Raw genomic sequence first — 60948 nt, forward strand, 5'->3', positions numbered from 1 at the left:
GCCTATCATCTGGTGCCTTACTAATAATAAAAACTACTGACAATTTAACTAATCTTTTACTAGTGATAAAAATTAGGTAGATATGAATTGCTTGTTAATGTTTTTGTTTTGAGAACAGAAATTAAGAGTTTTAACATACATAAGCTAGTATCCAACCATTTTCCATACCAATTAATTTAAAGAGTCTCTCAGTTACTTTTAAAAAAGTAAATAATAATTTTTTTTTTTAGGAAAAAAAAAAGGAGGAAATGAATGCTTTAAGCAAAGAATTTAAAGCAACCAAGGATATAACTTGATATGTTTTTTACCATTAGAGTTTTATCCAGAATTGAATGCTCCTTGCATAAGGATGAAAAACAGAGCAAAAGAGAAAATTTCAAAATCTAGCTGCATTTCAGTTCATTCTAAATCAAAGAAGATGTTCCTCATCTTGAACTTCAGATTATTTACCACATTGATCAAAATTTTAAAAACTCCACCTACAAATGAAAGCGGATATGGTTGTGGATTAGGCTGCAACAGTTAATTTTTGGGGCCTATGGAAACTTTTTAAGGGGAAAATTGTTGAGCTAATGAGATAAGGAAGTTGACTATTTGGTTTTGAGTAATGCTAGACGTACAACCCTTTTACAACTCTCTCATTTCGTTTGGTAAATTTTTTCGAGTGCCTTACGTGACAATGCCAAGTCGCATTGTCTCGTTCGAACAAAAGGGGAGAGTTGTAAAAGGGTTATAGGTCTAGCATTACTCTATGGTTTTGGAAATTGAGATATGGAAAAGGTAGGGTGCCCTTTATTTGAATAAATTGGAAATCATGAATTTTGAATTTTTCCACTGGTAGTGGGTGGAATATGGAATTCATGAATAAGTTTTGAGAATTTTGATTCAGTCTCCTCATTAGCATATATGTCTTGAATTCAAGATTATGAAATAAAATCACTGTAATTTATTGCCATGCTTTTATCTACTGGCTAGCTTCCTGCAAGGAAAAGCCTAGTTATTAAAAATGTGCTAGTGAGGCAAATAGCAATATGTCTATGCTTGCAAACTCCGAGATCACTAGCAATGTATTGTTCGGTCTTGAGGCCATCCAAACTCCTCCAGAAAAGCCAAAACAACTCCATTTGACCAGCCAAAACCAGTCTGCAATGCAACAGATAGACCATTTCTTATGTAACATGAACGTTCATAATAGCAAGCAATCCGTGTCAATCAAACATGAATATTACTATTTTGTAGGCTGTTGTATGATTGTCATACAACTTGATAATGTAATAGTGAAAATCAGTCATTGGATCAACACTTTATAAAAAATTTATATATTAAGGGTTGATTTTCATTGCCACATTATCTCAATTGTATGACAGTCATATAACATTCTACTAAATAGCATTACTCGTCAAACATTCTTTCCAAAAAAGTTTAACGAATACCTGGGGTACGTATTCTCCACCACCTCCAAATTCTCCACACTTGGTCACATCATGTTTTTCATGCATTGTGCCTGTTTTCTTATAGGCAGCATAGTTGGTTCTGATCCACCTCACAGCAATGTCTTCGGCCAATGACCTTGCTTCTTTTGATCCAGATCTAGCTAGACCTTCAACTATCATGTGTTGAAGTGGGGCCCAACCATTTGGAAAGTCCCTATTGTACAAGTTGAATAAGGTCATGGGCTACTAAATTAAAGACAAAAAGGTATTGTAATATGCAAATGTTTCCTCCTCCCCTTTAGACAAACCTCCCCCCCCTTTCGCTCTTTGATTTGCAATGAATCTAAATCTTTTCCCACATAAAGATCCAGCGACGATGAATTAAACCAGTACTAACCATTGTTGTCCTGAGTTTTTCAAAGAAGTTGCAATCCCAAAAGCACCAAGCAGGCCAGAACTTTGGAAGCCTCTCAAGACTTTCTCCACCAGAGAAGGATCTTCATCTATGTAAACCACACAAGCATTCTTAGTATTCATCAATGTGCAACAAAAAATGGTACAAGTAAATGTCGCAAAAGTAATGTGCATTCAAAGTTTGAAATGAAGCAATATATTTCATTTATTTATATCCAGGAAATACACTCGATGAACACTTCATAATAATTCTCAGCAAGGGGATAAAATTATTCTTTCATGGTGCCCTGTGTTAAATCACTACTTATTTCAAAAGCTTAAGTCTATAGGTTGGGTAAATTTAATTATTTAATTAATACTTTAACACTCCCCCTCACGTGTGGGTTCAAACTCTCTTTTTAATAGATAGGGTCCAACATATGGAATATTTGATTGAAATGGGAGATGAATGACTGAGATAAGAGTCGAACTCAAGATCTCTGCTCTAATACCATATTAAATTATCACTTATTCCAAAAACTTAAGCTTATCGGAAGGGATAATTTAATTATTTTATTAATACTTTAACACTTCCCCTCACTTTGGGCTCAAACCTTGTCTATCTCAGCAGTTCAAACCAACATAACCTCATTCCCAGGAAGTATTATTTCTACAGGAATTGTGGAAAGAGTGCACCTGCTTCCTGTCATTGATTGCAGTTACATCTGTACCCTTACTTGGGGATCAATGCTAGTAACCTATTAAACAAGTCAACACAAAATGGGATAGGCTCTGGAATTTCTAACAAAAAACAATGTTGTCCTTCACATTATCATCTGTCAGTTATGTATATGGTTCAGAAAAACCAAGCTCATGAACAGCTCCAGCTATGCACATTCACTAGCCTAAGCAATCTGACCTGAGTTAAAAGTTCTAATTTTAGCTATCAGAGGAGCAAGAGACAACTCAGTTGTGACTAAAATATGGTGAACCAAAGAGGTCTGTGCCATTCAGCTAATAACAGAACAATCCATGCTTATAAATTCACATACCAATATTAACTTAGAGCAAAATACATTGTCCACATCCATGGTTTGTTCAAGTCACTGATTGAGGCCACAGAAGTAAGAGGTCAGAACTATGACTTGAAATCTAAATGATTTGTAAAGCGCTTATGTTTGGTTGGACTCTATCTCACTTTCAAATAAAACCTTCTTCAACTTATCAAGAGTTCTAGACTTATCAATGGGCTCATATTTATTTAGACCAAGATACGAACAAACTTAGCTCCAAAAAGAAGATTCAGTTTATCAACATGAGCCCCATTTGGACTGGGACAGCTGAGCTTGTATGGAGCTCAAGCTTGCATCATAAAGTTCAACCAGGTCCCCAACCCAAGCCTGATTAGCCATGCTTGAACAGCCAATCATACCATTTAGCACATTTGTAAACCCATTCCTGTTGGGCATTAAGAGTAACAAACCTGAGTAGAATGACTCAACCCACAAAGGAACAAAGTTTGAAGCAAATACATTCTGATTCTGGTTGCAAACTTCCCAAGTTTGAGGTTCCTAAAAGTATCAAAACGAAGAATCAGGAGAAGTGCTGAAGAATTAGTAACTTCAGACACCACAAACTTTTGTATCGAGACTATACCTCACATGTACTATCATTGAACCAGTAATCAAGCCATTGTCCCATCTTTGCATTCCAGAAAACAAATTTTATTGCCTTCCGTCTGGCTCGAGAAGCGTTCAAGAAGCTCTCTGCAGTACTATAATCTCCAGCAACTTTTGCCAAGTGGGCAATGTCTAGTTCCATCTGAATCAAGAAGTGCCACAACTCTAGTAATGTTAACAGGTAACTAATTTCAAGGATTCTATTTAAAAGTGTTCTGAGGAATACCTTGAGTATATATGCATTTAAATCAACAGGTAAAACAGATGTCGTAGCCATTGTTGTGAAATCCAAGGGATTCCTGTGAGAAGAAAGCAAACCCTCACTACTTCATTAAACAATTTGTAAATATCCAAAAACCCAAATTTGAGAACCTATAACCATATTTCGAAATTTGGGCAGTGAGACCTAATAGTTCTGATATTTCAATCACATAAGACTTGGAAAGACCATGCTTATAAACACAAATTAGCACACACCCATAAACCCTTTTTTTTTAATCCATTGCTTTCAGAACCTCCCAAATAGACTAACTAATTTGATGTGAGGTGTTACGGGTCTAATGGAGTGCAAAGGGATGAGGACTCTTTCCAGAGTCCTCAGAATAAACAAGCAGCAAGATGTCTTCTAGTTTCATTACATTTATGGTTTCTATTTCTAGCTACTTTCATTAGAATTCTAGTTGTAGGTTCTATTTCCTAGACTTCCAGTAGCATAAACAGAGAGGTAGCTTGTTGTCTCTTTTAGTAGTAATAGTTCACTTAGTAGTAGGAGTTTTATTTGTGCCTCAATTGTTTAATTCTAATAGCTGAAGTCTTGTAAGACTATAAAAGCCTGGGGCTTGAGGAATAAAGCAATCAGAGAAGTTTATTATTCAACTCTAATAGTTGTTTTGGAAGGTTTAGTGTTCTTCGAATTACCCTTAATTATGAATGCTTAGGATTTCTTGAATTATCCTACCAAAATCTATCATTTTTAATACTTTTTCATCCCACGTTAAGTAGGCACGTAACATGAGGCAACTACTTGAAGACTATCCCACTCTACAATAGCTTATACAATATATTAAAATAGAGAAAATTCCCCCTATTGGAAGGTCATTAGGATACCCAGAATATTAAATTTTTGGCTGTAAACTAAATTGTAATTGGCCTGAATTTCAAATGTTTGGAAGTTGCGAATTTTGCAACAAACAAATTTCATATACTTCTTCAAATTATGGACAGCACAACAATGTAAGATTTAGTATTCACATTAGTAATAAAACACTCAAGTTCCACACCAAGGCGCCATGCTAACAAAATTCCTCCTTTAGTACCAACAGGGGGAACATGGGCCATAAAAAAAAAAAAAAACCAAGATTGTTCATAATTATACAAGCAGCAGCATGAGTAGCTTTAGTTTCTGATAAATATTTCTGATAAATATATAACATCATGAGAATACTTCTTAACTTTAACTCTTAGACTTCGGATTGCAGAGGCACGAGTCAACCCTTTACAATTCCAAGCTAAGAGTTTCATGGATGGGGAGGAAGACCAGCTTGGTCCTCCCCCTTTTCTTCAACTTGCATTAGAATCTGATCATCCAGTTCAGCATCATCATCCTTATCATAAATAGTAGGATTAAAACTTCGAGTTCCACGGAGTCTTCATGTGGGGAACGACCAGTACTAACTGTTGGAAAATTGGCTGCATATTGAGGCACAATTACAGAAGGTGGAATAAATCCAACAGAAACCCCATGAGCCATTTCTTGTCCCAATGAAAGTGGCATCGATGACCCAGTAGGAACTGCATATTTGAGTGAAGTGAGAGATAAAGCTGCTGCTGCTGCTGCTAGTTCCATTCCATAAAGCCCAGATAAATTGGTAGTGGAATATTTAAGGAATTTTTGTTTTTTCAAAGCAGCAATTGGCAAATCCTCAATTTATGGCAAAGCACGCTTCAGTGGGTTGACAAAATAAGGTGTATCCGGTGAAGTAGGAGGAGCTGGTGCGGGTGGTAAAGGAGATGTGAAAGTCGGTGAAGGTGGTGAGGTAATTGGATTGACACTTCGAGTGTAGTAGGGGTGAAAACGGGTCATCTTAACAAGAGACTTGGGTGATTTGTGATAGGTTCGAGTATAAGGATTAAGTGTGGGAGGAGATGTAGATGAAGAAGTTTTAATGGAAGTAGTCTTTGGTGGAAACTGGCTAAGAAATTCTATCGGTTGATGACTGGGGTGAAATGGGTGGACAGCAATTTGGGTTGGGTCATGATCTGTGGTAGATGGGCGCAGATTGAATTGTGAATTGAAAAATATTTGGACCGGGTTATCAGGTGGTAATGCAGTGGGCTGTAAGAAAGGATAAAGTTGTAATGGTTTAGGTGATAACTTTTCTGCATTGGATGGATTTGGTTTAGGATAGGCCCAAGATGATAGGAAATCTGTAAAATGGGCCTGTTGAGAAGAATCAGACTTTTCAGAAATATCCTGAATCTTTGTGATGGTTGAGTCCAAAAGTGAAAGGGGTAGAACCGTAAATATTGGGACAGAACATATCAGATGCAATCAACCTTTTTGGCTTATGTGCATAAACGATAGGCGCCTTACCCTTACTATTGTCTCAAGCTGCCTGGACATTTCTGGAACTCTCATACGTGGCAGGCAGTGGTTTGTTCCCATATGATATTTCAGGATTCTGATGATGCAAGACTGTCTCCTTCACTTGAGTGCTCTCAATACTTGATTCAAATGACAGTTCCTGGGGAGATGACACATGGCATACCATATCCGTCTGATTGAGTCGAGGCACTATTTGCATATGGGATGACTCACCGCCATGCGAGGAACCAGAGGTCACCTCTGTACGAGAGAAAGCCGGACCTTCAGAAGATAGACCAGAATCAGAATCATCCCGTGCAAAAACCAACCTTGGACTTGGCGATGCAGTTGCCTGGAGTGGAAAGTTATATAAAACTTGAGGCACATTCTATGGAGGACCTGGACAGTTGAGACGTTTGTGTACTATTAACCCACAGATAGTACAATAATCACCAAGCCTCTCATAATGAAAACTGATCCACAAAGGCTCCTTGCTTAGACGGGGAAGACGGAAACCAGGATTTAGAGGCAAAGCAGTATTTATATCGACCTTAAACCAAAGGAATTGCCTGCAGATAAGACCTGCAGTATCCAAATTTTCCACTTCCAAAAGCGAGCCTCGACCTTTCCCAATCATAATTGCATTTTTGGGAGTCATATTTTGGCGAGGAAAGTCATAGACTTGCACCCAAAACGAACATTGTGTTAATTTAACTTTAGCAAGAGCAAGACCTAGAGACCATTGTTGAAGCAGGAAAAGAGACCCTCTAATATTCCATGGGCCATGATGAAGAATACGATTAAGTTGATCTGTATAAGAAATGCCCAAAAGAAATTTGTTAGGAGCAAGGGTTTCCACAGCTATTGGAGCTGCGAAATTCCAAGCGATTGCAAGAGTTGCTCTAACTGTTTGAGTAGTCACAGGATTCAACTCCCAACAAGTGCAAAAGCTTCTTGATTTAGAGGGGGGTTTTTCAATAGTTTCCAACACTGGGTGATCAAACCCAAGAGCCTTCGTACCATCGATCAAAGCTTGTAAAGCTTCTTGGGACGACATAACTGAAAACAAGATTGAAAAAGAAGAGAAAACGAAGAAACAACAGTAAGACTGCCTAGAATATTCTATCCTGGGGGAAAGAAGAAAAGCTCAAGCGAGAGAGAGAGAGAGAGAGAGAGAGAGAGAGAGAGAGAGAGAGAGAGAGAGAGAGAGCGGACAACAAGTCACAACTTACCGAAGTACTCATTATCGATAAAGTATTCTTATTGTAGAAAAAGATAAAAGAAAAGGGGTTGAGGTTCCAATTTTTTTTTTTAAATGTATTAGGATGGAAATTATCCATTTTTTTTTATTATTATTATTTTTATTTTATAGATATCCATTTTTTTTTTTGAATTACTAATTGTATTGAATTCTTTTGAATTTCAATGTTTATCTATTTCAATGAAAAATATTCATTTTTTTATTTTACAAATAATAATATAATAAAGCAATATGATTTTTAATAAGTTTTATTTTATACTAAAGCCAATATAATTAACTCTAACACCAAACCAATCCATCAAATTCCACACACACAAAAAAAAAAACGAAGGAAAAATATATGTTTTTAAATCATAATTTTTTAAAACCATACTCTCTAACGATACGTACGATTTATTTTAAAAGTGCACTTTTGGCCTCCAAAATTGTAGTATGAAATGCACCGTAAGAAGAACAACCATAATAAAACACTATTAGTATCAATTATCTTTTGAAATAACCTCCTTAAATTTAACCTCAAAGTAGCTCTAATTTTAATTTAATTAACTTTTAGAATTAGGAATAGTTATTAGCTATAGTTGCATTGGAATTAATTTGTCAAAGCAAAGACATTATTTAGCACATTTATTTACAATAGAAAACTTGAGAACCTTTGAACCTGGTTGGTAGCGATCCTAAGCCGGGTGCAACAATGAGCTGAACCAGCTCAGCATTCTCGTACTTTAACTACAACTACCAAAGTTGAATACAATACTTGAGAAGCAGTCAGCCGTTGATTTAGATCCAAAACGCAAACGTAGAAGCTACAAAACGCAATCAGCAACGCATTCCCGTACTTTGACTACAACGGTCAAAGTTCAATACAAAACTTGAGAAGCAGCCAGCCGTTGATTTAGATCCGAAACCCAAACGTAGAAGCTACAAACGTTTACAAAATGCAATCAGCAGCGCATTCTCGTACTTTGACTACAGCTGTCAAAGTTCAATACAAAACTTGAGAAATAGCCAACTGTTGATTTAGATTCAAAACGCAAACGTAGAAGCTACAAAACGCAATCAGCAGCGTATTCTCGTACTTTGACTACAACTGTCAAAGTTCAATACAAAACTTGAGAAGCAGCTAACCATTAATTTATGTCCGAAATGCAAACGTAGAAGCTACAAAACGCAATTAGCTGTGCATTCTCGTACTTTGACTACAGCTGTCAAAGTTCAATACAAAACTTGAGAAGCAGCCAGTCGTTGATTTAGATCCAAAACGCAAACGTAGAAGCTACAAAACGCAATCAGCAGCGCATTCTCGTACTTTGACTACAACTGTCAAAGTTCAATACAAAACTTGAGAAGCAGCCAACCATTAATTTATGTCCAAAACGCAAACGTAGAAGCTACAAAACGCAATCAGCAGCGCATTCTCGTACTTTGACTACAATTGTCAAAGTTCAATACAAAACTTGAGAAGTAGCTAGCCGTTGATTTAGATCCAAAACGCAAATGTAGAAGCTACAAAACTCAATCAGCAGTGCATTCTCGTATTTTGACTACAGCTGTCAAAGTTCAATACAAAACTTGAGAAGCAGCCAACCGTTGATTTAAATCCAAAACGCAAACGTAGAAGCTACAAAACGCAATCAGCAGCGCATTCTCGTACTTTGACTACAGTTGTTAAAGTTCAATACACAACTTGAAAAGTAGCCAGCCGTTGATTTAGATCCAAAACGCAAACGTAGAAGCTACAAAACGTAATTAGCTACGCATTCTCGTACTTTGACTACAGCTGTCAAAGTTCAATACAAAACTTGAGAAGCAGCCAGCCGTTGATTTAGATCCAAAATGCAAACGTAGAAGCTACAAAACGCAATTAGCATCGCATTCTCGTACTTTGACTACAGCTATCAAAGTTCAATACAAAACTTGAGAAGCAGCCAACCGTTGATTTAGATCCAAAACGCAAACGTAGAAGCTACAAAATGTTTATAAAATGCAATCAGCAGCCAGCCGTTGTATTGATGTTTCTTACGTACATGTGATTGCAGCGATGCCTCTAGTTATCCTGGGGGCTCCATATTGTTTCAGAATTTGAATTTTGAGATCGATTTAGACAGTCGCGTATTGTTCCCCCATTGAATGCCCGTGCTTTTACTCTTGTACCTCATCCATATATGCATTTTTATGTTTATACTAAATGGTATTATATTTTTGGTGGAAGATGGAAATTCATCATGATGGTTCTTTATTAGTCTGTTATAGTTTTGGACACCTCATGTTTTGGCAAAAAGTTCATTTGAGGATATGATTATTATCTTGATAAATTGGTGCCTTGAGTATAGTGATAAGAACAGCATTAATCTGGTTGGCAGTGGTTGGCCTAAACAGCAAGAAGCAAATTTGAAGAAAGTAAGAAGAAAAAGAAATGAGTCTAAACAGAATGGAATTTCCAAAATTTACAGGTAAAAATCCTAATACATGGCTTTTTATGGCAAACAAGTTCTTTGAATATAATCGAACTCCAGCTTGCGACCGAATTCCTATTGATGTATATCACATGAAAGAGGAAGCTGCCATTTGGTTTGCAGACCTTGAACGATTTGGGTTGGTTGGAAATTGGGAGTCATTTATTAGAAAACTAAAGTACCAGTTCCGAAAGGAAATACAAGAAGAATAGGAAGAAGATCAAAGACTACGTGAAGCTGATCAAAAGTTGCATCAAGAGCTTCCTAATTTTGATGGGTACAATGTATCTGCCTGGATACGCAAAGCAAATCAAGTCTTTTACTATCACCGATCACCTATGTATGCAATAGTGTACCTAGCCTCGTTTCATATGAAAGGAGAGGCATTAATCTAGTTCAAGAATACATGCAAGTCAAGAGGTAGCTGGGAAGATTTCTTAGATGCCATTCAAGCAAGATTTTCACAAGAGTGGCAGGGAAAACAAAAAAAGATGCATTCGAAATACCTAACTCACTGAAGAGCAATGACCAACAAACGGTAGAAATCTTTGATGATCTTAGCAAACCCTAGAATAAATGATTTCATGACATGTAATGGAAGCTTCTAGCCACACTTTTTTTTTACCATTTAATAGAATAAAATGTCTCTTCATATAACATATGATAGAATAAATATTGTTTTTTTCTTCTAATAAAAAAAATTGTTTGTTTATCATACTAGGTTGGTAACTATTATTTAACCTTATTTTAAAAAAATTCGCAATTTGAGTAATGCGCACTTGTTATTATAAGCAATAGCAACCAATAAAAATCTAACTGAAAAAATATATGATATTTATGTGATAAGTTATATGATTTCTTATAAACATAAGTAATAGATGAGAATTCTCTAAAATTCCTTATATATTTTACAAAGTAAATTTCCTCAAATTATAATAATTTTTGTTTAAATTAAATGGTAAGATTTTGTATTGAGATCTTCTGTTATTAGATAGTCTAATAACAAGTGATTCTCATCCTAAAACCATATCCAAATTTATTAGCTCGTTATCTATCATATATATTTTTTAATTTAAAAAGTGAAAAATACTTATTTACCTTAATAAAATGCCAACTATTCAATTTAAAAATAATTTATTAGAATTTAAAAAGACTTGCATAATAAAGTACTTGGGAGGCAGATGTTGATGCCTTAAAATGTGAACCATTGGTCGTTAAACTGTAAGCAATTAGGCAAATGGACGCAAATAGTGGCAAGAACATTGACAGTCCAAATTGCTGGCTTTCTTACTTCGTCATTGTCCTTGTCCTCTTGATCAACTATGTATAATGTTGTCACACCCTCACCTCAAGGAGTGTGCCTAGTTTGTATATGAGTGTTTAGTGTATAATGGTGACACATGCCTTCCTTACACGTGACATGGAGTCCTACTGAATAATGAAGCTGGCACCGGTTTTGGCTACAACTAGATTAGTTTGTAGGCGTAGCTTAGTTCTATTGTTCAATTTATTGCTTCTGTAATGCCGTTTAGTGCTTGCTTAGTTTGGTTTGTTCTGTTATATGGTGGGAGTATAAATAAGGAAAACTTGTACACATTAGCATTCATTAATTCAAGAGTTGTAAACTGTTTGGATCATGAGGGTTTTGGCGCCTCGAACTGCCAGTTGATGAATGCATAGTTTCCATTGTTGATTTTCTATTTCTCTTATTGGTTTTTTTTTTTTTTTTTTTTTTTTTTTTTTTTTTTTTTTTTTTTGTGAAGAGATTGACCTGAGATCTCAGCTCAATCTGAGATCTCAGGCCCAGCATCTCGTGCGCCTCTGTCATCGTCTCGGCCTTAGATAGATATCGAAGTCCTGCATATGGATATCATTGACAACCGATCCACCACCACTATCGTGATTTACTTTGACGCATGGCATTGGAGGAAAGGAAAGATAGCGTCCGATAGGTGTTGTTTGTGTTGAGGTGAAAGTGGTTTTTTACTAATGAATTTTGCAACCCCTCCAATTGAGCAACCTGACACGCACCTATAAATAACACCGTCGCCTGTCTCAATTTCACAACCACCACTCTCGCCCCTCACTGTCGCCTGTCTCATTTTCACAACCATCACTCCTAGCCCTCACCTTTGGCTGTCTCATTCTACCCTTGTCCCTCACCTTCACATCCCTTGACTCAGCCTCACAACTTTACAAGTGTTATCATGATGAATCAACCACAATTTGTACAAAAATGATGGACGAATCTGAAACATGCCGACAAGTTAAGGAGAATCTGAAAGAACAACCACCACAGAAACCACTCAAACAAATTTCTGAAGTAGGAGAAGTTGCCGCTGCTCTCCACAACAATCCGTGGGCGACCGGATTGAGGAGGAGAGTTAATCCCTCCAAACGTGGTACACCGACAGCTGCTGGTCGAGACTTGACTGTGGAGCGCAATGTGAAGGTGCTGAAACACGTTGTCGCCAATGTCAACGGACTGAAACCGTGAGGTACTCTAGCGAAATAGGAGTGAGTGCGGCAGATTTTTGGGCTAAGCTTCTCATACAATTTTTATATTGGAGACTGGAGTTGACAGTTGTAGTCCAAAGTTTGAGAATGCGAGCCGGTTTGTTGCTACATCGGGTTTAGGCAGGCTTTCCTCCAGATTAGTTCCTCTGTTTCATCTGGAATAAAAGGCTGACTTTAGCTTCTCAAAGAAGTTTTGTATTGGAGACTGGAGTTGACAGCTTTAGTCAAAAGTATGAGAATGCGAGCCAGTTCATTGTTGCATAGAGTTTTGGAAGGTTTTTCACATTTTTAGTTCCTCTGTTTCATCCGGAATAAATGGCTAACTTTTAAGCTTCTCATTGACAGTTGTAGTCAAAAGTGAGGATATCTTCACCAAAGGCCTCCCAGCCAATCAATTTTGTCTGTTACAGGACAAACTGAGGATTTGTGCACCCATCAGTTTGCAAGGGGTGTTAAGACTATTGCAGATAACCATGACACTAGCATGTCATCAGCAAGTCATCAGAGATTAAGCCATGATCTAGCAACCAACACATCAGCAAATAACCATTACATCAAAAGACATTAAGCCATCTCTAGACTTCTAACTACCTTTTTGATTTCCTGTGATAGCAACCATACTTAGCACTCCTTTTCCAGCCCATACTCCATGGGACAAATGTGTAACAAGATGATAATAGTCCCATCATTTTTCATTAATTTTTCTTTGTAACTTACTCTTTCTATCTTCTCTATAAGAGAGTTGTATGAATTGTTTTATAAATATTGATATAATACTAATTGTTTTGGTTAAGCTCCAAAACAAATTCTCAAACATTTTCATGGTATCAGAGAACCTACAAGCTAACACTTCTCAATGGCTGAATCAAGCATTTCTTCCACCCAATCTCATTCTTCAACTGATATAACATTTGTTATATCAAGCTTGCCCTATGCCACTCAATTTGCCATTGTTAAACTCGATGGCCCAAACTACTTATCCTGGGTCTCCCAATTTCTACCTATCCTACGAAGTCATGATCTTATGGGAATAGTGGATGGCTTAGAACCATGTCCCCCTAAGTTTCTGACTACAGCTGAAACTAACGAGCAAGTTCTCAACTCTGCATATATTTTATGGCAGAAACGAGACCAGCATCTATTGAGCTGGATCTTATGCTCTCTGGAACCAGCATTAATCTCTTCTATGTATGGATTACATACATCTCATTTGGTGTGAAGTGCACTAGCTGACAGATATGCGGGTCAATCCAGGTCGTACATATCTTACCTTAAGAGACAACTTCAAAGTTTGTAGTAGGGAAACAAGTCCTGCACCGAGTATATTCATCTGGCCAAACAGTGGGCAGACCAGCTAGCTGCTATTGGCAAACCTGTCAAAGATGATGATCACATCTCTTTCATAATAAGTGGTTTGAACCCTACTTTCATTCCCTTTGTCACTACCTTTTCATTTGCTATATGTAGCACCCCAAATTTTAAGTCATAAAATAAAATGTCTTAAATTAGAATTTAAGACTGAGTAAAATAGCCAAGTCTATAGTTGACACTCGATCCACAAGATTCGACGCTCGAAGGGCGTAATACTGTAATCTGTAGGAAACAGTATTCACGTCTAGCAACTGATAAAAGTTATGTGTCTTCAGACACAATATTTAATCCCTAATAAATTTATATGATTGCATGAATATTTATGAAAATAAATATTCATTAGCCTTATTATTTTATAAACCATGATTTATATAAATAAAGAATAATATTATTAGACTTTAATAATATTATTGAAATATTAAATAGATAGACGAAAATATTCAGTGAGCTAATTGATATAATATTATGGGTATATAATATTATTGTGTAATATTTATTGTATATTTGGTATATATTTATGGTGTTATCATATTATTTAGATAATAATATTAATGATGAAACAAACTAAACTCAAAACGGACTTAGATTATACCCTAATGAGTTGGATTAAAATGGTAAAGAACTGATATTTAAAATATCCTTACAAGAAAATTAAAATTAGCACTACTTTTCCACTCTTTTCTAATTTTTTTTTTTTTTTTTTTTAAAAAACAATGATATTTTGAGAATTTTGATAGGATTTAACGAAAAATTCTAACGAATGGTTGAAATTTAAAAAATTTGAAAGATTGATACCATAAATTGATATTTTTTAAAGTTTGAGTACCTAATTACAAAAGTGATGAAAGATCAGGTATTATAAAAATGAAGTGTTTCCTTTATTTCATTGAAAAGTATTCTCCTTTTTTAATAAATAATATAATATAATAAAGAAATAAAACAATATAAAAATAAGATTTTTAATAAATCACTTATTTTAGACTGAGCTAATATAATTAACCCTAAGGAGTAGTCTAGTTAAAGTGTAACTATAGGAAGATGATGAAGACCATACCATCGTCTATCTCCTAGATATATAATTGGATTAGGACTCTATGATTTGGATTTCGCTATAACTATAGTTGGATTAGTAGTCTAGAAATGAGGAAGCTAAGCAAATCCTATTTGGCACCATAGCCTATCCATTCCTCCATGCAGCTATAAATAGGCTTCTTTGAGTCTCTTTCTCTTGCTTCAATATTTTTTAGCTGTGATGGACCAACCACCAGACGTCATAAACTTAGCATCCTTTACACCAGCCTCATCATCTTCACCACATCCCAACGCTCACCAGAAGTGTGGATCCAACTTAGTCAACACTTTCAAGCAGACGTGGAATCTCAAAATACCTTCTTAGGTATGCTATACAGGGCCACCAGAGATATTCTCTTTATGATATCCTCCAATATCAGAAGAAATGCCAAGTGCATTATGTTATGATAATTACTAGTTACATTAGGATTTAGTATTATAATAGTAGTAGATTTACTTTCCTATCATGCAGTACTAGCCAGATATGGCTTATCTTTTATTTATGAGTTCTTGTTTTAGTATAACACTACAAGCCAATGAAGACATGTAGGAGCTATTCCTAGCTGAATAGGAGTCGTAGTTTTAGTTCAAGTATAAGCCTTGTAACCTTTCTATTTAAACGTATTCAATAAACGTATTCAATGAATAAAGAAGGCTGGCATAAAAAAGTATCTTTAAACTTATATATAGTTTGACAAGAGGCTCAGGAAACCTCTAAATTGAGTTAGTAACGATTGGCAAGAATAAAAAGCTAGATCCGGCTTTTTTCCGGTTCAAGGGTGAGTTACGAGATCTGTTACGCATTCACGTAAAATAAATCTATAAAAAGAAAATAATGAGATCTCGGCTCAATCTAGAACTGTGACTTGAAATTTAAATGATTTGTAAAGCGCTTGTGTTTGGGCTGATATAAATTTAGATACCAATATCTTGTTGACTGTAGATATAATTAGATTGAGCTGAGATTCCTTTATTTTATTTTATTTTATTTTTTATTTCTTTTGAGAAGAGATTGACTTGAGATTTCAGCTCAATCTAATAAAATAAAGGGATCTCCAGTTCATTGTTGCATCCGGTTTAGGAAGGCTTTCCTTTAGTTTAGTTCTTCTATTTCATCCGGAATAAAAGGCTGACTTTAGCTTCTCAGACAAGTTTTGTATTAGAGACTGGAGTTGACAGTTGTAGTCGAAAGTGTGAGAATGCGAGCCGGTTCACTGTTGCATACTACTTAGGAAGGTTTTTTTGCAGATTTAGTTCCTCAGTTTCATTCAGAATAAATGGCTGACATTTAAACTTCTCAATGACAGTGTGAGAATGCGAGCCGGTTCATTTTTGCATCTGGTTTAGGAAGCCTTTCCGCCGATTTAGTTCCTATGTTTCATATGGGCTGAATTTGTACAGTTACCAAATTAGCCTATTGGAAACAAATTGGCCGAATTTTCATCATATACAAATTCTTATATGGTTAATCAATTTTTTTTTTTAGTACACGTGGTTTTCTGATTTTACTTTTGCTTGTGTTGTTTTCAATTTGCCTCGTAAATGTTATCTTGCTTAATACTAAAAACAAAAATAGTATCTTTGTCTCTCTTCCGTTTTCCGTTTATTCCGAATGAAACAGAGGAACAAAACCAACAGAAAACCTTCCTAAACCGTATGCAACAATGACTCGGCTCGCATTCTCACACTTAACTACAGCTGTCAACTCCTGTCTCCAATACAAAACTTGACTGAGAAGCTAAAGTCAGCCTTTTATTCTGGATGAAACAGAGGAACAAAGCTGGAGGAAAACCTTCCTAAACCGGATGCAACAACGAACCGGCTCAATCTAATTATATCTGATTACAATTAGATTGAGCTGAGATCCCTTTATTTTATTTTATTTTATTTTTGTGAAGAGATTGACCTGAAATCTCAGTTCAATATGATAAAATAAAGTGTAATGTATTTTTTTTTTTCAATGAGTCATAACAATTTTTTTTTTTTTTCGACAATGAAAAACTAAGAAGAACAATTCGTTACCACTACTATCACAAATCAAATACTCAAAACCAAGCCACAATCCAACTCTCATCAATACTCAAGTAACCGTTTACCACAAAATCCTGTACATATTAGAAAACAAATTGGGGAAAGAAACCCCAAATCCCGATAAACCACCATTTGGTCAACCACTCAGCTGAAATGGAAAGCCCATTCGGTTCCAACCTCAAACCACTAGAAAGATACACATACACTTAATCTGAAACCCATAAATTAACGCCCTTCGTTTTGGTATATATAAATGAGATAATTGTACCACTGGTCTCTAGGTTGACCTCAATTACGAATCACTCCCTGTGGTACAAAAAATTAATAGAGGGTCATTGTGGTAAATCAGAATTACAAATTACTCTCTGAACCTGTTTTTCGTCCACCAATCTAATAAAGTTCGTTAGTGGATTACAATACAAATGATATTTAGAGATTGTCTTACTAAAGTCAGCATTTTATTCCGGATGAAACAGAGGAACAAAACTGGAGGAAAACCTTCCTAAACCGGATGCAACAACGAACCGGCTCAATCTAATTATATCTGATTACAATTAGATTGAGCTGAGATCCCTATGTTTTATTAGATTGAGCTGAGATCCCCTTATTTTATTTTATTTTATTTTTGTGAAGAGATTGACCTGAGATCTCAGTTCAATATGATAAAATAAAGTGTAATGTTATAATTAGATTGAGTTGGTTTGTTGTTGCATCCGGTTTATGAAGTGTAATGTCCAAAAAAATATTTAATGAGTTTATTAGGATTAAATAAAAATAAGTCTATTAAGTGTGATAAAATAAAATAAAGTGTTTTATTTTATCTTATGGACTTGTAAATGATAGCCATGAAAAGAAAATATAAGTGACATTTGTAAGTCCAAAGAACATAGAAAATAAAATAAAATAGAAATGAAATGAAATAAGAAAACAAAGGAAGAAATATATAAAAAAAGAAAAAAAGAAGAAAAAAAATAGAAGGGAGAATGAAGGGTCGTACGCCCCTTCAGTTAAAGAGGCAGCACGACTGCCTCTTTTTCTTTTTCTTTTATATATATATATATATATATATAAAAGTGTGGGGCACAACAACTAGTGAGGCGCGCCTCACTTAAAAATAAAAAGAAAAAAGCACCTCACTGCCTCTTTTCTTTCTATTAGACCGTGAAGAAAGAAAAAGAAAAAGGGGGGAGGTTTCTTAGTGAAAAATCGTGATATAGGAAGTTCTATGAGTCCAATCTCAAATCCAATTTTGGGAACGTAATCTACGGGTGTGGATCTACGTTGTTACCGATCATTTTGAGGTAAAACACCAAATTCATATATTTGAGACTTTTGATTAAATCTTGTAAATGTGAGTTTAATTGAGTGTTTTCTTTAGGTGTTTGGCTATTTGAAATTTTCTTGAGGCTACCCAAACCTTGGGTATTAGTTTGGTGAACTTTGGGTAAGTCTTTCTAAAACCCTAACTTTTGTGTGTAACTATAGGGAGATGATGACGATTGAAGATCATTGTCTATCTGCTATATATATAATTGGATTAGGATTCTATGATTTGGAAATCGGTGTAAGTATAGTTGCATTAGTAGTATTATGACAGGCTTGGGCAGAGGAAGCAAACCCTATCTGGCACCATATCTTATCCACTCCTCCTTGCAGCTATAAATAGGCTTCTCACCGTCTCCCTTGCTTCAATATTATCTTTAATATTCTTTAGCTGCGATGGACCAACCACCAGACGTCATGAGCATAGCATCCTCTGCACCAGCCTCACCACCTTCACCCTTACCCCCATCCTCCTCACCACCTTCACCCTTGCCCCCACCCCCGCCTCTACTCTCACTCGAACCACCGTCCTCCGTTACTTTCATTATGGAACAATGTGTTCATGCAGTATTCCTTTACAAATATCAAGATTATATAGCTTAAGAAGTGTGGATCCAACTTAGCCACACTTTCAAGCGGATGTGGAATCTCAAAATACCTTAATAGGTACGTTGTATAGGGCCATCAAAGATATTATCTTTCCACCAATATCAAAAGAAATGCCAAGTTCATTACGCTATGATAATTACTAGTAGCAGTAGATTTACTTTCCTATCATGCCATATTAGCCGGATATGGCTTATCTTTTATTTACAAGTTCTTGTTTCACTCCAAGCCAATGAAGACATGTAGGAGCTATTCGTAGCTGAATAGAAGTCATAGTTTTAGTTCAAATATAAGTCTTGTAACTTTTCTATAACGTATTCAATGAATAAAGAAGGCTGGCATCAGAAATTATCCTCAAACTTATAGTTTGACAAGATTGGGCTCATCCTCTAAATTCTTACCACTAATTAATTCTTACGAGTCAGTAATGATTGGCAAGAATAAGAAGCTAGATCCGGCTTTTTTTTTTTTTTCTAGTTCAATGGCGAGTTACGAGATCTGCGTAAAATAAATCTATAAAAATAAAAACAACAAAATTAAAAATAAAATATAAAAAAGGGGCTTTTTTTTCTTTTCTTTTCTTTTCTTTTTTATAATTTTCAGTGATTTTTTATTTTTTTAATTTGTTTATTAAAAAGTTTTTTTTTTTTTTTAAAGTCTAGTGGAAGTGTAACTATAGGAAGATGATGAAGAGCATTACTCTAATTTGGATTAGTAGTCTAGTCAAAGTGTAACTATAGTTGATTTGTAGTCTAGGCAAAGTGTAACTATAATTGATTTGGAGTGCTTCTGGAATTTCTCTGTGAGTCCTGTAAAATACAGCCAAATAAAGGAAACAATTTGCAAAATAAAGCAACATAAACCAACATGCCACCGATACAAATTAGAATTAATATTCCATATTAATTAGGTTTATATTTCTTATAGAATTTACTTTTGATTGTAATCAATTGTAATTCGTTTTGATTTGATTAATAGACTTACTTTATCTTCACATACTCCAATTTATAGAAATCTTTTGTAATGTACTAGCAAAATATAATTAACCTATTCGCCTTCTTTCCTAAAGTTTATAAATATTCACTGTAAGACTAGTATTGTTTTGTTGATTTAGAAAAGAGATGTATAATATCGTTTCCTAGTTCATCTTTATAGGGTTAAAGATCCATTCAGGTTTACGATTTAAAAATAATGATTTTTGAAAATGCGATTTTTAAATAACGCAGTTAAGCATATATTTGGTAAAACTCTTCTTTTTTCTTTTTTTTTCCTTTTACATTTTCCAATCACAATTATTTTAAAAAGCACGCCCAAGCGATATATTTTTTGTGATTTAATTTAAAATCACACTTTTAATCTTTGAAATTGCAGTACCAATTGCCAAACGCACTCTAAAAGCAGCAAATTGCATTAGGGCATTAATGTCATGGACTGGGGTTGGTACTGAATAAACGAAAAACATGTACCCATTCATCTTGAAAACAGTAAAACATAAGGTGAGCAACTCTTAGTTTAGGGGCTTGTTTATATGACAGAATTTTGTAGGGTAAAGTTGAGTTTTTGAAGGCAAAGTTGATGTGGGAAGATTTGTAGAACGTTTTCGAAATGATGTGGTTTTTATGGGAATGAGGAACCGAGGATGTGAAGTTGAATTGGTGAAACTGGAGCAACAAAGTAGGTAGAATTGAGATCTCAAAAATAAAGTCATACACCTATCTTTTAGAACAGAAATGAAGCTCATATATGGGTTGAAGCTCATAGGCAGCTCATTCGTAGTAGGGTGGTAATTCGTGTTTGCGCGTTGGGTCGGATTGTGTCGAAGTATGGGGGTACAAGACTATATAGGTCAATCATAACCCGATCCATTTAATTAAAATAGTCAGATCACTCAACCTTAACCTGCTAATTTTGTCGAAAATTAGCGCATATGTCAAAAATTGACAGTCCTAATTTGCAATACGAGAACTACCACATTTTCACGTTAAGAGGGGCCTATCATCGATCTGGTGCCTCTCTAATAATAAAGATAGTACAATCTGACTAACCTTTCACTAGTGATAAAAATTAGGTAGATATGAATTGTTTGTTAATATTTTTGTTTTGAGAACAAAAATTTAGAGTTTCAACATACATAAACTAGTATCCAACCATTTTCCATACCAATTAATTTAAAGAGTCTCTCAGCTACTTTTAAAAAAATTAAATAATTAATTTATTTTTTATTTTTTATTTTTTTTTAAAAAAAAGAGGAAATGAATGCTCTAAGCAAAAACTTTTTGAGTGTATGAAGTAGGATCACAAATCCAAGAACTGAATTTAAAGCAACCAAGGATATAACTTGATATGTTTTTTACCATTAGAGTTTTATCCAGAATTGAATGCTCCTTGCATAAGGATGAAAAACAGAGCAAAAGAGAAAATTTCAAAATCTAGCTGCATTTCAGTTCATTCTAAATCAAAGAAGATGTTCCTCATCTTGAACTTTAGATTATTTACAACATTGATCAAAATTTTAAAAACTCCACCTACAAATGAAAGCGGATATGGTTGTGGATTAGGCTGCAACAGTTAATTTTTGGGGCCTATGGAAACTTTTTAAGGGGAAAGTTGTTGAGCTAATGAGATAAGGAAGTTGACTATTTGGTTTTGAGTAATGCTAGACGTACAACCCTTTTACAACTCTCTCATTTCATTTGGTAAATTTTTTCGAGTGCCTTACGTGACAATGCCAAGTCGCATTGTCTCGTTCGAACAAAAGGGGAGAGTTGTAAAAGGGTTATAGGTCTAGCATTACTCTATGGTTTTGGAAATTGAGATATGGAAAAGGTAGGATGCCCTTTATTTGAATAAATTGGAAGTCATGAATTTTGAATTTTTCCACTGGTAGTGGGTGGAATATGGAATTCATGAATAAGTTTTGAGAATTTTGATTCAGTCTCCTCATTAGCATATATGTCTTGAATTCAAGATTATGAAATAAAATCACTGTAATTCATTGCCATGCTTTTATTTACTGGCTAGCTTCCTGCAAGGAAAAGCCTTGTTATTAAAAATGTGCTAGTGAGGCAAATAGCAATATGTCTATGCTTGCAAACTCCGAGATCACTAGCAATGTATTGTTCGGTCTTGAGGCCATCCAAACTCCTCCAGAAAAGCCAAAACAACTCCATTTGACCAGCCAAAACCAGTCTGCAATGCAACAGATAGACCATTTCTTATGTAACATGAACGTTCATAATAGCAAGCAATCCGTGTCAATCAAACATGAATATTACTATTTTGTAGGCTGTTGTATGATTGTCATACAACTTGATAATGTAATAGTGAAAATCAGTCATTGGATCAACACTTTATAAAAAATTTATATATTAAGGGTTGATTTTCATTGCCACATTATCTCAATTGTATGACAGTCATATAACATTCTACTAAATAGCATTACTCGTCAAACATTCTTTCCAAAAAAGTTTAACGAATACCTGGGGTACGTATTCTCCACCACCTCCAAATTCTCCACACTTGGTCACATCATGTTTTTCATGCATTGTGCCTGTTTTCTTATAGGCAGCATAGTTGGTTCTGATCCACCTCACAGCAATGTCTTCGGCCAATGACCTTGCTTCTTTTGATCCAGATCTAGCTAGACCTTCAACTATCATGTGTTGAAGTGGGGCCCAACCATTTGGAAAGTCCCTATTGTACAAGTTGAATAAGGTCATGGGCTACTAAATTAAAGACAAAAAGGTATTGTAATATGCAAATGTTTCCTCCTCCCCTTTAGACAAACCTCCCCCCCCTTTCGCTCTTTGATTTGCAATGAATCTAAATCTTTTCCCACATAAAGATCCAGCGACGATGAATTAAACCAGTACTAACCATTGTTGTCCTGAGTTTTTCAAAGAAGTTGCAATCCCAAAAGCACCAAGCAGGCCAGAACTTTGGAAGCCTCTCAAGACTTTCTCCACCAGAGAAGGATCTTCATCTATGTAAACCACACAAGCATTCTTAGTATTCATCAATGTGCAACAAAAAATGGTACAAGTAAATGTCGCAAAAGTAATGTGCATTCAAAGTTTGAAATGAAGCAATATATTTCATTTATTTATATCCAGGAAATACACTCGATGAACACTTCATAATAATTCTCAGCAAGGGGATAAAATTATTCTTTCATGGTGCCCTGTGTTAAATCACCACTTATTTCAAAAGCTTAAGTTTATAGGTTGGGTAAATTTAATTATTTAATTAATACTTTAACACTCCCTCTCGCGTGTGGGTTCAAACTCTCTTTTTAATAGATAGGGTCCAACATGTGAAATATTTGATTGAAATGGGAGATAAATGACTGAGATAAGGGTCGAATTCAAGATCTCTGCTCTAATATCATATTAAATTATCACTTATTCCAAAAACTTAAGCTTATAGGAAGGGATAATTTAATTATTTTATTAATACTTTAACACTTCCCCTCACTTTGGGCTCAAACCTTGTCTATCTCAGCAGTTCAAACCAACATAACCTCATTCCCAGGAAGTATTATTTCTACAGGAATTGTGGAAAGAGTGCACCTGCTTCCTGTCATTGATTGCAGTTACATCTGTACCCTTACTTGGGGATCAATGCTAGTAACCTATTAAACAAGTCAACACAAAATGGGATAGGCTCTGGAATTTCTAACAAAAAACAATGTTGTCCTTCACATTATCATCTGTCAGTTATGTATATGGTTCAGAAAAACCAAGCTCATGAACAGCTCCAGCTATGCACATTCACTAGCCTAAGCAATCTGACCTGAGTTAAAAGTTCTAATTTTAGCTATCAGAGGAGCAAGAGACAACTCAGTTGTGACTAAAATATGGTGAACCAAAGAGGTCTGTGCCATTCAGCTAATAACAGAACAATCCATGCTTATAAATTCACATACCAATATTAACTTAGAGCAAAATACATTGTCCACATCCATGGTTTGCTCAAGTCACTGATTGAGGCCACAGAAGTAAGAGGTCAGAACTATGACTTGAAATCTAAATGATTTGTAAAGCGCTTATGTTTGGTTGGACTCTATCTCACTTTCAAATAAAACCTTCTTCAACTTATCAAGAGTTCTAGACTTATCAATGGGCTCATATTTATTTAGACCAAGATACGAACAAACTTAGCTCCAAAAAGAAGATTCAGTTTATCAACATGAGCCCCATTTGGACTGGGACAGCTGAGCTTGTATGGAGCTCAAGCTTGCATCATAAAGTTCAACCTGGTCCCCAACCCAAGCCTGATTAGCCATGCTTGAACAGCCAATCATACCATTTAGCACATTTGTAAACCCATTCCTGTTGGGCATTAAGAGTAACAAACCTGAGTAGAATGACTCAACCCACAAAGGAACAAAGTTTGAAGCAAATACATTCTGATTCTGGTTGCAAACTTCCCAAGTTTGAGGTTCCTAAAAGTATCAAAACGAAGAATCAGGAGAAGTGCTGAAGAATTAGTAACTTCAGACATCACAAACTTTAGTATCGAGACTCTACCTCACATGTACTATCATTGAACCAGTAATCAAGCCATTGTCCCATCTTTGCATTCCAGAAAACAGATTTTATTGCCTTCCGTCTGGCTCGAGAAGCGTTCAAGAAGCTCTCTGCAGTACTATAATCTCCAGCAACTTTTGCCAAGTGGGCAATGTCTAGTTCCATCTGAATCAAGAAGTACCACAACTCTAGTAATGTTAACAGGTAACTAATTTCAAGGATTCTATTTAAAAGTGTTCTGAGGAATACCTTGAGTATATATGCATTTAAATCAACAGGTAAAACAGATGTCGTAGCCATTGTTGTGAAATCCAAGGGATTCCTGTGAGAAGAAAGCTAAACCCTCACTACTTCATTAAACAATTTGTAAATATCCAAAAACCCAAATTTGAGAACCTATAACCATATTTCGAAATTTGGGCAGTGAGACCTAATAGTTCTGATATTTCAATCACATAAGACTTGGAAAGACCATGCTTATAAACACAAATTAGCACACACCCATAAACCCTTTTTTTTTTAATCCATTGCTTTCAGAACCTCCCAAATAGACTAACTAATTTGATGTGAGGTGTTACGGGTCTAATGGAGTGCAAAGGGATGAGGACTCTTTCCATAGTCCTCAGAATAAACAAGCAGCAAGATGTCTTCTAGTTTCATTACGTTTATGGTTTCTATTTCTAGCTACTTTCATTAGAATTCTAGTTGTAGGTTCTATTTCCTAGACTTCCAGTAGCATAAACAGAGAGGTAGCTTGTTATCTCTTTTAGTAGTAATAGTTCACTTAGTAGTAGGAGTTTTATTTGTGCCTCAATTGTTTAATTATAATAGCTGAAGTCTTGTAAGGCTATAAAAGCCTGGGGCTTGAGGAACAAAGCAATCAAAGAAGTTTATTATTCAACTCTAGTAGTTGTTTTGGAAGGTTTAGTGTTCTTCGAATTACCCTTAATTATGAATGCCTAGGATTTCTTGAATTATCCTACCAAAATCTATCATTTTTAATACTTTTTCATCCCACGTTACGTAGGCACGTAACATGAGGCAACTACTTGAAGGGTATCCCACTCTACAATAGCTTATACAATATATTAAAATAGAGAAAATTCCCCCTATTGGAAGGTCATTAGGATACCCAGAATATTAAATTTTTGGCTGCAAACTAAATTGTAATTGGCCTGAATTTCAAATGTTTGGAAGTTGCGAATTTTGCAACAAACAAATTTCATATACTTCTTCAAATTATGGACAGCACAACAATGTAAGATTTAACTTTAACTTATCAGCATTGATATGGAAAAAACTATAGTTATCTGAACAGAGGAGTCTAAGACATACTAATTCTCAAGAGGAAATTATTACCTCATCCACCTTGTGCTGAAGTCCCAGCCAGATTCAGCAGCTGAAGCCACTTCACGATAGAAATGCTGTTTTGCAGAAATACTTGAGATATTGGAAGCAGATTCCTTGTCCTGTGAGATAAGAGCCACTAAAAGATTACTCCTCCCATGCTCTCCACAATTTATACATACAACATATCTTATGCTAAGGCATTTAAGTTGGAGAGAAGGACACACAATGGTTGAAGATTCAGGCCTTGGCTTGTTCCACTTTGCATAATACCGATTTAAAGTGTGACTGCAAGAACGAACATCATGAATAGTCACCTTATGTATTCCTATTGACAGCAGAAAAGAAGAAGTTAAAAAGTTTAGGCCATGGAAAATAAAGCTAAGAAAGAAATTTAAACATAATTTCAATCCGAGCAACAAAGCAAACACAAACAAGAGAATATCTAAGTAAAATATATTTTAACGTACCTGAACTCCAGAATTGATACTCTTTGAGCAGTGCAGGGAGAGATTTTTTAACCAATTGCATATCGCCAGTCCTATTGTATATCTCATAAACCATAGAACTTAGGAGAGGAGGCTGGCTGCGAAAGAAAACCCCAAGTTTCTGGTTTAACTCCAATAGAGCAATTAGAATGCAGATGAACTTACTTAAAAGAAATTTGCATAAGTGAGATTTATACAACATAATGTCGAGAGAGAAAAATAAAAAAAAAAGAAAACTTGAGCATCAGATGATTAAGCCACAATGTATTATACACATGCTGAAAGCTTTAATGACCAATTTAAAAGAATGTATATGCATCCGCGTATCTTTCATTTCAAGACAAGTAGTAGACTATTCATTTTATTTATCATGAACAGATAGCAAAAACAGTTTAAATTTAAGATTCTGACTTTATATTAATGGCCTGCAAAAATTTATAAGGCTTACGACCTTATATCCTGCAGCATATATATGGCGTTGTAAGCTTTTAGACATCAAGTCCTCATTATTAACAATCTGACTGCACCACTATTGACCTAATAATTACTATGTAAAATGAAACTCACAGTGCATCAAGCTTGTTGCCTATTAAGAAATTGAATAACTAAGAAATAGTTTTTTTTTTCTTTTAACATATCGTACTCCAGAAGAAAAGGGAAATGATTCTTAAATCATGTAAAAGAGCACAAGCCAATGACAATCACCAACACATTTATAAAAGTCAATAAAAATGCCATATTTTCAGAAGGATGGGGATAATTAAGAATCAGCAATGTGGAATCCAGCAGCACACAAAATACAATTAAACAACAAAAACAAAAAATGAAAGAACAATTACCTTCTGTTAGTGTAATAAGCCCTTGCACCGTTAAGAACATGACCATAGTTTTCTAACAAGTGAATAAGATTAGTCACAATTCCTTTTGCAGTCTCATACATGTTACTTGCTAGCAATCCCCTGCATCAAAAATAGACATCAATCTTGATCCCATTAAGGGATGCTCCACATAGCCCATTTCCAACGCAACAATTGAAACGAAAACGAAAAAATAACCGGCTAAAGAAAAAAAGATAAAATAGTTTCTAAATTGGACTGAATCTCACTCCCCCCTCCCCAAAGAAAAAGAAAAGACAACAATTCTTGCTTCCAACTGACTATGGGACCAGCAATAGCACTTCAAGCAGCTTAATTACACATGAGCTTCAAACAAATGCATTAAACTCCTACAATTGCTATGCATTAGAATCTGACCCAGATACTATAAACCCTGTATAGGAATTCAATTGAACCTTCTTTTTTTCAAACAAGTGCAGAAACTTTTATAATTACCATGCATTAGAATCTGAATCACCAAAGTACTTTCTACATTACTTAGCAAAAACCCAAGACCCCCCACCATTAATCAAGAACATATGCAATATATGATCGAACCCAAAAGCAAAATACAAAAGTAACAGAAAACTCACCTAATTACCCAATAAGAATCCCAGTAATAGACCTCTCTAAACCGTGACCCAGGAATTATGACAGGCTTGGGCAGAGGAAGCAAAGTATGAAACTCTGGCCGCTTCACGACCTCATCAGAGACTTTCCTACTCAAATTCTTCCACAGAGCATGCACCTCCAGAGCCCAGGCTCTCACCTCCTTACTCTTCACCTTTGGCAAGAAACCCTCCGGCGCCGGCACAAAATCCACTGGCTCAGCGTGCACCATATCATCCCCTGCACCCGTAAAGTACTCCTCTACAAACCCATTTAACTCCTTAACCGATACCGACCCGTTTCCAGACTTTGGAAGCTTATCGAAAGCCTCCTGAGTCTTGGACAACTCAAACTTCAGCGACAGATCAACGTAAAGTTTTGGGTCAAATTGTGACGGTCCAAAGGTGCTGAGAGCGGTTTCTTGGACACGTTCGAGGAAGCTGACCAAAGGGGTTGTGGGAATCACAGGGCCTGTACTGTTGGAACTGCAAGATGACAAAGATTCTGCGACATTCATGGTTGTCGGTGCCAAGAAAAACGCTGCAAAAGATATCAAACATAGTTTCCGAAAGCTAAGAGCTTGAAAGCCCATCATAGTTGGAGAAGACTGAGAAGAGCGACTCTTTGGGATCAGAGTACGTGAAAATAGACATTATATACATAATTGATCAAGAGGACAAGGACAACGACAAAGTAGGAAAGCCGGTAATTTGGACTGACAATGCGTGCGTTTGCCAGATTGCTTACAGTTTAAGGACCAATGGTTCACTTTTCAAAGGAAGGCATCTTGATTATTTTTAAATTGTATGCAAGTCTTTTTAAATTCTAATAATTATTTTTAAATTATATAGTTGGCATTTTATCAAAGTAAATAAGTATTTATCAATTTTTAAATCAAAAATATATACGATAGATAATGAATTAATAAATATTTAGCTAGAAGAGCTAATAAATTTGGATATGGTTTTAGGATGAGAATCACTTGTTATTTAGACAATCTAATAACAGAAGGTCTTAACACAAAATCTTAACCATTTAATTTAAACAAAAATTCTTATAATTTGAGGAAATTTACTTTGTAAAATATATAAGGAATTTTAGAGAAGATATTCTTATCTATTAGTTATGTTTATAAGAAATCATTTAACTTATCACATAAATATCACATTAAAAAAAAATATATGTTTTTATGAGTCTTTTGTGTTTTGAGAACAAAAAAAATAAAAGATGGATAACAAAAATTTTGATTTTGATTTTACATAAAGAATTATCCTTTTAATTTTATCTTGTTATCTTATATAGAAAATGTTCTCATTATTATGTGGTTTGTGCGACAAAAACCTTTTATCACACGTCATAAGGTTACGTCATGAAGCTATTCTTTTTTTCTTCAAAGCAATGCCATGAAATTATTCCTATCGAATCGTTTAAGCATCATAAAAAGCTTCCATCATATCACATATTAAAAGACATTTTATTCTATTAAATGGTCAAACGTCAAAGTGTGGCTAGAAGCTTCCATTACACGTCATGAAAACCATTTATTCTAAGGTTTAGGTATCACAAAAAGTCTTATTTTTCTATTGGTTATTTATGAATTGACATAAAAATTTATAAATTATTAGATTTTGAAAGAAACTAAATCTTAGATTCTGAAAAAACTTATACTTTAAATTCTGAGAAAACCTAGACCTTTTAGATTTTAAAAAAACTTAGACATGTTTGAGATAAATTTTTTTGATTCTTTGTTCATTCAATAATATCGTTTAAATAGAAGGAATGCAAAATTTAGACTTTAAGTAGAACTCTTTAATGACACCTACTTGGAAATAACTCACACTCGGCTAGAAGATAAACTCCTATACGACTTAGAGTTTCACCCCTTACATACATATAAATGCACCGCAGTGCTACAACCCAACTGATTCTAACATTTAATTCTAATACCACACCGACACTAATAATAAAGATAAAACAAAATACAAGATTACAATATGTAATCAACTACATGAGTACCATATGTAATCCGACTACAACACTAACATATAATAAAATGTAAAGATAGATACTAACTTATTAGTACTCCTAATGCAACACTCATTTCACAACAAAACCCACATTATTATCATAACATCCCATTGTTTTACTTTTTTCCTGATGTGTCCGTACAATTATTGAAGATTAGAAACTAGCCGCGAGAGAGAGGGGCTCAAAAAGTCCTCAAGCACATGGAAATGATAAAAAGGAATAAAGCTTTTTGACTAATTTAACTCAACCTGCTGACAAATTCAAATACACCCACCGCACATAATCCTCCACTGACCTACACACTGGTCAACAACAATCGACAGTCTACTGAAATGTAGCCTTCAAACCATTCATATCCAGCTTAATTAGCAATGTATTGTTCGGTCTTGAGGCCATCCAAACTCCTCCAAAAAAGCTAAAACAACCCCATTTGACCAGCCAAAACCAGTCTGCAAACTCCTCCAAAAAAAGTATATGGTCTTGAGGCCATCCAAACTCCTCCAAAAAAAGCCAAAACCAGTTTGCAAATGCAACAGATAGACCATTTCTTATGTAACATGAATGTTCATAGTAGCAAGCGATCCGTATCAATCAAACATGAATATTACTATTTAGTAGACTGTTGTACGATTGTCATACAACTTGATAATGTAACAGTAAAAATCAGCCATTGGATCAGCACTTTATAAAATATGTATATATATATTAAGGATTGATTTTTACTGCCACATCATCTCAATTGTACGACAACCATATAATATGTAATCAACTACAAGACTACCATATGTAATCCAACTGCAACACTGACATATAATAAAATGTAGGAATAGATACTAACTTATTAGTACTCCTAATGCAGCATTGACTTCGCAACAAAAGTAGATACTATGACATGCTAATCCCTCACTTTATTATCATAACAACATTCCAAATATATATATATATATATATATATATATATATATATATTTTCCTGATGTGTCCATACAACTATTGAAGATGATAAGAAACAAGCCGGGAGAGGCTCAAAAAAGTCCTCAAGCAAAGGTGGAATTTAAGTGGTTTTCATTATGAGTAAAGCCCATGGAAATGATAAAAAGAGATGAAGCTTTTTGACTAATTTAACTCAACCTGCTGACAAATTCAAATACACCCACCGCACATAATCCTCCACTGACCCACACACTGGTCAACAACAATCGACGGTCAACTAAAATATAGCCTTACATACCATTCATATCCAGCTTAATTAGCAATGTATTGTTCGGTCTTGAGGCCATCCAAACTCTTCCAAAAAAGCCAAAACAACTCCATTTGACCAGCCAAAACCAGTCTGCAATGCAACATATCCAAAATGAAAAACATTTAGATCAGGAGGAAGAAAATAAACAGACCATTTCTTTTGTAACAGGAATGTTCATAGTAGCAAACAATCCATTTCGATCAAACATGCTTTCCAGAAAAGTTTAATGAATACCTGGGGTACATATTTACCTCCACCTCCAAATTCTCCACACTTTGACACATCATATTTTTCATGCATTGTGCCTGTTTTCTTATAGGCAGCATAGTTGGTTCTGATCCACCTCACAGCAATGTCTTCGGCCAATGAACTTGCTTCTTTTGATCCAGATCTAGCTAGACCTTCAACTATCATGTGTTGAAGCGGGGCCCAACCATTTGGAAAGTCCCTATTGTACAAGTTGTATAAGGTCATGGACTACTAAATGAAAGAAAAGGGTATTGTAATATGCAAACAGTGAAGATTAATTTTAAACTGGTTACTAACCATTGTTCTCCTGAATTTCTCAAAGAAGTTGCAATCCCAAAAGCACCAAGAAGGCCAGAACTTTGGAAGCTTCTCAAGACTTTCTCCATCAGAGAAGGATCTTCATATATGTAAAAAAACACAAGCATTCCTAGTATTCATCAACGTGCAACACAAAATAGTACAAGTATATGTTGCAAAAGTAATCTGCATTCAAAGTTTGAAATGAAGCTATATATTTCATTTATTTATACCCAAGAAATACATTGGGTGAACACTTCAGAATAATTCTCAGCAGGGGGTTCAAATTATCCTTCCATGATGGCTTATCTATATCAGCAACTCAGGCCAACATAACCTCATTCCCAGGAAGTATTATTACTGAAGGAATTGTGGAAAGAGTGCACCCGTTTCCTGTCCTTGATTGCAGTTACATCTGTACTATTACTTAGGGATCAATGCTAGTAACCTAATAAACAACTCAACACAAATTGGGATAGGCTTTGGAATTTCTAACAGAAAAACAATGTTGCCATTCTTATTATTATCTGTCAGTCAATTGCATATGTTTCAGAAAAACCAAGCTACTCATGAACAGCTCCAGCTTTGCACATTCACTAGCCTAAGCAATCTGACCCGAGCTAAAGTTATAATTTTAGCTATCAGAGGAGCAAGAGAGAGCTAAGCTGAACTCAGTTGTGACTAAATTATGGTGAACCAAAGAGGTCTGTGCTATTCTGCTAATAGCAGAACAACTTTAAACAACTTGCAAGAACCTGACACACTTATATAAATTCACATACCAATATTAACTTAGAGCAAAATATGATGTCCATGTTCGTGGTTTGTTAAAGTCACTAATTGAGGCCGTAGAAGTAGGAGATCAGAACCGTGACTGGAAATCTAAATGTTGTAGCGCTTTTATTTGGTGGGACATTATCTCACTTTCAAATATAACCTTCTTGAACTTTTCAGGAGTTCAAGACTTATAAATAGCCCCCTTAATTAGACCAAGATACGAGCAAACTTAGCTCCAAAAAGAAGATTCAACTTATCAACATGAGCCCATTTGGACTGGGACAACTGAGTTTGTATAGAGCTCAAGCTTGCATCATAAAAGTTCAACCAGGTCCTCAACCCAAGACTGATTAGCTATGCTTGAACAGCCAATCACACCATTTGGCCTATTTGTAAACCTAATCCTGTTGGACATTAAGAGTAACAAACCTGAGTAGAATGACTCAATCCACAAAGGAATAAAATTTGAAGCGAACACATTCTGATTCTGGTTGCAAGCTTTCCAAGTTTGAGTTCCCTAAAAGTATGAAAATGAAGAATCAGGAGAACTGCAGAAGAATTACTAACTTCAGACACCACAAACATTTGTATCGAGACTCCACCTCACATGTACTATCATTGAGCCAGTAATCAAGCCATTGTCCCATCTTTGCATTCCAGAAAACAGATTCCATTGCCTTCTGTCTGGCTTGAGAAGCTTTCAAGAAGCTCTCAGAAGTGCTATAATCTCCAGTAATTTTTGCAAAGAAGGAAATGTCTAGTTCCATCTGAACCAAAAAGTACCAGAACTCTAGTAATGTTAACGGGTTACTGATTTCAAGGATTCTATTTAAAAGTGTTATGAGACATACCTTGAGTATAAATGCATTTAAATCAACAGGTAAAACTGATGTTGTAGCCAATGTTGTGAAATCCAAGGGATTCCTGTGAGAAGAAAGCTAAACCCTTACCACTTCATTAAACAACTAGTAAATATCCAAAAGCTCAAATTTGAGAAGCTCTAAGCATATTTCAAAATTTAGGCAGCGGAATCTAATAGTTCTGATATTTCAATCACAGAAGACTTGGAAAGACCATGCTTTTCAACTGAGCTCATGAGACTTCGTTTTGCATGCTCATTAGTCCTTAGCACTTCCCTCATTCGTTTATATCAATAAAGAATTTCTGGCTAGAATTCATGCTTATGAACACAAATCAGCACTCACCCATGAACCCCTTTTTCTATATGCATTGCCTTCAGAACCTCCCAAATAGACTAACTAATTTGATGTGCAGCAACTACTTCAAGGGCATCTCACTCTATAATAGATTATACAATATATTAAAGTAGAGAAAATTTCCCCCAATTGTAAGGTCATTAGGATACCCAGAGTATTAAAGTTGGCTGCAAACTAATTTGAACTTGGCCTGAATTTTAACTGTTTGGAAGTTGTGAATTTGCAAGAAACAAAAATCATAGACTTCTTCAAATTATACATAGCACAACAATGTAAGATGGAACTCTAACTTATCGGCATTGATATGGAAAAAGCAAAAAAAAAAATAGGTATCAGTACAGATGATTAGAATTCTCAAGAGCAAATTATTACCTCATCCATCTTGTGCTAAAATCCCAGCCAGACTCAGCGGTTGAAGCCACTTCACGGAAGAATTGCTGTTTTGCAGAAATACTTGAGATATTGGAAGCAGATTCCTTGTCCTGTGAGATAAAAACCAGTTAAAGATTCACCTGTCATCTTCTCCACAATTTATACATAAAACATATCCTATGCTAAGGAATGTAAGCTTGAGAGAAGGACACACAATGATTGAAGATTCAGGTCTTGGCTTGTTCCACATTGCATAATACCTATTTAAAGTGTGACTGGATGAATGAACATCATGAATAGTCACCTTATGTATTCCTATTGACAGCAGAAAAGGAAAAAGTAAAAAAGTTAGGCCATGGAAAATAAATCTAAGAAAGAAATTTAAACATAGTTCCACTCCAAAAAACAAAGAAAAGGCAATCAAGAGACTAAGTAAAATATATCTTGTTGTACCTGAACTCCAAAAGTGATACTCTTTGAGCAGTGCAGGGAGAGATTTTTTAACCAATTGCATATCGCCAGTCCTATTGTATATCTCATAAACCATAGAACTCAGGAGGGGAGGCTGGCTGCCAAAGGTAACCCCAACTTTGTGGTTTAAATCCAATAGAGCAATTAGAAATTTAGAATGCAGATGAACTTATGTAAAAGATATTTGTTTAAGTGAGATTTATAAAACAAAATGTCAAGGGAAAAAAACAAAAAAGAAAACTTGAGAATCAGGTGATTAAGCCACAAAGTGTTATACACATGCTGAAAGCTTTATTGCCCAATTTAAAAGAATGAAAATGTATATGCATCCTCGTATCTTTCAATTCAAGACAAGTTGTAGACTATTCATTTTATATATCATGAACAGATAGCAAAAACAGTTTAAATTTAAGATTCCGACTTTATATTAATGGCCTGAAAAAATTTATAAGGGATGATTATAAAACACTTCTGAAGACACTGGGTTAACTTTTTCTTAAATCGGTTCTCTTTCTCGCAATGGTGAGTTCGTCGGGTTGGTGGTCAGTTGAGTCAAAGGAGTTTGCTTTGTCGGTGGTGGGTGGTTTCACAAGCATTAGGATCCATGAAAAACGCAAAGGAGTGACGAGGTCCATTCTTATAGGCAAAGATGAGGCTACTTGGTTGCTTAAGTCTTTTCATGATCTGGTTACGGTTCATAATTGTAGAGTGTTCGGGAATCAATCTGTTTCGGGCTTTCCTCGGATTCTTGCGCAGCAATGCACCAAGAGGCATGGTTACTTTTTGACCATAAAAGAATTTGAGGGTAGAAGAAGGAAAGGTTCTGTCTTGGTGCCTAAAGGGAAATTTGGTGAAGGGTGGAAGCGTTTCGGGGAGGAGCTTCGTTTAGCTTTTAACAATTTGCATGTTGGCAGTACAAGCTACTCGAAGCATTTACAAGTAAAGGAAGTGTCACAACCTAAGCCTCATTCCGAGATGAGGAGGAGCTTTGCTGAAGTTCTGAGAGCTTCTCTGCCGGAAGATAAGGCATCATATTCTGTTACGGAGAAAGATATCTAGGCCCGGGCGACATCTCCGGCGAAGGGCTGTCGTAATCAGGCGCTTTTAACGGCAAAGTTGTCTACGGCAAAACCTGCTGTGATGAAGATAGAAAAGATGGTGAAGGCTTTTCCGGTGAAGGATAATTTATAGATGACAACTCCGACGACTCTCTCTGCTTTGTCGGAAAGAGAGTCTGCTTCAAGCCTAAGGGGTAGGGTGGCGGGCTCTAGCCCCTATATGTTGCCCTCTACGTCACGCAAGTCACATTTCGGTGATTGCCTTGATCTACACAGCATCAAGAAGACGTTGGAGAAGTTGCAAGTGGAAATTGGGAATTGTCTGAAAGGTTTGCACCTGCTGGAAGATGATTTGATGGGTAGTGGCCCAAAGTTTCCCGGTCCTAACTCTTTACCCAAGACCTAGTCTAATTCCTTGGGCTCCAGACTTCCTCCACCCAAATCCATGATGCCCACAAGCCCCTCTTCGACCAGAGGTCCTTTAGAGACAGCCCAACTATGTAAAGGTAAAGCCCCTATGCAGTTTCCCATCAAGAGGCCCAAGATTATGATTAAGACTAAGGCTGGTTCGGTTCTTCGTCCTATTCCAACTCCCCATTTCTCATTGGACACCGGTGCTTCTACTTCCGCTATATAGTCGGAGTCGTTAGGTCTGGGTTCTGCCATTTCGAAGTCCGCATTTAGACCAGGCTTTTCTGGCCGGGTTTATCAACGTCGGAAATTACGAAATCATCATTCTTCGGCTGTTTGGAAAGTTAAGCAGGGGCAGGCCAAACCGGATGCGGGAACAAGTCAGAGCAGGGAGAAGGACGCTGTTTCTTCGATGGTTGGGGAAGAGGACACCTCTCCGGCGTCAAAGGAGGTGTTGTGTAGTGGGGAAGGAGAGCTGAAAGTCTTGTAGTTAGCCAATAGACAGTCGGAGGAGTTAGCAGTCACAAATCTTGGGTTGGAATCAGATGGCTCTCGTCAGTCTAGGTTCAGCTCATATGCTTCTGTCATTGGAAAATGAGATACTAGGGCTTTGTCTGAAGATGGTGGAGGTTTATTGTTGGCTCCTCAGGCATCTAGTTCGCAGTTGTGTGCTGTATTGGGTAATTTTGGGTTTAGTGTGGATTTAGTGGATCAGAGGCATGAAGAAGGCAGTCTTGACTCTTGAGCTGGTGATTTTTCCCACAGAAGAAGGCAAAGTGGGTATTGAAACAGGAGCAATTTCAATGGGATCTCAAGTGGAGAAATGCCTCTGGGAAGGGACAAGAGACAAAATGAAGATTGGGTCTTCTTTTAAAGGCGGTGGCTGAGGAGGAAGCTAATCTAGAATGTTCTTTGAATTTGCTAGAGCATATTCCTGAAGGCCTCTTGCTTCAAGACAAGGTAAGGGATGGTAAGGGGGAGTTAGAGAGTATTGAGCCGATGGTCATTACTCCACTAGCAGTGGAAGGTGAAGACGGGCAGAGGGTGTCACCTAGATGGTGGTGGAAAGAATCAAGAGGTTTTATCCAATTATTGAGCTATCTTGTGGTCGTTTCGACGGAAAAGATGAGCCATTTGTTCTAATCAGTACTTCATAATAAGAGCTCACCTCAAAAACACTCTTTTTAGAAGGGTTCCAAACTAACCTGTCACCCTCTCCATATCGAACATAAGAGGAGTAAATCCGATCGAAGAAAGAAAGAACTATCTCTATCACCCAATCCTAGATTTGCCTCGTAAAAAGAACATTCCATTGAATAACTCCATTATGAACGACCAAGTTATCATCCACCATCGCATCTTTGTTCCTCGCAATACTAAACAGGACTGGAAAGCACTGCTTCAAAGAACTATCCCCACACCACCAATCATGCCAGAAACTAATAAGTGACCCATCCCTCACCTCAAAATGAACAAAATTGTAAAACTTCTCTCATCCCCTCCTAATGTTTCCACACACCCACTCCATAGGAACCCGATACCTCTTTCGAACACCACCCACCCTTTAGGCTCTCAAATTTTGCATCAATTACCAATCGCCATAAAGCCTCTCTCTCCCTGCCATATCTCCACAACCATTTACCCAGAAGAGCTTGATTAAACTGGATGAAGTTGTGAACTCCCAACCCACCTGAATGCAAAGGAGTACAATTCATGTTCCATTTCACTAAATGAAATTTGGCCTCATCTCCAATACCACCCCAAAGAAAAGCCTTTTGAATCTTATCAAGACGATTAGCCACCCTCACAAGAATCGGAAACAGCAACAAGAGATATGTAGGAAGATTGGGGCGCGTCAGTTGGGTATGGTCGTGATAAAGAAGCTTGACAGTTAGTTCCATTGTGTTTATTGTGGTGTATTTGGCGGGAACGAAATGCGCGGCTCTTTGAAGATATAGAGACATCAATGGTGGAGCTAAGGAAGCGTTTGCTTAATACGTTGTATATTTGGATAGCGCCCCATCATTGCTTGAATGCTTTTACTTTTGTAGACTTTTTAAATTTATTCTCTTCTCGTCCCATTTAGGGGATGTCTTGTATACTTCCTGTGTATAAAGGTTGTGCCCCTCTGCGCTTTTTTTGAATTGAGTTACAATTACCCATAAAAAAAAAAAAAAAAAAAAAATTATAAGGCTTATGGCCTTATAGCCTGCAGCATATATATGGCGTTGTAAGCTTTTAGACAACAAGTCCTCATTATTAACAATCTGACTGCACCACTATTTACCTAATAAGGGCTATGTGAAATGAAACTCAACGTGCATCAAGCTTGTTGACTATTAAGAAATTGAACGACAAAGAAATAATTTTTATTTTCGTTTAACATAACAAGGAAACTGGAAAGAAAAAAGGGAAATGATATTTATATCATGTAAAAGAGCACAAGCCAATGACAATTACCGCAATATTTAATTTAAGTCAATAAAAATGCCATATATTCAAAATGAGGAAGATAATTAAGAATCAACAATACGGAATACAATGGCACATAAAATACAATAAAACAACACAAGCAAGAAATAAAAGAAAAGTTACCTTCTGTTAGTGTAATACGCCCTTGCACCATTAAGAACATGACCATATTGTTCTATGAAGTGAATAAGATTAGTCACAATTCCTTTTGCAGTCTCATACATCTTACTTGCTAGCAAGCCCCTGCACCAAAAATAGACATCAATCTTGATCCCATTAAGGAATGCTCCACATAGCCCCTTTCTCACCCAACAATGGAATCGAAAACGGAAAATAAATAAATCACTAGCTAAGAAACAAGTCCCCCTAGGAAGAAAATGAACAGAAAACAACTCTTGCTCCCTACTGACTATGGGTCCAGCATTAGCATTCATGCTGCTTAATTACACAGGAGCTTCAAACAAATGCATTAAACTCCTACAGTTGCTATGTATTAGAATCTGGATCACCAAGTTCTATTAACCCTTTATAGGAATTTAATTAAACCATTTTTTTTTCAAACCAGTGCAGAAATTTTTATAATCACCATGCATAATGCATTAGAATCTGAATCACCAAGTACTCTCTACCTTACATAGCAAAAACACTCAAGATCCCCACCATTAATCGAGAACATTTACAATATATGATCAAACCCAAACGCAAAACACAAAAAGTTAACAGAAAACTCACCTAATTACCCAATAAGAATCCCAGTAATAGACCTCTCTAAACCGTGACCCAGGAATTATAACAGGCTTGGGCAGAGGAAGCAAAGTAGAAAACTCTGGCCGCTTCACGACCTCATCAGATACCTTCCTACTCAAATTCTTCCACAAAGCATGCACCTCCAGAGCCCAGGCTCTCACCTCCTTACTCTTCACATTTGGCAAGAACCCCTCCGGCTCCGGTACAAAATCCACTGGCTCAGCCTGCACCATATCATCCCCTGCGCCCTCAAAGTACTCCTCTATAAACCCATTTAACTCCTTAACCGATACCGACCCGTTTCCAGACTTTGGAAGCTTATCAAAAGCCTCCTGAGTCTTGGACAACTCGAACTTCAGTGAGAGATCAACGTAACGTTTTGGGTCAAATTGTGACGCTCCAAAGGTGCGGAGAGCGGTTTCTTGGACACGTTCGAGGAAGCTGACCAAAGGGATTGTGGGAATCACAGGGCCTGTAGTGTTGGAACTGCAAGATGACAAAGATTCTGCGATATTCATGGCTATCTGTACTAAGAAAAACGCTGCTAAGGATATCAAACAGAGTTTATAAAAACTACGAGCTTGAAAGCCAAACATGGCAATTGGCAGGAGGAGATCGAATCTTTGGAATCAGAGTACGCGGAATGTGGAATGGAAACAGGGGGAGACATGTTTGATGATGGCAATTGCCACTATTTGTGTCTAAGTGGGCTCCCTCTCAAGCCAAGTAGGAGTCTGGGAAGACTACGATCATCTTTTTCTTTTTCTTTTTTCTTTTTTAAGTTTACTAGCCTTACCAAAATTTAATTGTGATTCACCTCAAATTTAATGATAATTTTAAAAATTACATCAATTTTAAGGAAAAAAAAAGAATAAAAATATAGCCTCTAAAATTACTCTTAGCTAAAGAGAGTATCGAACAATGCTAAAAGTTTATTTTGTGTTCTCCTAAAAATAATGTGACTTTTAAAGTTATTATTAGGCTTATGATTGATCACTATTAAATTTTAATCGAGTAATAATCTTAAAACCACATCTTTTCTAGACATTTTTCAACATTTTTAAATCGTTTTGACAGGTTTGTAACAGCTCTTTTTGCTACTATTGCTAGGAGGATTTATGAGAAGAAATGCTATGATTTTTGAAAGTGTCTTTGAACATCCAAACAAGACTTATGCATATGTAGTCAGATTGATGGATGATTTCAAGAGATGTCTCAAGGGCGAAGAGTTATCCATGTCTAAGCAGCCTGATGTTCCAGTTATTTCTTGTTAAGCAGGAAGTTTTGCACTTCAGTTCCTACTCTTTTGTTCATGTGGCGAGAGTCTCTAACGAATCAGCTCTTGTCTTTGCTAAAACAACAGTTGTTTCTTTTTGTGATGATACTTGGTTTGATCAAATTCCTTTTTGTATTTTTGAATTGTTACTATGGAACAGAGAGTTCCTGGATCCTAAAAATCCATTGTAATTTTTGGGATCAATCCTTTTAATGAAGATTTTCAAAGCATTGTTCCAAAAAAAAGAAAAATCATATCATTTTCAGAGATACACAAGAAAAATTTCTAAAATTACTCATGTCAAACCACCTTCTTCTTTCTTCTTCCTTTTTTTTTTTTTTTTTTTCTATTTTTTTCTTTATAGATTTTATTTTAAAAGACATTATTGGCACTAACTCGTGTCACCGACAAAAATAAATAAATATATATATATATATTCTACCGCCCCTTTGGCCAAAAATGATTTAGTTAAACCAATCATAAGGCAGTCACCCCTCCGAGTCATAAAGGTCGTTCAATCACCTTTAATAGCAAAAAAATAAAAAACAAACTGAGAGTGATTTTTAAATTTTTATTATTTTTTATATTTATATTTTTTATTGTAAAACACACATCATAACATGATTAATGGTGACATGGCATTTGACAGTTTCTTCACAAAAAAAAAAAAAAAATAGCAGAAGTTGAATGCATTAACCCTTTTTTTTTCTTGCCACAGTGAGCTGCCAGCAAACTTTTATACTCCAATAAACTTATTGGAAATCGGTGTAACCACGTAACTAATTTTACATTTTTCCCTAAATTAAATTAACTCGACCTGCTGACAAATTCAAACACACCCACAGCACATACTCCATTGACAATGGAAAAGTTCACTCTAATGCAGCCCTCAGTAGTCAGTACCAAGATACATACCAGTCCCACCACATCCAGATTCACCACACTTCTCCACATCGTCTTTTTGGTGCAGTTTTCCTCTCTCTTTTTTTCGTGTAGGTTTAGTTGGTTCTGATCCACATCACATCATTGTGTTTGGGCATTGACCCTGCTTCTATTAATCCAGATTTTCTTCCCCTTCACAACATGAAAGAATGCTTGCAAGATATAGCTATAACCAAAAGCACACTTCCATTACTGTGGTTGATACATAGGCTGTCTATCCAGGGATGGAAGGACAGGAGCCTCTGGTTTTTTTGGCGTTGTCAAAAAGATTTGAACAATGGTAGTAAAAGTCCTCTATTCAATTCTTTTCCTTCGTGTTGCCGGATATCTCGGTCGTACACATCTTCTGGGTGGTAGAGTCGTGGAAACACATTTTTCTTCCATATTTTGGACCTTAACTCCGTGGAACAATACTACTGCTGAAACCTGTAATAAAGCACAGGCTAATACAAGCCGACAGGAAGAAGCAAGGCTTAGATCTGACCATACAATAGTAGCAAAAAATATTCTAGAGATAAATCTGCATTTGTCAATTCCTACATTGCTGAGAATGAATGAAGTGCAACTGCTACTAACCAACTTGACAAACCAAATGCCAATGAGAACTACTCAAGGCGCAATATCTTCAACAAGACATTCCAAAGGGATTAATAAGTAGGTGGTTCACACCATATTAGATGGTACAAAGCCCTCTTGATCAAAGAGGAAGGCAATTAAGAAGTAAAATTTCAGAAAATACTATATTTGATCTTAGTGAGCTAATGAGCTACCTGTCATGGAGGACAGTGAAGAGGATGTCTGAGGAAACTAGTTATGCATAGATAGTTGAATTGTTGGATTTTGCTGCTTATACAAACTCAATCATAAGCTGCTGAAGTGAACATGTTAGATAGTTACTCATAACTTATATAATCAGTTTGAATGACCCTTTTTCCCCCTCTCAAAAATAGATAAAGAAGGAAACTTACTATTATGCTAGAAAAATAGCACGATTAGAACTAACTGAATAATTAGAAAAGATGCTTAATGATGAACTAATGGAATCCATTATTATGAGTTCCTAGAAGTAGCATCGAAAGCAACTAAATTGGAAATGGTAGATGCACAACCGGCCACAATGGTCACAATAAGCAGTTCATTAAGTATTTTGCAACCATCAGTCCTAGTTTTCCCTCATAAATGGAGGTATTAGCAGACTCAAATTCACTCCCAGGATTATCATTGCTGTATTAGTAGTACAAGAAAGCATGGAATGATTATATATATATTTGAACCAAGATGGCATATCCCCCAAGAAAATTGACTACGAAAAGAAAATTTTCAAATCCACTTTATGAGGGTCATATACATATCAACAACCATGTGTTATGCCTGTTTATGTCATGAAGAATGTTCAAGTGGGTTATTCCTAAAACAAGATATCTGCGATTCCAACAACTAAAACAAGAAATCTTGAACAACTACTCTTACTGCCCATCACCACCAACAGCCAAAACACTATTTAAAAAATTGATGCCACACTATGCATTGAAGAGTGCAGTTCAAATCTTCAAGTGGGTTACTCTAAATAGTTCTAGGCACTTGGAAAATTACCCAAGCAATCTTCAACAATTAAAGTTTTAGCATTCCTACAACTAAAATATGAAATCTTGAACCCTTGCTCTTACTGCCCAATGCCCATCACCACCAACAATAAAAAAACTACCTAAAATTGAAAAAAAAAATTGAAACTTTCCGACAACCATATCCATATCCCTCATTATAATCAAAAAAACCATAAAACAATTTTAGCGTCACAGTATCACAGTTATGGGTTTTTAAAGCTCCTCAGTTGTCCCTTCAGTTCCACATGCAAAGCTTTACTGTGATAAAGCTTCAGAAATTGGAACGATATAAGCATCTGATAAATTCATCAACAGAGCCATCTCTCATGGTACCATCACTATGAAAAGAAAAGAAAAAAATACCAAGGAAAAAAAAATCACCGAGAGGAAATTAAAGACAAACCCTTACTCCCATGCGGCGGTTCAGGAAACCCAAGAACCATGAAAGCTATTTTTCTGGTCCTTCCTCTAGAAAAAGGTAAAAATACTCGTGCTTTTATAGCCAGGGTTTCTCGAGGACGGATATTCTAATAGGTTTTGTAGGTAAGTTTGAACCGGAATCCTGCCCGAATTCTAGGACTTGGGGCAGCTCCGCTGCCTCCGCTTACGGCATTTATCGGTGTCCCACTCCCATTCTATTCACATAGAGTAACGATTCACTATCATTTAAATATATAACTTTTTACTACATTGTCTATGTGGCAAGGTAGTCCCTTACCTTAATTTATTTTTAAAAAAATAAAAAAAACTCAAAAAGTATTGGGGGACCACCTTGCCACATAGGTAAGGTGGTAAAAAGTTGTATATTTGGGTGGCATTGAATCATTATTCATTCACATATCACTCTTGTCTACCTGGATCAATATTATAAAAAGAGTAATGATTGAACACTACCTAAAGACACAACTTTTCACTACTTTGCTTATGTGACAAGGTGGTCCCCACTACTTTTTGAGTTTTTTTATTTTTTAAAAATAAATTAAGGTAGGAGATCACCTTGTCACATAGGCAAGGTGATGAAAAGTTATATCTTTGAGTGGTGTTCAATCATTACTCTTATAAAAAATATTAAAGAGAGTATTAGGACTCTAATTTTTTAACAACATTGTTAATTTACGTAAACAAAAGTAAGATAGCGTAAGACCCCAAACATTTCTCTTTTGTTGAATAAAATCTTTTGTTTGGTGAAAAAATTAAATATTGGAGAAAAAAATAAAGAAATGCTTAAAAAAGAATATTTAAATAGAATAATAAAAGTGGATTCTTAGTTTTTTGAGTCGGATATGGGTACTTTGGAAAAGTTGGTATCTAAAATAAGGAAATGTAATTTTTTTTAACTAAAATAGAGAGTAAATTTAGGGAGCCGAATGATAATTCTCGGGATGTTTCTCTTACTTTTTGCCCAATTTTTTAAAATTTAGACAAAAATAATTTAGGAAATTTCATTTTGATAAACTTAGGCTTAATCTTAAATTTGACTGAATGACAATTAAGTTTATGGTCAGTGTTTTGAAATTATTTTTTGTATCTTACATCTATTTCAAACCTATGCTTTAGTACGTAACTTTTTATTCCCAATTTTAATAATTATTTTTAAAATAATTACTAGAGATTTTATCCTATTGATGCAGGGTTAGTAAAGTTGATAAATAATTTGATCAAATCTCAAACTATTTAATTTGAAAACGATAGTTGATACAAAAATATATACATGGTAAAATACCTTAAAAATATTGGATGACATTAAAATAAAAAAAATAAAAAATAAAAAAAAAAGCCCCGGGGTGGGGGGGTATAGGGCCATCAATGAAACAATCTCTCAAAACCTTTGTCATAGATTTTGCATCCTTATATTCTTGAAGAAAAATAGTTTTCTAAATTTAAACAATGTAACATTATGATATCAATATTAAGAACTTTTATTTTTTAAATACCAAATTCAAAAGGAGGGAGTGCAATGGAGCAACCTCATGTAAAATGACACTCAAGTCTCACCTGTTCAGATAAGTGCCTAGACAGTCTAAATAGGTAGAATTCAGACTGTCCAGACACCTACCCGAACAGAATGAGTCTCGTACCTTCTCACATGAGGCTACATATTAATACAAATCTTCCGTCCTGTCTAGTGTCAACATATAGAGATAAGACAATAAAAGACTTCCTAGGGTCATTTGATACGCTCATAGGTTAGTAACATGTATCATAGTATCATAGGGTTCAATACAATTGAATCCTCCAACATGCTTAGTGAACCAATCAATGATGCATAGAAATGAGATGAAAGAGTGGCAGAGCCATCTCCACCTATCTCTGATGAGGTAATTGTGATTCAATTACTCGAATTATTATTATTATTTTTCAAAAAAGGAGGTAACTGTATCCATACCATTCTTAATGTTCTAAAAGCTCATGTGCTCCATTTGTCAATTAAGCAATAAATCCTGGAAGCAAAACTCTACTTTGATTGTTCATGAGACAACTAAACCTGGAAGTCCGGATAATGAACCAGGGAAGTTAGATACAGCATATGGAAAGCAGAGAAAGAGCTTCTGGGTTGACTTCAGCAGCTCAGTAGAGTTGGTTGTCAGACCTTTTCTACTTTTACCAATTATTTACTGACTTCTAAGAAAACTGAAACAAACTGTAGTAACTCCTATAAAGATTCCTACAGGGAAGCCAGTCCTACCAATCTGAGACAAACGAGGTTCAAGGGGACAAGGGGTTGTTGCAGAAGAAACTATGGTGAGAGTCAAGGTCATGAAATTGTCTACTTCTTCACCACAAAGGCGAACCAGGGCCCGAGTACCGAAGGAGATAGCTTGGAAGGAGAAGAGAACAAAGCTGTACATTATCCGACGTTGCATAGCCATGCTGCTTTGTTGGAAGGAGCATGAAGATTGACAATGCTGGTAACCTTAAACATTCGTGCCTGTTCCTGTTCTAGGGTCCTTTTAAACTAACAAAAAGTATATGTGGGTGTGTGTGGGAAGAGAGAGAGAGAGAGAGAGGGGTGGGGATAATGCACTTGCTGTAAAATTTTGAAGGAGGCAATGCAAAATTCAAACTTCTTCACCTTGCAAATAAATAGATGCAACAAATTATTTTCTCTTATGTATTTTCTATAAATTCTCTGAAAGTAGAGATTTTCTTTAAAGATTTGTTACAGCAATAAGAATATGATACGAGTGAGATTTAGCGACCATGTTTTTAACCTTTGACAGAGCATTTAGAAGTGAATTCATGATATTAACTTACGCAAACTACGAGTGCATTTAATACATTGATAAACAAAGAAGGATTTTATATGATTCTTAACTAAGAAAAACCCCCCACCGTCACCAGATTCAATACTTTTTTACTAGAAACTACTGCACTGAAAGATTAGTGCAATACTGATTCTCAAAAGCTGCACCTTTTCTCTCCCTTTTTCAGGAGCCAACACTTGCCTATGGGATTAATATTATCACCCCCACAGGCCTGAACTCTCTTCTTTCTCCCTATTTTTCTTTCTTCTTCTTCTTCTTCTTTTTTTTTCTTTTTCATTTGTTTCCTTATGAGAAACAAAAATACAGGGGCTGAAGCCTCCTAATCAATGCATAAGGCTTCAGTTGCAGTTACACCGACAGCAACTTGAGCACGGAACTTGTGAGATCAGCTTGACACAAACATGAGAACTGAACTAAATGTAAGTTTGTCATCATTACCAGCACATATTGAAGAAGAATAAGAATCATCAGTTCTCCTATAGGCTCTTCATGCGAGAGATGAGATATTCAATGACACCTTATGGATTATGTAGCATTCCATCCCTCTCCACCGACATCATAAAGTGGGTACATTAATGCCATAACTATATAAATCATATTATAATCAACTACAAATTATGATATATGTATATATAAAAGACTCATACTCCCCGGGGACATAAACTCCAAATCATATTATGTAAGCATTCCATTCCTCTCCACTGACATCATATAAATGTGGGCATTAATGCCATAACTGTAAAAATCATATTATATTCAACTCCTTTTTTTATATTATAATCAACTCCTTTTTATATATATATATTGTATATAGTGGGGACATCAAGTCCAATCATATTATCTAAGCATTCCATTCCTCTCCAGTCTCCACTGGCATCATATAAAGTGGTGCCATCAATGCAACAATTATATAAATCATATTATAATCCACTCCAACTCCAAATCGTGTGTATGTGTGTGTGCGCGTGTGCGTGTGTGTGAATAGCATTCTAAGATCATCATTTCAAGGCACCAAAAGAAATTTCATATGGGTACCACACAAAGAACAAAAACAAACATTTTTCTCAGCAACACCAAGTAAGAGACTCAGAGCCAAACAACCAAAGCCAATAAACCTGGTGGGATAGATTACAACTCAAAATTCCCAATATCAGAACCTCAGAAGTAAACACATCCATCTGTTCACCATTCAAAAAGTTAGGGTTTTGCAGCTTTTGCTTCCTAATTTGGTCAATCAACAGCATTAACCATAATCAATTAAGAATAGAATACCACAAGAAGTTACGATTCAAATTATTCACACACACACCCAAACACGCCACATCAGCGACGATTATCTGCTAATTAAAAACCCTAATTTTACATAAAATACAAAAGGAGGATTCGAATACAGAAGAGGATCAGATGGGGAGTTTAGCGACGTCATTTAGCCGGTCGTCGTGATCCTAATTCAATAAAAAAGTCATTAACCATTATCAATCAAGAATCAAAACCAAAATTTCAAAAGAAAAACAAAAGCCAACTTCTTTTTATAAGCAGCAATCTGATATATGTGTTTCTTGGAAAATACACAATAACAAGCTATTAAATTCAATTACTCACACACACCACGCCGTGCCACAACGCCGCATCGGCGACGATTATCTATGTTTAATTAAAAACCCTAGCTTTACGTGAAATACAAAAGGGGGTATTTGAATACCGAAGAGGGATCAGACGGGGAGCTTAGCGACGTCGTTTTGGGGGTCTTCGTGGTGGTGTTGGAGGGCGAGAGGGCGGTCCTTGGCCTCGTAAGCGTCGTCGTCGTCGTCGGGGTCGGCGGTGGCGAGGTTGACGCAGGAGAAGCGCTCGAGGGAGGAAAAGAAGGCGGAGGCCACCGTGGAGCCCACCCAGCTCGCCACCTGGTCCAGCTTCTCCCTCGATATGATGCTGTAGTTGTTGTTCTCCATATCAACACCCCAAATGATTCGCTTTTCTGGTTTTCGTTGGGAAATAAGCAGATCAGCAAGAGATCTGACTTTCTAATAAAAAATAATTATTGTTTATACTAAATTATTTCAAAAATATGTGATAAATAATTAAATATCATGTCGCTTTCTATTTGAATTTAAACTATTTAATATTGTATATGATATTCTCTTACATTATTTACAAAATTTAATCTAAATCATAAATTCATCATTTTCATTTCTTGATACGGATGATAATAGATGTTATTATGTTAAAATTATAATTATTTAATTTAAAAACAATAGAATTTTTTTTTTTTTTTATCGAATTGGATAGATTGGTTCGGTGTTAGAGTTAATTATATTGGCTTAGTCTAAAATAAGTGATTTATTAAAAATCATATTTTATATTGTTTTATTTCTTTAATATATTATTATTTGTAATATATATATATATTTCAATGAAATAAATAAACATTGGAATGTTTTCCTACCTACCATTAACTGACGATGGCTAATATAGGAAAAAAATTAAATACACGTGATTCGCTAGATACATTTTTGAAGATTGTATTTTTTTTTTTTTTTTTTATTTTTTTGGTCTCCATTAAAGAATGAGCATTTCTACATTAGTGTGTGAGGCATAGCAATAGGGGTGTATATCGATTCGGTTACATGGTTTTTAGTTCAGTTAAGTCGATTAATTCACCTACTTCATTTCAACAATCTATAATTTCAAAATTTCCAGTTAAAGTGATAAAGTCAATTAAAAGGCAGTTGGTTAAATCGGTTAGAAGGCAGTCAGTTAAGTCGGTTAATAAAACGATGTCGTTATAATTTTTTTAATTAAAAAAAAAAGGAAGAAGAAGACAAAACAATCAAATGAAACGACATCGTTTCTATCCATAGTGTCGGTTCGTTCGGTCAGTTAAAAGTCGGTTCAGTTAACCAAAAAAAAAACTAACACCGAACCGACTTTCGAAATAAAAACCTATACCAACTACCGAATCGAAATAAGTTGGTAGAGTCCGTAAACGATCGATGACAGTTTGGTGGCGATCAGTAGACAGTAGTCGGATATTTGCCCACCATTGTATAACATAAGTAAAATAAAAATAATCTATTTTACAATTAAAATTTTATTTTATTACATTTAACGGTATGCAATAATATCAAGTAGGGGAAGATGTAGTGGTATCCATTGACGCAGAATTTATATGCCTGTTGGATTTTGGCATTCAAGATTTTATTATGAAGAAATCTCACTGATTCATTCTCTCCTACTCTACAGACTGCAGAAGGTATCGGCTATGGAAGCACTCAAACAAACATTTCCTACATCAAATTCCATGTGGTAGTGAGAACTGAAGAAAAACAGTATCATCTGTGTTCGACAGCCCCTCCAAAAGCAAAATTATTCAAAACAGCCACCTACAACTCATCTAAATCCAGCTAATAAACAGGATGAATCTGGTTTTACTTGGACCAAAGAATTACATGCACATGTTCTTGATTCTGGAACTTTAACCTTATGGTGGATGGAATGATGAAAGAGATTTAGAGAGCCAAGAATGGTCACAAGGGCCTGTTATACCAACAAATTCAACCCCATTAAAAATTGAAGATAGAATAAACATATTATAGAATCAAAATATATTTGCCAAGTGAACACACCATCTCTCATCCTTTTAGCAGAATGTTAACATCTATGATGACTGGGACAACCTTCAAAATTGTTTCTACAGTATTCTGTAAGAGCTTACATCCCTGTAATTTTTGGCAACCAAGGGTAGCCCACTCCTTGAAAAGGATTGAATCTGACAACCTTTTTCTATTACGACTGCAGTATCTTCTTATAATCTTGGAATGTGCCATGAAATGGTGTAACCTTTCCATGCGATACCGCCCATAGCTCGTCTACACTGCCTGATATTAGGTGCTCATCGTGGCTAACCTGCAAGCAACCAAACATTTGCAATTTATACCCAAAACAAGATACAGAAATGCAATAGCCGTCTTCATTAATTTGCTCGATAAGGGGTGCTCGATAAGAGGTATCATACCATGAGAATGCCTCCTTGAAATAAAGCAAGACCCTGAATTAGTGCCTCCACAGCATCCAAATCCTAGATTTCATGCAAAAAATGAATCCCCAGTCAGCTGTTGACATTTTCATTTGATATGAGTCGGAATCTATAATAAACTGTTATCTCCTTAACGAGGCATCAATTGTTTCAACAGAAATCCAAACCAAGGAAGACATGCAGAATATGCTGTTTCGCGAGGTGTATTACCATCAAACGTGATCAAGTGCAATGTTTGATAATTGATCATTTGCATGATATATGAACATGAAGATGAGTAGCCAGCTTATTAACCTTAAAAGAAGTCCTTAAGTTCACAAAAAACATAAAAAAAACTTCAAAATTTTCATTATATAAACCATCAATCTCCTTTTGCTGCAAAACATTATCCTACCATGAAACTTTAGGACTTGCTTCTAGAATTAAAGTTCCCTTTACAAAATGTATCAACAAATTTCAGTTATCTAAAAGAAAAAACAAACTCTTGGAAACAAAGGTTTCATGATGTTGAACGTGTACAATTACAGCAATTTCAGTATGCCTGGCTAATTAAATGTTTCTGTGATAAATAAGAAAGACAACAAGATATCCAACACACCCACTCCAGCCTGAGAAAGAGAGAGAGAGAGAGGGATGCTTCTCCAGTTTGGAGTACATACCACTACCAAAAGCTTGTGATCATAATATTGCACTCAAATAACATAATTGTGAAGTTCTAGACCATTTCTAAAATGTGGTTTCCAAGGGCCAAAAAGAAGCCTAACTGGACAAAAAGGAGTCTATATTGAGAATCACGTGGATATATCAGTCTATTGCAACAAACATAGCTATCAAGCCAAAAATAAATAAATAAATTTGAAATGATCCAGATTGCCATTGCAACAGTAGACCTGCCAGATCTTCTTAAGGATGCACTCTGGAAAGACAGGGATACACTTATCGGCTTTAGATTGTGCCAAAATGATGCAATTCATTATTGTTACTCTGAGGGAATCATTTCTTGACTCTTGGTTTATGAACTTTTCAAATTAACTCCCCCATTAAAAAAAGATTGTGAGAAAAACAGTATTAATAATAGAAAACTAGAACATTCCAACAAGCAACTTTCTTTCCAAGGAATAGTGATGAACTGCAAAAATCAAATACTACTACAACTACAAGTGATAACGACCAAAAACAACCCCTCCCCCCCCCCAAAAAAATCAAATCAAGTGAAGAAAAAGATAATGACTTACCAGATGATTGGATGGCTCATCAAGCAATATTATGTGTGGTTTCTTAAAAGTTATCTTCGCAAATGCAACTCTGCTTTTTTGACCACCTAATATATCATTCAGAGAAATTACATAATTTAGTGGTTCAAGAACTTATCGAAAAAGAAAAAATAAAATAGTTGAGTATTTAGAGAATAAAGATATAAATCATAATTGCAACAGGTTAGTTACACAACATCCAAAAGGTTTTGAACCACAACTGCATCCTCCACCTCATTTTTATGGGGAGAGGAAGTGCCAAGAGTTAGAACTCGTTGGCATATAATTGAGATTAGCTCTGTGACTAACATCCATAATCAGAATTCAAGTTCACATGCTCGTTTAGCAAGCATGCAACTCAACCAACCAGTACTCTGACCTACTTGAGGTCCAAGTCAAATCCTAGATGTAGAAGATCAATTTCAATCTCTACTAAAACATCTATCTTTATTCCTAAACAAGGATAGTAAAGGAAAGATACCTGACAAAGTGTACATTGGCTGAAGTGCAAGATTTCCAGTTACACCAAATGAACCCAAGTGAGCTCGGAGCTTCTGCTCAGGCACACCCTGCAAGAAAGGAACTTCTAATAAGAATTTCAATTTTTAATTGCAAGCATGGCTACTCCGAATAGTAAGATAAAGACCATAATATGTTCCCGGTAAAACCTCTGAAGCATATAAGGGGTTGATTGAAACCCACCAGAGACCGAGCCAAATTCAGTGTTGAACTTGGGGTGGGAATAAGTTAAAGAATTTTAATAAGAACCTAAGGTTTATTGCATAACACTAAAAAAAAAAAAAAAAATTTGCCTTGGATAATTCATCTAGTTCTGCAATTTTAAGCATCTTGTTAATAGTACCATAGAGACCAAAGAAAGAAAGAAATTTGCTATATACTTTATCTACATTGGAGATCTCTGTACTTGAGGTTAAAATCTAACATCATAATTTTCCTAGCAACCTATCCTGGAATAAAAGAAGATGCAACATGTAAATATTTCAGCATGTAATTCATCCCTTACCCAAAAATAACCCCTAAATAACCCATGGGAAAACAATCACTAAAGTCCTCTTGAAAAAAAAAAAAAATTAGTAGCAGCGAACTCACGGGGAAGCAGCGCATCATATACAAAAGGGGATTTGAAGATAAGTCGAGCCCATCAACGTGGTGCTGACTAAAAACAGCAATCCGAACCTGTACACAGAAAATAAGTCCCCATCAGATAAAAGCAGATAAAGCCAATGTACAGCAATCTTGCAATAAGTTGAAGAGACGAACATCAGGTATTCTGCGCTCTTACATAAAATATAATAAAGATGAGAAGAATGCTAGTCTATAATAAAACAACGAAAATATAAAACAAAACTTCAATAGAGAACGTCATAGATAATGCAGTTACATCTCATTGCATCCTGAATCAATAAAATAAAAAGGCTTGTTATTTAACACTGCTGATATGAAGATCAAAGTATAATGTACCTTAGCAGATCGGAAAACAGTCCCAGAGCTTGGTTGTAGTTCCCCTGCAATTAGTTTGAGTATAGTTGATTTGCCGATGCCATTTGGGCCAACCACTGCCAAACAGATTAATGAGTGCTTATCATTGTACTCAAGGCACTAATTTATCATGATTATAATCATATCCTCAAATGAACATATTTGCCAAAGCATGAGTTGTCCAAAAACAAATAAAGACTAATAAAGAACCATCATGATGAATTTCCATCTTCCCCCAGAAATATAATACCATTTACTATAAACATAAAATGCATAAATGGATGAGGTAGAAGAGTGAAAGCACGAGAATTCAGTGGGAGAACTAGCATGCTTACTTGCAATGCGGCTGTCTAAATCAATCCCAAAATTCAAATTCTGAAACAATAAGGGCCCCCCAGGATAACCAAATGATGCATCGCTGCAATCACATGTAAGAAACATCAATACAATTCAACAAGCTCCATCTCACAAAGTGGTAATACTAAAAGTTCACACAATTAACTATCTATATGTCTATAAAAAATAATCAAGAGTTTTCAGTACTCATAAGCAAATGTTGTTGCTTCAATCTTGCTGAAGCAAAGGATTTCAAATTACTTCAAGTGTGGACAATGATTGCAATGGAGACAATCATAACCTAGAGACTTATCACTAAAAAAAGAAATTCAATATTTTTGCTACATGAGCTCAGCAAACCTGAAACTTATTATAGGGGGACCTGGTCTGTCATCTGGTGTTGGGAAGTCAAATTTGTAGCTGCAAACAAAAAATGTCAAATAAGTTTTAAACATACATAGCTAAAAGGAGAGATAGATCAAACTCATGCAAAATATTGATTCTACATTCATCAATGTAATTTAACCATAAAGGAGAGCTGTGCATACTCAGGGTCATTGACAATTTCATCCACGTGACCCATCCGATCCAATGCCTGATGAAGCCAAAAGGAGAAGTGTAGGCATATAAATTCATTTATGACACAAGGCTCATAAAACCAAGCAATAGTTTAAAAGACATAAGGAAAAACTTGTCAAACTACTTATGAAGTTGTTTGAGTGATGTACACCTTGGCCAATGAAATGAAGCGACAAGTCACGGCTGTTATAAGTTTTGAGAATTTGATTTAAGGACCGAATATTAATAATAATAAGTACCTTGATTCTTGACTGGACAAGAGATGCCCTCTTTGCATTGTAGCGGAACTTGTCAATAAAGGCCTGCAATAGCAAAAAACAATATTTGCAAGTCAAACACAAGTTACTATAAATTGGAAACACTGGAGAAAAGAGATAGAGAGAGAGAGATCATTGCTATAAATAAAAAGCTTGATGCTGCGAAATTCTAAATTTTTTACCGATGGAACTAATAATGATGGTGAACACAGTATGGAGGGGAGAGAGAGAGACAGAGAAAGATAACTGCTATAACTAGAAAACTTGATGTTGCAAAATTCCAAATTTTTTACTGATGGAACTAATAATGATGGTGAACACAGTAAGAAGGGGAGAGCGAGAGAGATAGCTGCCATAAATAGAAAGCTTGACGCAACGAAATTCTAAAATTATTACTAATAGAACTAATAATGATGGTGAACGTTTCTTGTTCTTTTTACTCCTAGTTTAGTGTTTTCTCTTGTATACTTTCAGTGTACCTAAGGGCGCCTTACGCTTTAAATGATATTTCGATTACTTATAAAAAAAAATGATGGTGAATAATTAAGGTTCAACTGGTGATCAATTGGCAATGACATGGCAAAAAAATGATATATCTTTAATATACATTTTTTTTTAAAGTAAAGCAAATTCGTTAAAAGCGCAAGGGGCGCAACTCAAGTACACATGATGTATACAAGAAAAGAACACTCAAACTAGATTTAACATACAAATAACTGTCCCTTGAGCTAATAATTTGATCCAGTACAGGACAACAAAGTAGAAGGCTATATGAACCATAAACCAAGAATGTACAGAGACCTATTAGTTCAAAAATAATCACAGCCCAACTACCCCAGAAGTACAAAGCTAGCTCACAAACATAAAGCAATGTGAAGAGCTACATGGAAATATAAAGACTAACACAAAATAATAACATTTAATTTGAACTAGTCAATATAGCCATCATCAAAGCTATAGAAATAGATATACCCAAACAAACAAAACACCCGAACACGCACACAGATAAAGATGGAATAAAGACCTGCATATGAGCTCTGGAGCGTTCATTTGCCTCAAATGCTTTATGTAGGTTCTTAACCTGTTCCTCTCGCGTCCTCTCAAATGTATCATAATCCCCCTTGTAAGCAGTCAGTTTTTTCCCATGTAAATGAAGAATATCTGTGACTACCTGAGAATATAGTGAAGTTTAATAAAGACATCTCAAAAAATGTTGTGACACAGGTTACAGAAAATTAATAGACTAATTAATAATGCCAATTTCTTCATACCGTGTTCAAGAATTCTCTTGCATGCGAAACAACTATGAAAGTTTTTGGCCATTTCACCAGGTATGTTTCCAGCCATAGGACTGCATGAAGATCAAGATGGTTCTGACAAAAAAAAAAAAAAAAATGTAATAAAAAGGTATGTCCCAAATTCTACACAACTGAATGAAAAATCTTGACGGCAACCATAAAACAGAACGCACAGTGGGTTCATCAAGTAGCAACAAATCGGGCTCTATAAACAATGCACGAGCAAGAGCTATTCGCATTCGCCATCCTCCAGAAAAAGCTTTTGTAGCCTTCTGCTGCATCTCTTGAGTGAAACTGAGGCCCTGAAAATAGTCCAGATCGGTAAGATAATAACCCAGAAAAATAGCTGATAATATAATAATAAAACTAAAAAGAAGTTTAAATAAATGCTTGATTAGGAGGAAAATTCATGACCCAACAAACACCAAAGATGGACAAAGAGACATAAACACACATGTATTTATTGAATCTCAATGACCCAGTCAACCAACTGGATTTGAATGGCGTGTTTCATTTCCCAACAAGCAGGATCTTGCCATTAATTTACTGACTGGACAATCTACAGGATTTAACGAAAATACAAGAATTTCAAGCAATTCATCAGATCACCGCAATGTTCACATCCTGTACCATACTCAACTATAGCTAAAGTGAGCTCCCAAGTTACAGCTCCAGCTTTCCATATATAGCCTAAATTACACCCCTTTGCGCTTCTTTAATGATATTGAAATTACTTATCAAAAAATAAAAGCCACCAATAATGCAAAATACTCATGAACTGACCGCAAGAATGGAAGCCGCACGTGACTCGGCAGAATCAGCATCAATTACATCAAGCCTTTTGTATATCTCATCAAGCCTCTGTGAAATGGCATCTTTGTCAATCACCTTATTCAGCTCCCCATTGCTCTTTCCAAGTGCATCCTCAAACTCTAATTCTCTCTTCAGGACAACCAAAAAATTGTCAGTAGGTCCAATAAAGGAGAACATAAACCTCAAAAAGCTGAAGACCAGAACCAATGCAGTTCTCAAGGTTCAAACAGTATGTATTCAACCTGTTGGGCAACCAGACGAGTTTCTTCTTCCAAAAGCTGGGTTCTCTCAACATCAGTGTTAAGAACACACTGCAATGCTGTTGTATCATCACCAACCACTTCTTGCTCCACATGCAATATCTGACAGTTGTCAGGAATACCATCAATTGCATGCATAGCCATGTACCTAAGGAAAGTTGTTTTCCCTGTACCATTTCTTCCAACAAGGCCTGCATCCAAATTGCAGTGTAAAAGTACAAACAAAAGAACTGCAACATAATTATTACACCTAGAGAACTGCCAATAGCTATAAATGCCTTTGAGATCATCAGAGAAAATTAACTTTTCAGCACGTTAAATATTATTTTCAAGTATTATCTCTTTTCTGATTTCAATAAATTGAATTAGACTAATTTTGAATGTCTCAAAATCCGTTCTCTTTTTTTTTCTATGGTAAGTAATTTTTCTGAAAATATTGACATGGATTATAAAGGTGTGTGCCTCAGACATAGCATGAATTCCAAGACATCTGTCTCATGTGATGTGATGATAAATCTGAGGATTAGGGTTTTAACTCCAAGATAAATCAGATGGGAAAGGAGGAACATAAATTGCACAAATCAAACACAAATTTACATGGAAAGAGCAATGGGGAGCTCAATAAGGAAATTTCAATAACGGTAGAAGAAATCATGAATAAGGCAACATAGGGTCCAAACACTAACCTTTCAAGAAGGGGAACCCTCTCACTCCCAAAATAACACCTTTATATATTGGTCCAAATACTTACGAAAAAAATCCAACTAACAACCCATAAATGTCCCACATGGAACATCTAAGAACACCATCACAACAATAGATGTATTCAGATATCAACCTGAAAGGTAACAGCCCAAAAGTTTCCCCTCAAACTGAGCCTAAACAAATCTAGAAAAGCCGAGAAAGGGTCTACTACTTTTGTGGACATGTCAACATGGGCGTAGACTAGTCTTAGCAAATAAAAAAAGTTTATAATCTCATGGGCCAAAACCTGGAGAGGAACATTATCAACCCTTGTACAGTGATTGTAAACTGAATCTCACTAATGCACTGCACTGACAATAATAATACAGAAGAAAATTATCATGTAACCAAAGCTGAAGCTAACATTATCAGCCTTTCCAGAATGGCAATTCGCTGAGCTGTTCCACCATAAAAAGCTGGCAGATTCAAACGAACTCAGGAGAAAACACACATCAGCTCACATAAACATGGCAAGACATACAAAGGAAATCACCAACTCAAACTAACATTTTATACCATTTTCTAGATATGCTGTCAACCAGCAAAATGAAAAATTTAGCAATAATGCACTCCATTTTATCCATATCTTTTGATTCTTGTCCTCCTCAACTTCAGTTTCCTTCTTTTCTCTTAGTGTGAAGCAAGAGTCATGAGGAATTGAAAGAGAACTCACCATAGTGCCTTCCAAATGACAGTGTGATTGAACCATCCACAATGAGGTCACGACCACCCACAGAGATATCGAAGTCCTGCATATGGATATCCTTGACAACCGGTCCACCACCACTATCATGATTTACACATACAACAGGCATTCCTGCTCTGGTTGCTTCCATCTCTGCTAAATGCATTCGGTATTGTGCCTGGATAATTACGGATACACTACTTAGAACAAGAGCAAAACTAAAGACCCAATTTGTTGGGTCATGTATGTCATCACCATATAGGATCTCAGCTCAATCTCTTCATAAATAAATAAATAAAATAAAATAAAGGGATCTCAGCTCAATTTAATTATATCTGCAGTCAACAAGGCTAAACAATGAGGCAAAAAGTCTGCCTTTATGATGCCAAACCCATGCATTACAATAAGATCTGGCATCTGGAATAACTATGGAAACATAGTTATCTCTTATTATTAAATTTTTACCTCTCTTTGGCGTTCCTCCTGGCGCTTTTCTCTATCTTTCTTCCTTCGGTTACGTTCAGATAGCGAAGGACCCTCCAACAGCTCAGGTTTCTTCTTTGGAACTTGCTCCTCATCCATTCCTTCATTCATTCTGAATGGTGTTGCGAGGCTCCGCACAGTTGGTGTAGATTTGACCAACCCATGCTTTCCAAATTTTTCACACAATTTGCTGCAAGCCTATCATGAATTTCCAGTAATTAAAAAATAATGGCAAACCCAAAAAAAAAAAAAAAAATTGTTTCATGGGCTCAAAAAACAACTTTTTTTTTCTTTCGATAAGGGGCTCAAAAAACAACTGTGACTAATAATTTCTATTTTCATATAACTACTCAGAAAAACATAGACAATGAAAAATTACGCAGTACTCTGAATCATTAAAAAGCCCATACTTCCTTGGCAGAAATACCAAGAGCCTAATCTAGAACATAGAATTCAGAAAATTGTGCTTCGCCTCACCAAGTACCATGCTTGGCTGAGTAAATCATGAGAAACCCAATATTCCCAATCCCAATCTATTTCCTCTTCCCAGAATTTCCTAGCAACCAAACTGATGGAAAGCGGAGCTTTTCTCAGCTGAGCAAATAATGAGTTATCCAGCATGCACAATTCATTTTTCTGTGTTTGCTCAGCTTAGCATAATATTTTGCTTTTTGGCCTGTTTGGTTGCTCAGTAAAAATGTAGGGAAAGAAAGAAAAAAACCGTTTCCTTCATCTTCTAGAGCAACCAAACAGGTCAAAAGCAAAAGATTGTGCTGAGCTAAACAAATGCAGAAAAAACCAATATTTTCCTACATTCACTGAGCAATCAAACGGGCCAAAAGCCAAATATTATGCTAAGCTGAGCAAACACGCAAAAATTCAATATTTTCCTACACTTCCTGAGCAGCCAAACGGGCCAAAATCCCAAAAATACAATCCTTTAGCCGCGCAAATAATGTGAAATCCAATACCTATAAACCTTATGCTTTATCATATTTTCATAAATTTTCCGAGCAACCAATCGGACCGGAAGCGAAAAGCTTTACTGGAACAAGAGAGAGAAACTCACCGAGCGGCACTCGGCTAAGTCGGAGACGCATTCGGCGGCAACGAGGAGCTCGCCAATGGCGTCGAAGGCGCCTTCACCGTCGTCGCCGAAGTCGAAGTCCTCGTCGGCGAGAACGTTGACGATGTAGTCGATGATAGGCTGATCCACGTCCTGGGCCCTCTGGCCGAGCACCTCGTGCACCACGGAGCTCGCCACCTCCGTCATCGTCTCCGCCTCAGATAGATAGATAGATAAACAATTTTGTAGATTATAAGAATTAGGGTTTTCTTGCAGATATTGGAGCACCGAGAAAGCTCGTCTCTGGCTCTCTGCTGAACAATGTGAATATGTGAGCTTCTCTTTCTGGGTGGGGCGGGGCTGAATGCAAACGACGGCGTTTGGGTGAGGGTGCATCGACCAGGTCCCTCTGCAATTCCTCCTAATTGCAGGCCGATCCAGGCCGTTCATTTAAAATGAATGGACTGAATTAAGTCACGTCATTAAAAATTAAAAAAACAGTTAGGCCTCTTTTGGTTCGCAGATTATACCAACGGAGAGTTTGATCAATTCGATAAAAAACACTAACAAACGAATATTTTGGGTTCGACAAAAATTTTTATAAACCAATTTGTAAGAATTTTTTTACAATTCACATATAAGATTGAGTTGATTGACATGTATTTATTGACATGTAAGAATCACATGTTATTTAAATAGCATGTGCTTCTTACATGTTTTTTTAATAGCATTAAAAAAAATAAAAAATAAAAAGAAAATATGTGATTCTCACATGTTTAAGGGATACGTGCCATTTTTATATGTGGAACTTTCTACAACCTAATTTGTAATAAATTACTAGAAAGACAAATTAATATCCATTGTTACTGTAACTTGTTCTCTCTCCTGAAATCTCCCTCCCTACAGCGTCCGGCTGATGAGGGGGAGGTAGTGATTTTCACTGCCTCCTCCTCCCCTTTCCCCCTTTTTTCCCTCTTCCTCCTTCCCCCTCCCTTTCTTGCCTCTTCTGAGGCCCTAATCCCCTCTTCGGAGGCTTTATCCTTCGCACCAGGCGACTTATCTTGGTTCAATGGGTCTACCGGCTTCTCCTCCACCTCTGGTCTGATTGCAGCTCCCATCCATCGTCTCCATCCTCGGATCCGATCACTTCCACAAGTTCTTATATTTGATTTCTTCAAAGTCAGATCTATCCACTTTTGGAAGCTCCTCCATCTCACGTTCCACACCACCGTGCTCCGAGTTTCCTCCGCTTCGATCTGCCGGCCGCCATCTGTCAAGCCGACCTCCACGCGCCGGCGCGTGCCCATCACGCACCTGCGAGTAGATCTTACTCGCAGGCGCGTGTGCTCCACGCACCGACGCGTGGCTGCTGCTGACCGGCGTGTTTCGGCTTCTTCCGCCTCCTCCAGCTGCCGTCGACCTCCTGTGGAATTTAAGGCACCTTTCACCGGCACGTGGTGTTCACGCGCCGTCGTCAAAGGGCCATGCCGCCGTTGCACTATTATGTTAATTGTTTTTTCTTGTTTTTTTTGGGCTTTTTGTTGTATTTCTTTGTTACTTAAGATTTTCTGTTGTATATTCTGTTGTGATCTCTGTAATGGTTACCCAAGTGGTGTTTGGATCTTCCGGATTCTGCAACCAC

The 60948-nt window shown here is 36.1% G+C and overlaps 5 protein-coding genes and 1 long non-coding RNA gene across 7 annotated transcripts; all 6 read right to left on the reverse strand.

Annotated features, from left to right (window-relative positions):
• Positions 1-768: 768 nt before the first annotated feature.
• Positions 769-3800, reverse strand: LOC133854489 (probable trehalase). The gene is made up of 6 exons (XM_062290720.1): positions 3732-3800; positions 3483-3647; positions 3310-3397; positions 1831-1936; positions 1434-1647; positions 769-1143 (listed from the first exon to the last, which is right to left on the reverse strand). Exons 1-6 carry the CDS (start codon positions 3780-3782, stop codon positions 1060-1062), a joined length of 708 nt encoding a protein of 235 aa, XP_062146704.1. The 5' UTR covers positions 3783-3800; the 3' UTR covers positions 769-1059.
• A 17837-nt stretch (positions 3801-21637) lies between these two features.
• On the reverse strand, positions 21638-28299 carry LOC133853784 (trehalase-like). Its single transcript, XM_062289810.1, has 11 exons — positions 27554-28299; positions 26925-27044; positions 26068-26183; positions 25825-25925; positions 25610-25719; positions 24500-24572; positions 24251-24415; positions 24078-24165; positions 22599-22704; positions 22202-22415; positions 21638-21911 (listed from the first exon to the last, which is right to left on the reverse strand). The coding sequence occupies exons 1-11, from the start codon at positions 28162-28164 to the stop codon at positions 21828-21830; spliced, it is 1788 nt and encodes a 595-aa protein (XP_062145794.1). The 5' UTR covers positions 28165-28299; the 3' UTR covers positions 21638-21827.
• Positions 28300-30687: 2388 nt separating this feature from the next.
• Positions 30688-39640, reverse strand: LOC133853785 (trehalase-like). Its single transcript, XM_062289811.1, has 11 exons — positions 38897-39640; positions 38288-38407; positions 34206-34321; positions 33967-34067; positions 33753-33862; positions 33015-33087; positions 32766-32930; positions 32593-32680; positions 31387-31486; positions 31075-31288; positions 30688-30930 (listed from the first exon to the last, which is right to left on the reverse strand). The coding sequence occupies exons 1-11, from the start codon at positions 39505-39507 to the stop codon at positions 30847-30849; spliced, it is 1782 nt and encodes a 593-aa protein (XP_062145795.1). The 5' UTR covers positions 39508-39640; the 3' UTR covers positions 30688-30846.
• A 1230-nt stretch (positions 39641-40870) lies between these two features.
• Positions 40871-43372, reverse strand: LOC133853791 (uncharacterized). The gene is made up of 2 exons (XR_009896740.1): positions 43137-43372; positions 40871-41997 (listed from the first exon to the last, which is right to left on the reverse strand). It is a non-coding gene; the product is annotated as an uncharacterized LOC133853791 (long non-coding RNA).
• A 3839-nt stretch (positions 43373-47211) lies between these two features.
• On the reverse strand, positions 47212-48018 carry LOC133853644 (uncharacterized). The gene is made up of 2 exons (XM_062289638.1): positions 47702-48018; positions 47212-47444 (listed from the first exon to the last, which is right to left on the reverse strand). The coding sequence occupies exon 1, from the start codon at positions 47946-47948 to the stop codon at positions 47712-47714; it is 237 nt and encodes a 78-aa protein (XP_062145622.1). The 5' UTR covers positions 47949-48018; the 3' UTR covers positions 47212-47444; positions 47702-47711.
• Positions 48019-49192: 1174 nt separating this feature from the next.
• On the reverse strand, positions 49193-59667 carry LOC133854329 (ABC transporter F family member 3). Of its 2 annotated transcripts, XR_009896809.1 has the most exons (19): positions 59310-59667; positions 58223-58438; positions 57746-57935; positions 56311-56519; positions 56039-56197; positions 55429-55557; positions 55229-55330; positions 54982-55128; positions 53940-54002; positions 53670-53716; positions 53482-53541; positions 53121-53203; positions 52768-52862; positions 52396-52482; positions 51767-51854; positions 51268-51353; positions 50012-50074; positions 49623-49902; positions 49193-49533 (listed from the first exon to the last, which is right to left on the reverse strand). XR_009896809.1 is itself a non-coding variant. In XM_062290474.1 (18 exons), the coding sequence occupies exons 1-18, from the start codon at positions 59511-59513 to the stop codon at positions 49783-49785; spliced, it is 2148 nt and encodes a 715-aa protein (XP_062146458.1). In that variant the 5' UTR covers positions 59514-59667; the 3' UTR covers positions 49550-49782. The 2 variants fall into 2 exon arrangements, 1 of the variants encoding a protein (XP_062146458.1); XM_062290474.1 differs by lacking the exon at positions 49193-49533 and having other exon boundaries at positions 49550-49902.
• Between the last annotated feature and the right edge of the window lie 1281 nt (positions 59668-60948).

The sequence above is a fragment of the Alnus glutinosa genome, chromosome 13 (assembly GCF_958979055.1).
Source record: "Alnus glutinosa chromosome 13, dhAlnGlut1.1, whole genome shotgun sequence".
NCBI classification, from domain to species: domain Eukaryota; kingdom Viridiplantae; phylum Streptophyta; class Magnoliopsida; order Fagales; family Betulaceae; genus Alnus; species Alnus glutinosa.

Coding starts and splice junctions, on each gene's coding strand:
- LOC133853785 (XM_062289811.1), bottom strand. CDS start 39,507: ATGTTTGGCTTTCAAGCTCGTAGTTTTTATAAACTCTGTTTGATATCC. Junction 31,487..32,592: donor GATTGAGTCATTCTACTCAG/GTTTGTTACTCT, acceptor ACATATATGAAG/ATCCTTCTCTGATGGAGAAA. Junction 30,931..31,074: donor GAGGTAAATATGTACCCCAG/GTATTCATTAAA, acceptor GTTGCATTGCAG/ACTGGTTTTGGCTGGTCAAA.
- LOC133854329 (XM_062290474.1), bottom strand. CDS start 59,513: ATGACGGAGGTGGCGAGCTCCGTGGTGCACGAGGTGCTCGGCCAGAGG. Junction 58,439..59,309: donor ACTTAGCCGAGTGCCGCTCG/GTGAGTTTCTCT, acceptor AATTCATGATAG/GCTTGCAGCAAATTGTGTGA. Junction 51,354..51,766: donor GCCAATGTACACTTTGTCAG/GTATCTTTCCTT, acceptor ATGATATATTAG/GTGGTCAAAAAAGCAGAGTT.
- LOC133854489 (XM_062290720.1), bottom strand. CDS start 3,782: ATGGCTACGACATCTGTTTTACCTGTTGATTTAAATGCATATATACTC. Junction 3,648..3,731: donor TAAATGCATATATACTCAAG/GTATTCCTCAGA, acceptor TTCTTGATTCAG/ATGGAACTAGACATTGCCCA. Junction 1,144..1,433: donor GTGGAGAATACGTACCCCAG/GTATTCGTTAAA, acceptor GTTGCATTGCAG/ACTGGTTTTGGCTGGTCAAA.
- LOC133853644 (XM_062289638.1), bottom strand. CDS start 47,948: ATGGAGAACAACAACTACAGCATCATATCGAGGGAGAAGCTGGACCAG.
- LOC133853784 (XM_062289810.1), bottom strand. CDS start 28,164: ATGATGGGCTTTCAAGCTCTTAGCTTTCGGAAACTATGTTTGATATCT. Junction 27,045..27,553: donor GATTCTTATTGGGTAATTAG/GTGAGTTTTCTG, acceptor TTTTTGATGCAG/GGGATTGCTAGCAAGTAACA. Junction 25,926..26,067: donor GTATCAATTCTGGAGTTCAG/GTACGTTAAAAT, acceptor TGCTGTCAATAG/GAATACATAAGGTGACTATT.